Below are 72,089 nucleotides of genomic sequence, written 5' to 3'. Positions count from 1 at the left end.
TTTTAGTTTTATCTATTATTTTTGTATGTTGTTTTGTGCCTTATTCTCTGCCCTATTTTAACGATCTAAGCACATGGTATAAAGCGCACGGCGCAAGTGCACTTAGGGGTGTCTGAATCCACTTTTGCTAGTTTATCGACGGGAAAAATGGTCGGCGCACCCGGCGCATTGTCTAAAAGGGTTGTCCCTATTCTCTTAATGAGTAATGGGTGTGTTTTGGGCATAACGTGCAATAAACCAATCAGAGTCTTATCTCCCATTCCCTTTAAAAGCCAGTTGCGCTCGCGCCATGGCGGATTCGCTATTTACATGGCGGAATTTGCAAGCGGAAAGACTGAACGCTTCTCTAGCGAGGAAACGGATCTGCTCGTGTGCAAGGTTATAGCGCAAGCAGACAATCTACGGGACAAGCCAGATTCCACCATATCTTTATGTACAAAATATTAATATTTACATTGTAATCCTTTTATTTTTAATATTTGGCATGTTTGTGTGTTGCTGTGCGTCCCTGTGTGTGTAATAAGCAGAGTGTGCATGCATTGTGGACCTGCCTATAGGTTTACATTACTAACACGCTCTATAAATAACAAAAAAAACAAAAAAAAATGTTGCGCTGGACTTTAGACCAGGTTTTTGTTGGTCAATGGCACCATCTATTTCAGTTGCCTAAAAAAAAGCAACACGCCAACAGTGCACCTGAACACACCTCGTTTTCAGACCAGCACGCCCATGGACGCACAAATGGGCGCAAATGCATTTGCTATTTAAACAACATGGCGCAGGACGTGAAAATGATAACTGCGTTAGGCTGAAACTAGCAAAAACCACTTGTGTCGCCTGGCACTGCATTGCGCCGGGTGTATGATAGGGCCCAAAGTGTTTAAATTTAACTGAAAACCCTATAATTGTTTTTTTTTTAATGACAGGTTCCAATTGTGACAACTTGCCCCATATAGTATGAGAACATGTCCTGCTATTTGGGCTTGTTGTCAAAAAGGTCAGCATGTGTTAAATAAAGATATAATAAAGAAACAGTAGAGCGTTGGTGCTTGCAACACCAAGGTCATGGGTTTGATTCCCAGGGAAAGCAAGAACTGATAAGAATGTAAATGTGTACCTTGAAATGCAACGTATGTTGCTTTGGATAAAAGTGTCTGTAAAATGTAAATGTAAAAAATCAGTCTGATACTGCAGCAGATGAGCATGTAACTGTAGGTGGAGAGTGAAAAAAGAGGGAGATGGAGTAAAACAAAGAGAAATGGACTTTTCTTGTTAGCATCTTGCATTCCTCAAATTGTGTCCTGCTGTGGGAGTGGACGTGGGTGAGATTGTGTCTAAAAGGAGATGCCAGTACTATTCGTTTGTGTCTTGTTGAGACAGAGAGAGAATGGCCTTTAGCATTCCTAGCATTCCTATGAGAAAACAAAGAGCACGGCCATAAATAAAGCCATTGGACTGAGGCATGACCCTCTCATGCTCTACACGGTCGTAAAAGCTAACAGCCTGAAGACAAACTTTGTCCTGTACAAGGAGATCTGACTGCTGCAGTGTCTTGGCGACGCAGAGATTTGTATGTCTCAATGCTGAAGTTGAGTCGGAGTGCCAGACAGCTGCAACATAATTTAGCTTTGTCTTTGAAAATGACGCTTATTTTATTCAGGTTGCAAACTTTCTATGGGATCTGCTCCTGCAGAATTGGAAATGGAACACCTGTCCTTAAAAAAGTTATTCTCTGCTCTTCGACTGACTGATTACTATAAGGTTTCAAAAAACAGATAGCCCCGCCCCCAAACTCTATGGTGTCGCACTGAATTCATCAGCTTTTGCGTAGTTCATTCATGCTTCATCCCTGTGTTTCTGTTTTAAAACTTATTTGCTTGCTTGTTGGTTGGTAAAAAAAAAACATGCGGTGGTCTCTGATAATATGTGCTTATTCTAAGTTTATAATCATTAAAAAAAATATGTCTTTGAAAGAAGTCTCTTATTCTCTCAAAACTATTTTTTTATGATCAAAGGTAAAGTAGAAACAGTAATATTGTGAAATATTCCTGTGATGGCAAAGCTGAATTTTCAGAAGGCATTCAGTGTCACATGATCCTTCACAAATCATTCTAATGCGATCATGTGAGAGCTGAAAATTCAGCTTTGCTGTCACAGGAATAAATTATTGTATTTATGTTCAAATAAATGCAGCCTTGGTGAGCATAAGATACTTCTTTCAAAAGCAGGGCCGGAGTGGGGCCACTTTTCAGCCCGGGAGTTTCAGGCCCAAGACCGGCCCACTTTTTCCATGGTGGAATTCCAAATTAGCACTTTTTTTAAAATTGGATAAATGAAGCAACAGTTCAGCTCGTACTATTGTGTAGTTAGTATTAATACCATGGGTTAACAAATAATGTAAAGGTTAAATAATAATTCACTTAGACTTTATAAGAAGCATAAGAAGCAATTGCAACTTTTTCACACAATTCTGACTTTATATTTCGCAATTCTGACTTTATATTTCGCAATTCTGACTTTATAACACGCAATTGCTACTTTATATCACACAATTCTGACTTTATATCTTGCAGTTCTGACTTTATAAGCAATTGCGACTTTATTTCACGCAATTCTGACTTTATATTTCGCAATTCTGACTTTATAACACATTTTATGATTTTATATCACACAATTCTGACTCTATATCTGGCAGTTCTGACTTTATAAGAAATTGCGACTTTATTTCACACAATTCTGACTTTATATTTCGCAATTCTGACTTTATAACACGTTTTATGACTTTATATCACACAATTCTGACTCTATATCTTGCAGTTCTGACTTTATAAGCAATTGCGACTTTATTTCACGCAGTTCTGATTTTATATCTTGCAATTCTGACTTTATAAAGTCGCAATTGCTTCTTATATCACGCAATTCTGACTCTATATCTCACAATTCTTTATAACACGCAATTGCAACTTTATTTCAGGCAATTCTGACTTTATATCTCACAATTCTGACTTTATAACACGCAACTGCGACTTTATTTCAGGCAATTCTGACTTTATAACACGCAACTGCGACTTTATTTCAGGCAATTCTGACTTTATATCTCGCAATTCTGAGAAAAAAAGTCAGAATTGCGAGATGTAAACTCGAGATAAAAAGTCGCAATTATCTTTTAAAATGTTTTATTCTGTGGCGGAAACAAAGCTGCATACCTCCTGGCCTCTTCCTCCCATCCATCCTCCCTGACGCGTTCCGTTACGGCCGGCCCAGCTATCAGTAGGCGCCGGCGGAGCCGCGGTAGCCTCCCTGAGAAAACGTTTTGAAAAGACGGGCTATGGACCCAAACATTTCTATAGGAGGGGAGAACTCCCTCACATGGTACAACCCATGCTGAGTTGCGCGCTGTGGTGGCAGAATGCGGAACGTGTGTATCCTAATGTAACTAATGTGACATTGAAATGTAAAAAAAAAAAAAAAATTCCTCGACCAGCCCAAAAGTCAAGCGGCCCACCGGGAATACTCCCGATTCTCCCGATTACCCACTCCGGGCCTGTTCAAAAGAGACAATTTTGTCACAAAAGACAAGAGACCTGTTCTCTGACTGGACATAAAACCACTGGGAATTTCCAAGAAGACCTGTGAAGATCATACCTTAAGCAAAAACGTTTGAAGTTGAAGAAGAGATGAAGTCATCCACCTGGACCACCTTGTAGTTTGTACCTTGGAGTCTGTGATATGCTGTTAGGTAAATTACTGTATTTACTAGTACTCAGTCAAACAGATTGTTTTCTTGTTTTCTACTTAGATATGGTAGATTGCTCAACATAAATTTCCTAAATATAAATGTGACCGTACGGATGTCACGGTGAGGAAATGTTCACACCGGTAAATAAACTTGCCATAAAGATCAAACTTTTTTGCCACATACTGTAGTAAGACTTTTAGACTTTAAAACACTGTAAAAAAAAAAAAAAAAAACATTTAAAAGTTGTGATTTTTACAAGACAGGCTAAAGATGTTTTTTAACAGTTCAAATTGTTGTCAACATGTCAGAACACACCTGTTGTTCATCATCAAGTTAGAAAGCATTCCCTTACATAACTGGAAACATAAAACCGGCGCAATCTCAGTGAGAGCTTGGATATATTGTGTCCTGTTGCATAACTTTCATTTCAAATGAAGCCATGTTAAAAATGTTCATTTTCATCAGGGTTTCTAAGTTTGTGCTCATAACTTCCTCCCATTGCTTTCTGCTCTGCTTTGAAGAGGACACACAATACAAGACGGTTGGTTTTAAACCCCACAGTTTTAAGATTAAGTGTGAGTTGGTGAAAACGTCATATAAGTTTCCACTTTTAGCCAGATCACATAAAAGTACCACAGTCAAGTCACCTTTATTTACATAGCGCTTTTTACAATACATAGTGTTTCAAAGCAGATTTACAGTGATGATAGGAAATTAATGCAACAAAGTTTGTTTTCTGCTGTACAGCAGATCTAGAAGTAAAGTCATAGTCGGGCTTAAAGTCCCCATGAAATCAAAATTGACCCTATTTACTTTGTTAGCGCATATTACTAGTCTTGTGGTGAACAATTAATCCGTGCAAGAAAATATTTAAAAAAAAAATTTTTTACCATGGTAATCTTTAATCAAAATCTGAAAATGCCCCTCCCCTCTGCATTGGAGGACCTTCTCTGATGACGTAGGTTTGAGGAATTGGTTTGGGCAACGCTTAACCACTCCCCTCAAGCCGTTAGTCTGCTATGAGCGAGAGATGGAGAGGAGGAGCGCTAGAGTAAAACCCTGCCCTCTGTTCAATATTCCTTTTCACTGGGAAATACGTCACAACACTGGAGAAAAGTCGTTTGCAACTTCCGGTTCACGGGGATGGTTATTTTTTCGTTTGCAACTTCCGGTTCACGGGGATGGTTATTTTTTGTTCTAAAAAAGTTATTAATTTAGTTTATTTATATATGTATAGCTGCTCTGGAGAAAATTAAATCTCCCCAATTAAGCAAGCCAAAACTCAAAGGCGACATTTTTTAACCAAAACTCCATCAGGTGACAGAATGGAGAAAAAAAGAAAACCTTGGGAGAAACCAGGCTCAGTCTTGAGCTTGAGATTCTCATTTTCATGAATCTGTACCTCTATAACTTTAATAAATTACAAAAAGTTCTCATATTTCTCACATCTCTGTAAAATGTCTCACTATCTGCATCAGTTCTGCATCAGTTCTGATCAACTAATAAAGGAAACATGGCGGCGAGAGACAGGCTTACTTTCTTTTCCCGGTCACACACACCTGAAAAGATTTGAATCTTAAGTTAATATTACTGGAGATAATGAAAAAGTATCTCAGAAAGATATTTTTCCTCCAGAACAGCTTTTTATATGGTATAGGTGCTTGTTTATGAGTCATATATATAATATATATGCGCACACACACACACACACACACACACACACACACACACACACACACACACACACACACACACACACACACACACACACACACACACACACTCCCATTGACAAGTTTGGAGTCAGTAAGATTTTTTTTTACTTAATTTTACTTATATATATATACAGTATATATATATATATATATATATATATATTTTATTAATCATTTTTATAATTAAAGTTTTATTTTGGTTAAACTTTGTAAGATATCATAGAGTGTTTCCAACTTGTCAACTTGCCTGTAAACTGTAAGAAGCACAACAGCAGCAAACCTCGATTTCCTGGAATAAGGTGAGACTGTCAGACTCTTGATGAATATACGTTGGCTCATGATACAGAGGTGCCAAAGAAAGCATAATTCAAACTGAAGGATTTTCCACCTGGTCCAGAGCAGCGCTTGCTATAAAGCCGCCAGTGTCTCTGACATGAGGGTGTTACACAGGGGAAACCTCTCATACAACAATTTTTCTCCTGGCATGGAAGTAAATAAAAAGACAGAACGTCTTTTTTACTGACGGGAAGTGTTTTGAAACATGGCCATATTTGAAAGAATGAATGTAATTTCCTTTCCATAGTAACAACTGAGATGTGTTTTAAAACAGGGAAAGGTTTGGAATGGTGTTAGTGGATGTCTGGATAATGTTCCGGTTACAGGAAGGGCACGTTGGAAATGTGTTGTTATGATGGGGAGAGAGGACTGGAATCAAAAATCTTTCAGAGTGTCACATACTTCAGCTGAAGAACTACTTCCAAAGTCACAAAAGATTCTCAAATACAGTGAAATAAATAAAAAATAAATGCTGTTCTTTTAAACTCTCTATTCAAAGAATCCTGAAAAAAAAAAAATCACGGTTTCAACAAAAATACTGAACAGCACAACTGTTTTCAACATTGATAATAAATGTTTCTTGAGCAGCAAATCAGAATATTACACTGTAAAAAGTGAATAGTTGGATCAACTTTAAAAAAATACTTCAATTGGTAACACCTAAAGGTAGTTGGTAATACCTTTTAAACGATAAAACGTGATAATTTAAGTTGAGAAAACTTAATTTATTTAGGTGTTACCAATTGAAGTAATTTTTTTAAGTTGATACAACTATTCACTTTTTACAGTGTAGAATGATTTCTGAAGGATCTTGTGACACTGAAGACTGGAGTAATGCCATCACAGCGACAATTACATTTTAAAATATATACAAATAAAAAAAACGATTTTTTTAATGTTTTATTTAAAACGGTATTTTTAAATGAAATATTCATTTAAATTGTAATAATATTTCAAAATATAACTGTTTTCACTGTATTTTTGATTAAATAAATAAGAGACTTCTGTCAACTTACCAACATCAGACTTGAACAGTTCTGTACAACTACTTTTTAACTGTAAGGCTGAACTCTAACGGCTGGATTTTCCAAACAATTCCTGGAAAGATCCCTGAAAAATTCCAAGCTGGTTAAAAAAAAAAAAAAAAAAAAAAAAAAAAAAACCTACAAGTGGAGTGTGATGTGCTGAGCATGTAAAAAAAGTAAACATTTACTGATGTTTGTGGACTGTTGCTTTGGAAACTAGGTCTGTATCTCTGGCACATGACAGCAGTTTTGAGGACAGGTCAAAGGTCGCAGGGCTACAGGCTGAAGAAGAGGCAAATCACACAATATGAAACAGACCAGACAGCTTCCACCAAGACTCTTCTATACAGGAATGTTTTCATGTCTCCATTATAACTTATGCCTTCTCTCTCTCTATTAGTGTTACTCTCTCTAGTTTAATAAGCTGCAAATGGTTTGTTATACAGCCACGTTTCTGGATCGGCTGCCAGCATGTCACTTTATCTTTTGTTTAGAGGAGTTTCAGCCACTTTAATAAACCTGTGGCAGAGACCATGAACTACACAACTAAATAGGCCCATTTAGGGAGAGCTCCTTCCTCAAACACACATTTAGTGCATGCCACTCATTTAATGAGTAAGTATGAATCAGTGAGACAATATTATTTGGAAAAAGTTTGCATGAGAGTATTGTACAAGCATTGTAACCTCAGAAATAGTGTTGCCCTTCATGCTTCGGAAGGTACAAGCATTTGGTAATATAACATTCTTTTCTATTATTGTTTCCATTTTTGTGTAATCTGTAGTATGAATCAAAATGCCACTGAGCGTTAGATCAGTTATTGGTGTTTTACAATTGAAATCGTCAAACCTTTCATAATTGAGCTCATGAGCCCCCTGTGGGTTTAATCTAGTATTGCACAAGAATCAGGATTTAACAGTCTCTCACTGCAACTTTCAAGGCTTTTCATAATTTAATTTCTACAAATGTTCCCCTTTGGAAGTATCTGTAATGAAATATGGGCAACACTTTACAATAAGGTTTCATTTGATAACATTAGTTAACTACATTAGTAAACATGAACTAACAATGACCAATACTTCTATAGCATTTTTGGTAACACTTTACAATAAGGTTCATTAGTTAACATTAGTTAATGTATGTAAATGAACTAACAATGAGCAATACATTGGTTACAGTATTTATATTCATCTTTGTTAATGTTAGTTAATAATACATCTGTTAGTTATTATTAGTCTTTGTTAGTCTTCATGTTAGTTCACAGTGCATTAAGTAATGTTAACAAATACAACCTTTGATTTTAATAACATAGTAAATGTTGAAATGAATATTAACTAAGATGAATTAATGCTGAAGAAGTATTGTTCATTCTTAGTTCATGTTAAATAAGGTAGTTAACTAATATTTACTAATGAACCTTATTGTAAAGTGTTATCGCATTTTTTAACATTTACTAATCCATTTTAAGATCAAAAATTGTATCTGTTAACATTAGTTAATGCACTGTGAACTAACATGAACAAGAAATTTTTTATTATTAACATTAATAAATGCTGTAAAATAAATTGCTAATTGGTTAAAGCTAATACATTAACTAATGTTTACAAATTAAACCTTTTATTAAAGTGTTACCAAAATCTGCAATAAAATGATGAATGAAATGTCAGTAGTTATGTTATTTGGTAATTTCAAATTCATTAGATATATATTTTTTTTTTATCTGACTGTATATGTATATGTATAACATAATTACTTGACATTCAAATTTTTCATATATATTTATCCTTACTATTAGAATTACTATTACTAATACTAATCATTACTAAAATAATTACAGTATTTTACAGTATTTCTGAATACTCTGAATATTGATTGATTGATTGATTGATTGATTGATTGATTGATTGATTGATTGATTGATTGATTGATTGATGTTTTGGGCATCTCAATTTCTAAGTTTGAGAAAACTGTCTTTTTAATTTTCAGAATATATTTTTAACATACATAGAATATTTCAATGTATATAAATCATCAGTTAGATAAAGAGCAGTCACTGCGTACAGTCTTTTAATAATTTATTACAGGGAGGACCATGATATTTAACCTTGTTTTCTGAGTTGGACACAGTATGGAAAAAGCTGAACTCTGAACTGTTATAGTTTAACCCTGGACAAATTTTCATGTTCAAAATTGCACCGCATTCAGGCCCGTCTCAATATACAAACCTCAATATAAAAATATAACAATGTATAATGTCAATAAACTAAAGCTTGAACTTTCAGATGGCCATGGGTTCAGTTAGTTTATACATTTGAAACACTGCATGGCACATATTGTAGCTTTAAGCCTCTGTGAAAATCTGTGGCCAAAGATTTTGACATTCTCTGAAATGTTTTGTTTAGACTAATGAGATTATCTTATTCTGTGCCTCCCAGGGGAAAGAAAGTGTTTGAAAAGCAAGAAGGAAAAAAATCTTCGATTTGGCTCAGACTCAACACTTTTTGCATGCAACCTGCTAATTTAGCCTAGTTAGTGACCACTTTGCGTGCCAGCAGATCGTTAGGCGGCTGTCCTGTATCTGTCACATGTCCAGGCCGCCCCGTTCAGACCTGTCAGCTACCCCACAGCGTAATGTAAGCTAGATCAGGCACACAGAAGCCAAGAAGAATTTTAATTAGCGGTGAGAAAACACAACATGGTTAAATTAATGCTGAGGAAGAAAGAGAAACAATCGCTCCTGTATGAGAGTGCGATGGCTGCATTGAAATAGGAAAAAAAAATCCTCCAGGGAAAATAAAACATATCACACAGACATGGACAGTTTTATAAACACCTGGGAGGCACATCATGAGATCAGTTTGGAGATCAACAATACTGTCGATGGGACAGAGATGAAAAACACATTAGAATATGGTTTAACGGAGTGTGTTGAGCACATAGCTGAAAATGTAGAATTTATGATAAACAGGTATAGTATTGGTATGGTATTAAAATGATAGAAAACAGAAAATCTGACCTTTGATTGAAATACTGCATTTTTGAATCCTAAGATATATTAAAGCATTTTTTTTAAATGGAAAATCTGTGAAATCCACAGTGACATTTACTTGTAAAAATATCCTAACATCAACAATTGGATTATTACTTGTAAGATCTAAATTTATGCTAACTTAAACTGCAAAATCACTAGTGGTCCTCAAGACCCCTGGAAACACAACTTCTATAGGAAACACAATGACTTAAATTATTTAAATGAATTCATTTGAACATGCACACACACACACACACACACACACACACACACACACACACACACACACATATATATATATAGTATAGTATAGTATAGTATAGTATAGTATAGTATAGTATAGTATAGTTTATACTGTATATAAACTGAGCCAAGAATTTGCATCAGAATTTTGAGTATTCTATACTCAACTAATAACATGCACCCTTAAGAAATCCCAACACAACTTTCCTCATAAATGCAACTCAAATACTTTGTGTAGCGGAAACACAACCCAAACTGAGTGAAAGTAACACACATGAAATTTCAGTTTAAATCTAGTCTAAAACCACATCTCTTTGACCTAGCATACACATAACACATTACCAACTTCTATAATTCAATGTTAGGCTGCATATAGATCAGCCGGAACCGGGAACACTTCCCATAAATCCTGATGTACTCGTTGCTTCATAAGAATAATGGCGTCTACGCTAATATTAGTCTCTCTGTTTATCCCGAGGTTCAGGTCTGATGAAGGACCTGCGCCTGGACACGACGACAGCGCAGTCCTGAAGTGTCAACTAGTCTCTCCCCTGTGAAGGCCTCCTTCCCTTCCCTTTACCTCTGTACAGATAAAACGTTGTCAAAATGATTCCAGTTCACATGGATACGCGGAAGTGACAAAACATTCTGTATTATGAATTTTTAAGGCCAGACAAGTAATTTGGTGATATTAATTTGTAAAAAAGACTACACGCCTATGCACATATATATTCAAATGCGCATACCTATAGACTTAACACGTAATATGCATTTGCACGTCGTCAGCGTTTTCACAGATTCGCGTTTTTACGCAGAGATGATAACGTTTTTACAAAATTTTCACCGCTTGCACCTTGGAACCTATTTCAAGGTTTGCGTTCTTGAGCCACCAGGCACTGTTGTTATGCAAATGAGCGGCCAGAGCGCAAAATAAGGCTTTCCTCCACTTCCCAGTCATTTTTATCAGGTTTGTAGTTAACTCACTATGTTATCGGAAGTTCTGAAGCTCAAAACTTTAATCACACGAGACAGTTCACTACAAAATGACATGTGATAGCTGATTTTAAACACAAACCAATATTATATTTCACCATAAACATACGTCGCTAGACAGGTAATGTATAATCAAGCAAACATTTACAATTTATCTATGACTGAAATCTTGCACGTATATGTAGAGGAAAAAGTGTATATGAGCGCTGGCTGAATTAAACTTCATTTTTATTCATATCTTTCACATCTACTGCAGTCAGATTCACTGTGTTCACTCTGAAGGAATCACTCACATTGGCTGTGCACTTGTAATGACACATCAAGGATGTTAAGAGGCTAAAAGCAGGTTTAAAACTTGCCCCATTGAAGTCAACAGGGTGCAAATTTTAAAAATAGAATAACTCGGTGTAGGCAACACCGATTTTTGTCGTTGTTCTCTGTATTGACAGCACTCCAAATTTACAAAAAAATGTTAAAATTGACCGGAGTTCTCCTTTAAGGGTTTTCTGTTAGAACGGTGCCATGTTTATTATTTATTTTATTTTAGACTTTATTCTAGAGCTGCTGTAAAGCCAAAACAATCTCTGTTCCTTTACTTTCCTATTATCACTGTAAAGCTGCTTTGAAACAATCTATATTGCAATATTAATATAAACAATATTATATACAGTATAAGTGAAGGTGACTTGACTTGACTTGAATACACATTAGTGTAACAAAGTAAATTGTCACATATTTTTCAATAAATGAAAAGCAGCAATTCCTTATTTATTACTCAATATATTGTAATATGTTAACATAACATATTATTACATTCAATATATTTAAATCATTTAATATATTGATCATACATACATAGAAATATATTTTATATATTTATATTTTATATAATATATTTTATTTCAGAGTGAATTAGCAATGAAAGATAACTTTGATTAATCTTTATATTCTATAATGAAAGTTATTATCAGGTCTGATTTTCTGCAGCATTCTTTAACTTGAGACCTGCAAGAAGTTTAGCACATATCGTAATAAACAAACAAAACAATACAAACAGATTACACCTTGCATGCTAAATGATCCCTTTAAGCTCCAGAATGATCAGGTCTAAGACGTTTTTCTAATTACATAAATCCTATTAAAGGAGCTTAACCCGCTTCCAGAAAGAACACAACATAACAAATCGTCAGTTCTCATTTTGAGCTTCACAAAAGAATTCCCCTAACTGACCTTCACTTATATCACCCAAGCAATAAGGTTCGTGACGTCTTGTACTTTCTGTGCCATTTTGTGCCTCATCAAATGAATGATTGCAGTGATTTTCAAACAGATTTCCTGACCACTTCCCAAGTTTTGTCTTCAGGGGAATCAGCCACCAAATGACTTATAGTTTGCTCTGCATATTAAGATAAAACACGGGAAAGTAGGCCTATAAAAAACAAAACAAAAAAAAAACCCACACTATAGCTCTTCATTGCTTTTAATATTGCTATTAAATCACACATTTGTGCTCAATAATATAAAAAAACACACTGTGTTTACCTACACAATAGACAGTAACGTGTGATGTGATTCATTCTTTGGAATCCTGCGCCACCTTGTGGCAAAAATAAGTGAATGAACTAAAGTTGTCATTCATGGTTATTAATTTGTGTTTAAGAGGTCTATTTCTAAACTTCACAATCGTCTAATATCCATTTAGGGAGCTAGAAAGATAGACTGAATTAAATTGCTTTTGCATAAATTAAAACCACAGTTACCATATTAAGGAGACACAAACTCATGTGGTTTAAAGTGATGATCAATAGTGCACTGAATGTTTACTTTCCTTAGAAATGCTTGTTTTTACTTGTAATGCAGCTGTAATACAGATACAACCATATCAATAGAGATTTTACAGTCTGAATCAGCTGTGGCCAATTGGCCTGTCCTGAGTTATTTTAAGGGATGCTTCCTCTGACTCAGGATTCATGTGTCTATGGCAACCACATGTGCATTGTCCACTTTCAAATGAACTCAGGTGAGAGGTCAAGGTAAGAGCAAGACAAAGTGTTGTTCTCTTATAATTGATCAATCTCCGATTTCTTTTTCCTTTTTATTAAAATTGGAAAGGAATAATACCTTGTTTATTCAATAAATTTCAAATGGGAGACCAGTTTCAGATTAAAAAAACTAGTTACACAAATGCTTCTTTAGCAGTGGTGTTGTATGTTGCACACTGATCAAAACCCTATTAAAATAGAATAATTGTGCCTTCCAAGTTAAAATCTAACATATTTTTTGGAATAGCTTTTTTGGGAAAACAAATGCACACAATACAACTACACAGGGGAAAAATACTTTAAAACTTGATCTCAGGAGTCAGGACATTGTTTTACATTGTTTATAAGTTGTAATCTTAAATAGCTTAATACAGTTTTTCTCGATTGCTTAAACACTATAACCAGGCTTTTGAACTAAAATTTCAACAATTTTATCAAAAAACACACCCATTTCCCTAAACTATAAATACTATTCCCCTGTTTTGACACATGAGTTTGTTAAACTGTCACTTCAAAACTCTACACACAATCCCCTTCATTTCTCATTGCCTACACCATGTTGTCATTTACAAAGCACTGGCATTCAATATTGTTCATTCAAGTCAGCACAGCTTCAACTCAGTTAGCATACAATTACCCAAGCGGAAACACTAAGAGTCAAAATTGATTACACACAAATTAAAATCTTCAATAGATAGATAAAAGGGCCCAAGTCAGTTCGTTCAGTTTTGGAACAATGGATCCAGAGAGACATGAAGGAAGAGGTCGAGGACACTGGAGAGGAGGAGGGGGAGGACGAAGAGTAGTAAGGAGTGGAGAAAAGGGTGAAGGAAGAGGAAGAGTAGGAGGTGGAGGAGGAGTAGGAGCAGTAGGAAGAGGAGGAAGAGGTGAAGGTGGCCTGAGGTGACCTGAAAATAGAAAGTTTGGGGAATTAGGTGAGAAGTGTTTAAGCAATCGAGAAAACTGTAATTCCTGTTTCTGAAAAACAATGGTTTGAAATTTGTGTATGTTACACGAAAAAGCAATACAAATATGTTACAAATATGGTAGAACTATCTCTTCTACCACCAAAGATTGCTTTATAGATAATCTTTCTGACTCATCTCAAAGAAACAACTGTAACCCTTGTTCCCTGAGAAGGGAACGAGACACTGCGCCAATACGACACGTAGGGGAATGCCCCCAGCATAGCGCGTAGTATTTGATGCCGGGTGACACACATGAACTTTGCGTTTTCTGTCTGAGCACGCACAGGCGGTTTTCGAGGGAGACGCCTGTGCAAACTGTGAGCATTTTTCTCTGAGAACGCTCCTCTCTCGTCTGGCCCTCTTCTCAAGTGAGGAGGGCTCAGCATAAAAAAAGGACCTCGTGGTTCAGGTCCCGCTCGTGCTGAGGCAGAGCGGCGATTTGCATCATGGGGTTCCCAGAAGGCCTCGCCGATCGCCTTGAGAGGGGTGTAAACCTCTCAGACGATTCGGCGGCTGATGAGGGTGAGTTGCAGGTGGATGAGGAAGACTATTCTCCTACTGTTCCTGCAGCGAGTGCTCTTCCGGATGAGCGTGAGATGGCTGATGAGGGTGATAATCAGGTAGATCCTGAACCCTCTCAGCCACCCTGCCCCGTGTATGCTGAGCTGGTGGATGTTGTCAGCGCGTTAGGGGAGAGAACTTACATTCCTTCCTGATCTTCACACGGAGATCGAGAGGGCATGGAAGAACCCATACTCTGCTAGGATCCACCGACATCAGTGGGCTAATTTCACTGATGATGAGGGGATTGGAGAGCATGGGTATGTGCCGATGCTGCCTATTGACGAGACATATGCAGACTATCTTGTGTCTGGGCGGACGTCGACACTGAGAGCTCCAACCCTGCCATCCAAACCGCTGAAGACCACAGCACGTTTGAATGGCAGAGCATACACGGCAGCGGGTCACATGACGGTGCTGCAGGCATACCAGGCCGACCTGCTGGGGGATCGAAGAGGCATCTGTGGTTAAACCTGGCTGACATCGGGGAGAAAGAGTAGGCCTTTCTCCTCGACTCACTGGTTTCGCCCTCTGAACTTTTTGGCACCTCTGTGGAGGCGGTGGTTGGAAAGTTCAGTGAGGCGAAGGCACGTTCAGCTGCTTTCAGGAATAGTATACCGCTGAGATCCGGATCCACACCTAGACAGGTGGGAGGGCCTGGCCCTTCACGGTCCGAAGATTGTAGACAGGGCCAGAGAGCCTGTTTCGCCTCTCTCTTCATGGAGGAGCAGGTCGCAGAAGAGGCGTGACTCCCGCAAGAAGAGGGGCTTGAGGGAGGTGATCCAGCACAAACGCACGCAGCGTCTGTGATGAATCATCTCCCCGGAGGGCGTGTTACATCTCAGTCCTCTCCTCTCCTCCCGAATCCCCAGGCGTTTCTTACATCAGGCCTGGGGCTGGGCCCATGATGAGAATGATATTCTGATGGCCCGCCTCGGCTTGGTTAGTAAGAGCGCCTCTTTCAGGCATGTAAAGTGGTAGACCCCATGTTCATAGAGAACCGACTGCTGAGTCTTTACGCCACACGCCGCAGGTGAGCTGAGAGGTCTTCTTTAATTCAACACAGATATTCTCTTCAGTTCAGAAGCAGACCACCCCGCTTCAATGGAGTGGTTCTGTCACTGACATTGCCCCAAAACGCCCCTGTTCTGAGACAGGAAGTTCTCAGTCTGCTCGAAAAAGGAGCAATACAGCATGTCCCTCTGAGCGAGCAGGAGAGCAGATTTTACAGTCGCTATTTCGTTGTGCCAAATCAGGATGGAAGACTCCGTCCGATTCTAGACATGAGACCCATCATCCGAGCACTTTAAAAGCACACGTTCAGGATGACAACACTGGCACAGACCGGGGACTGGTTCGCTTCAATGGATCTGAAGGACGCGTACTTCCATATTCAAATTACTACGCGCCACAGTGCTTCCTGAGATTTGCTTTTGAAGGCATGGCATACCAGTATTTAGTGCTTCCGTTCGGGCTGGCCCTAGCTCCTTGTGATAGGAGATGCTCTGACATTGCGTTGGCCGAAAGTCAGGCTTTTTCGCGTTCCCTCCGGTGAAGATTCTGCCTATGGTGTTGTACAAAATCAGAGAGGGCGTCAGTGATCCTCGTGGCCCCGAACTGGCCGAACTAGCTCTGGTTTGCAGATCTGAGAGAGTTAATGGTGGCTCCCCCATGGCAAATCCCCCTCAGGAAGGACCTACTGTCTCAGGCGAATGGCACGATATGGCACCCCAGCCCGGAGCTGTGGAACCTTCATGTGTGGCCACTTCAGGGACCTTAAATAAGCGAGACACTCTGCATTCATGAGTGCTGGACACACTCGCGGAGTCGCACACGTCTTCTACTAGGCGCCTTTATGCTCTAAAGTGGGGAGTTTTTGCAAAATGGTGCCAGGACATCGATATCGACCCGGTGATCTTTTCCGTGGCAGATTTTTTGCGTTTCCTACAGCACAGACTGGATAGCGGGAGTTTGCCATCCACACTGAAGGTGTATGTGGCCGCTATTGCTTCGTTTCATTCCCCGGTTGATGGGCAATCAATATGTAAGCACACTCTGGTGGCCAGATTTCTCAGGGGAGCGCTGTGGGATCTACAGTAGCTCTAGTTTTGAGGGCTCTCTCTCTCTACCGCCGTTCGAGCCCCTAGCTTCGATTGCTGTTAAGGAGCTCTCCCTACAAATGGCTTTACTCCTTGCTCTCGCCTCTGCGAAGCGCATTGGAGACTTACAAGTGTTCTCAGTGAACAACGATTGTATCTGTTACAATTAGATGGTCTCTGTTTCGGACTAGTAACTGCAGCGTTACTCTCCTGACGGGGTTACGTGCTGTCTCAAAACAAACACTTTCTCACTGAATTGTGGTCCATTGAGAAATGAACTTGGACTATCAGACTTGAACTAGACAAATAGACTATTGCATTGGCTTACGAGTGCCAGGGGGAAGATTGTCCCCTTAACATCAGAGCTCATAATGACTCGCGGTTACCTCTTTGTGGGCCTTGTCTAGAGGTATGTCTATCCAGGATTTATGTCTTGCTGCTGGCTGGTCTTCTCAGAACACCTTCGCCAGATTTTGCAAGCTGGATGTACAGTCTGTGGCGTCTCAAGTGCTTTCGGTGAGTTAAGTTTCTTACTCATATAATGGTGAAATTTCTAATTGTACGTAGTAGTTACCGCTATGCTGTTGACTCTGTGTATATGGCTACTAGTGTTTAATATAGCTGTTACCGCTAACGTCGTCGACACTGTATTTAACTCTCATGCTTGAGTGCATAGTATGTTATGTTTGCCCTGGATCAGTGCAGCCTTCACTTTCATTGCGTTTGGATATGCAAATTTTGATAGGGTCAGAGCTCTCATTGACCTAGTTCTGCCTATCAGATGCGAGCACTCGGCTAGTGACGTGGCTATTGACTGTCTGTCTCTTCCGTGGCTGGTGTAGCTTGGCTCCGTTTTTTCCAGTCTTATTTTCCCTACTCACACGGCGGGATTTAATTCAATTCCCGCAGCGTTAGCTATGCAATGTAGAGTTACCGCTCTCGAAAGGGAACGTCTCCGGTTACTATCGTAACCTTGGTTCCCTGAGAAGTGGGAACGAGACATTGCGTTGCAAACATAAAATTTTGTATAAAATATAAAGTATAAAGTATAAAATAAATAGTCCCACTCCACATGGTCGAAAGCCTTCTCTGCATCAAGAGAGACCAGGGCCTCTGGTATAGATGAGTCTGAAGAGGTATTAATTATGTTCATCAGCCTTCTAAGGTTAAAAAAGCCTTGTCTATTTTTTATAAAGCCAGTTTGGTCCGGATGAATGATTTCCTGAATAACAGTTTCCAACCTTAGAGAGAGAATCTTAGCCAGGATTTTCACATCTACGTTAAGAAGGGAAATTGGACGATAAGACCCACAATCTAGATTTTTTTTATTAGGTTTCAAAATCAGTGAGATGGACGCCTGATGCATGGAAGGAGGAAGATCACCATTATTAAGGGATTCTTCAAAAACCGAGAGAAGTAGGGAAAGCTAAAGAGAAAACCTTTTTAAAAACTATGTGGGAAAGCCATCTGGACCAGGGATTTTCCACTCAGCATCTGTGTAATAGCTTGCAGAATTTCCACAAAGCACACTCAGGAAGACAAAGATAAATCCAAATAGTATTTAATAAATTCACACAATATGATCCAAACAGAGAGATAAGCTACCAATGAATAGCCACAAACAATACCCAACAGCTAAGGAGTGAAAGGCATGAATTTAAATACTGAATATAATGAGGTGTGCACAGCTTCAGGAGCACTTTTGGCACTGTGAGCTTATGGAAAATTCACTCTCTTAAAACACACTTAAAACAGTCTTCCTAGCTTCATTAATTTGTCTTCTAACACAATATAACAGTGGGCAGTTTTAGAATTCCATGGAATATTATTATTTTTAACAGTTTTTTCTGAAGAGCGCTTTCAAAGATGTCATTTCCACCACTTTTCAATTTATGTATTTTATTGCAATATAATATTGTAAAACTGACTATCTATCAGTCAACAACATCAGTGGCTAATAAAAATCTTAATACTTCATGAACTTAATGCATTTTTGTTTAAAGTAGCTAAATGCCATGAGTTGTCATTTCATTTTTGCTCAGGTCTATGTTTATTATAAGTCACTCACATATATTGTAAGTAATTAACTATTAATTCTTGATTTAAAATACATTTAGATCCACATCATTGGTTATTCTGTTTGTTTGTTTTTTTTTCTTAAAAACTGAAGGCTAGTGGTGTCACACTTGTTCTGTGTTGTTCCTCTGTTGTCACCAGTCACATGTCTGTCTTGTTCAGTTTTCCCGCTTGGCATTATCATTTCAGTTAAATCACCTGTGTCCTGTTAATTATCATCATCTGTCTCACCTGTTTCTGTTCTTCAGTGTTAGTATTTAGTTCCCTTCAGTTCAGTCAGTCTTTGTCTGTTCTTGTCTATGTTTAGTGGTTTTGGTGTTAGTGTAATCCTGCCTGTCTGTACCTGTGGAAATACCTTTTGTGAGTAAAAGTCTATATTGGAATCTTCTGCCTTCATCATCTTTTTTCATCATCTTACACCAAACCGTGACAGAAGAACGGGCCAATTAAAATTTAAAATGGAGGACTGTTTATATCAAAATGGTTGTTCACTGGAGGAGTATGTGGAGGTCTACCTCAACCTTTATCAAGACGCAAGCTTGGATGAGGATTCTCTGAAACAGCAGTTCTGGAACGGGATGGATGATCTACTTGCCCAGATGCTGCTGTTAGGTGACGTTCACCTGCCGTTCATCGACCGCACCTTATGGGTGTGTGGATCCTCCCTCACTGTGGGAGCCGCTGAAGACGGACCTGACCAGCCTGATCCTCACGTCACGCCTGCCGAGCCAGTGTCTCCGGACAAGATGGCCGCCGCCGAGCCAGTGTCTCCGGACAAGATGGCCGCCGCCGAGCCAGTGTCTCTGGACAAGATGGCCACCGCCGAGCCAGTGTCTCTGGACAAGATGGCCACCGCCGAGCCAGTGTCTCCGGACAAGATGGCCGCCACTGAGCCTGCACTTCACGTCAGTCCTGCCGAGCCTGCGCATCATGTTATGCCCGCCGAGCCAGAGACTGTTCACATCATGCCCGCCGAGCCAGAGACTGTTAACGGCATACCCGCTGAGCTTCCTTTGCCGCTGGTTCCGTCCAGCCCAGAGCTTCCTTCGCCGCTGGTCCCGTCCAGCCCAGAGACTTTTTTTGCCGCTGGTCCCGTCCAGCCCAGAGACTATTTCACCACTGGTTCCACTCAGCCCAGAGCCTGAACTCCCACCCAACCTCCCTCTCCCACCTCCTCTCATCTGCCTTCTCTAAACCCTTTCTCCACCACTACCTGGCAACCCCTCTGCTCCTCTATCCACCTTTGAGGAGGTGGAGTCGCCGTGGGTCTGCCTTCCACCAACTCCACCAGGGTCGGTGGATCCCCGGTCTCTGCCTCCGACCTCCTCTACTTGGACTCTGCTTCAGGCTGCCAGTACGTTACCTCCACCGTGGCTCCTACCTCCCTCATCTCCGCCATGGCCCATCAGCCCACCAGCTCCGCAAGGCTCCCTTGTTCCGCCTTGGTCATTCCTTTCCTCTGGTTTCGCCTCGTCCATCCATCCCTCTAGCTCTGTTGGGCTCCTCACTCCCTCCGTCTTCACCTTGGTCCTCGGTCACTCCGGCTCCGCCGTGGCCTTCTGGATCCCCACCTGAGCCTTGGTTGCCGGAGCCGTCGATGTCGCCATGTCCTCCTAGTCCCTCAGCATCGCCCCGTCTCGTTGGCTCTACGGCTCCACCCTAGTGTCATCAGTCCTGCCTCCCTCATGGCTCCTCCCTCCATTGGCTCCGCCCTGGCCGCCTGCACTGCCTGCTCTGCCCTGGCCACCTGCTCCGTCTGCTCCGCATTGGTCCCTCTTCGGCGTGAGGTCGCGCCTTCCGGAGGGGGGGAGTAATGTCACGCTTGTTCTGTGTTGTTCCTCTGTTGTCACCAGTCACATGTCTGTCTTGTTCAGTTTTCCCGCTTGTCGTTATCATTTCAGTTAAATCACCCGTGTCCTGTTAATTATCATCACCTGTTTCTGTTCATCAGTGTTAGTATTTAGTTCCCTTCAGTTCAGTCAGTCTTTGTCCGTTCTTGTCTATGTTTAGTGGTTTTGGTTTTGGTAGGGTTGGGTATCAAGAACCGGTTCCATTTTAGAACCGGTAACAAATTTCCAAAAACCGGGTATTTGATAAGACGCACGCATTACGATTCCTCTTATCGATTCCTGACTATCCGTTATTTCAAATGTAGGCGCGCGGCAAGCACGTTCATAATAGAAGTGCCGTGGGCTCGATGAGCATACGGTGCGTGGCGCTCGTTTTTACAGGCACGCTTATGCCTCGGCGAGATGAAAACAACTTTTCAGAATGGCGCAAGCGGTGCGCAGGTCAAGTGACAAAAAAACAACTGACCTTTCTGTAACATCAAAAGCTCGGCTGAACAGCTGATCATAGATGAACAGGGTGGGTTTTTATTTCTCATCTCCATAAATATATCTAGTAGCCTAGTAAATGGTTGGTTGCATAGCAACGACAGACGCCACGGGGCCGCAAGCGCTTGTGGAAAGAAGGAGAAAGCGGCGCGGCCGTGCTTTTCCATGCATTTTTAGACGTGATATGTGAACGGTCCCTAATTCAGGAATCTATGTGGCTTAAAATCATTTTTGTTTTGTTTAAAATGGAGATCACGATTACATACATCAGACAACTACTCAGAATAACATGTTTAGTCTAATAGTCTATTTTTTTTAAAAACTAGTTTGAATAATTAATTCAAACACTAATTATTTCAGTGTCTCATAAATACTTGTTTAATGAATGAATGATTCACCGTTTTTGAACGAATCTCTCCAGTCTTCTTCAATAAATAATTCAATGAAAAAAAGTCGATTTTTGCCACCTACTGCTGGAGTAATAATGTAATCAACACCTTTATATGAAGAGACTCCTTTCATTTCAGCCATTTTATTGGTTATTGCTTAAAATTGGCAAGAATAAAAGGTAGAAATATTTATTCAAGTATTTGTCCTTTTGTATCCCTCCAAAAAATATTGGAATCGGAAACAAGAATCGATAAGAACCGGAATCGATAAGCAGAATCGGAATCGGAATCGCTAAAAATGAAATGATACCCAACCCAGAGCCGGCCCGTCCATTAGGCGACATAGGCGGTCGCCTAGGGCCCCGCCTTGCTAGAGGGGGCCCCTGAGCCTCACGACTACTATATATTATATTTCGTTGTTTAATTACATTACTGAGAGTTCGGGTGCGCGCATCTAGACTTCTAATTAGTACACGAAGCATTGCATGGACCTCACTAAACATGATACAGTTCACAAAGACGGTGAGTATCTAATATATTACCCAGACCTACAACATACATAAAAAGGATAGCTCTGTATAGTTCAAACATGACATTTCCGAAAAAGATAATAAATACATAACAATAGAATGAATAAAATACGAAAACATAAGAAATATACACAGTAGCGTATTTGCATAATACCGCCCGCGATATAGTGGGATACCTCGAGTACCGTAATTATCACAGTATTCATACATACGGATTCCACCACACTTCTCTCCAAAATGCTCACGTTTTAGAAACATTTTTTTTTGTGGTGCTCTTACTCTTTAGTAATGCTTAACTTCTTAGGCCTATATGAGGCATTTTGCATTACAGAAAATGTGATGTCAAAAATAAAATACCAAATATTATAATCTCTATGGTAATATCGACTTCACATATTTGGATTGCCTCTTGTCTGTCATAACGTCACGAAGTCTCGTCAGAGTCGTAGGTCGTAGTCATACAGCAATGCTATTTTTAGTTAATTGAAATAATAATAGATGTTAAACTGTGGTAGAAATGGCATCCAAACGCCATCTTTCTGGAGCTGAAAAAAGGAAGAGGAGGATGGTTGAGGAATAAAGACAAGCTCAAAGTAAAGGTATGTTCTCTGACTTCTATAAATAGTGTGTTATTTATTGCTGTATTATTAGTTTTAATAATAAATGTAACAATGCCCATGATCGCAGACAGACATACATGGAAAAATTGGGCCACATTCAGCGTGTTAAGAATTATCTACCCGTGCATTTTGTATAGATTTTTACCATCTGATGAAGTTATCGTCGTTTTTTTCAATTAAGGTGGACCATCTCAGGCCTAGGTGTAAAGAGCATGCAAAATGGCCGTTTTACCCCTTTTGATAAGGCTAATTATGCAATTAATTTATGTTAACCGTCTCTTTCTCTGCAATTTCTCAACTGAGAATAATGGTCATTAATAATCACTATTATAATTTTGAGCAAAAATATATCAGTTCCATTATTATCATGCAGTCCTAACCCACCCAACCCATTCTCCCTCCCCGCTAAAAACAGGTTTCTCCCTCTTTCCAAATTAATATTTAAACCACCATAACATTTCTAAATAATACAAAACATTTTTATTATTGTGATCATCATAAAGTTAAAATGTAGTAGCCTACTGCATTTCTAGTCATTATGCATAATTGTAACATTATCTTATGCATTTACAAAAACACCTTTAATTTATGCTTTATTTTATATGCTTTATTTTTTATATGTGTGCTTTCTGTCTTTTATGTACTAGGGGCTATGCTGAAATCTCTTAGTTTCTTAGTGTATTTTTTCATATGTACGTTGTTACACTTTTATAAACTTAAATATTGAGCAATCTATAGCCAATTTAAATATATATATATATATATATATATTTATGTACAATTCATACATTTTATTTGAGTTTCATGTAAAAAAAAAATTTTTTTCATTTTTGAATGCTACACTTAATACACATTTACAAACTTAAATATTGAAATTGTCATATCATGTGCTTTCTCTTCCTTCATAAAATTGTTATGAGTTTTTTACTCCAGTGGGGCCAATTTTCATGATCTTGCCTAGGGCCCCACAACCCCACGGGCCGGCACTTCCAACCCTAGTCAGGTATCCTGCCTGTCTGTACCTGTGGAAATACCTTTTGTGAGTAAGTTTATATTGGAATCTTCTGCATTCATCATCTTTTTTCATCATCTTACACCAAACCGTGACAAGTGGTGGAAAGTGGTTGAAAAGTGCTGTTTATTTTTACTTAAATTGCCAGTCCAAAATATTTTTAACCATGTATTTTATTATTTAACATGAGTTGAACAGTATACCTAGTTTTAAAAATGATTACAAATGATATGCAAATTATATGAATCTGCTCAAAACATTCATATAAATAGATAAATAAAATAAATACTGGAATGGTGATATATAAATTCTCAGTCCAAAAGCACAAATGTCATGAGAACATGCAAATAGCGCACAAAAACGGCATATATCATGTCCAAAGCTACGCCTGTAATTTCTCAGAGTTGGAAAATACATTTTATCAGCATTCATTTTTTACATTTTCTTCTGCAATATTAGCACCTTTTAAACTTTTGTTTACTTATAATAAACAAATACATTATTTTCATATTTGTTGAACATAATTCAACTGAACTACAGCCAAGGTGGAAATGACGCTGAATAAAAATACTCTGTATAAAAGCTTGAGTTACCTTGATTTATTTTCTTGTGCTGAAGAGCACATGCGCCTGAAGTTTCATCTTCAACTAATATGTCCTTTTCTCTTTTATTTCCATGATTACCAAGTAAATAAAATATTTAAGGTGGATCTATTAAAGGTGAACTAAGTAACTTTTTTTACCTTAACCAAACAGCTTCGGAGTCATTGGAATAGTTATATGACCCTTATTTTATTTTATTTTATTTTATTCAAAAAATAGTTTAAAATTGTGATATACATATGGAATTTCGATGGTATGATATTATTTTATTTGTCCTTAAGACAAACATGTCATGTAAATCGATCCTTTAATATAATTTTTTAACATTCAAAGAGGGCCAGTCTGGGTTGGGGACAAGCATAAAACTGCAAAATCTGCTAATAAACAGCCTTGCAAAAACATTTTTAAAAGGAAACAGGGGAAAGATTTGGTAGTTATTAGGATGTTGGAGCATGAACTTCATAATGACAATTTATTTGTCCATTTGTTTGTTTGTTTATTTACAAAAAAAGGCCAAGGACACAAAAGTGCCTGTTGGAGAATCACCCCTGAACAGAATGGTAAAATTAACAAAGCACAAAACTAATGAGGGAAGATGGTGCAAACTGAAAACAAAATCAGTGTGATGTTTGTAGGACATAGAGCTAATGCAAAGGCTGGAAATCAATTTATCCGTTGCTTCGTCGTGTTCATGGAGAACGCGGGTCATTATTGCTTAACAAAAAAGAGAGAAAAAGCGGTGCAGCCGGCGTTTTCCACGGGTTTTTAGACGCGACATGTGAACGGCTCCTCAGTCGCCAGGTTTGATTTACAAGATGGAAAACGCAACCTTAAAAGCATTATTATCACTGACACAGTTCAATGATCGTGAAGCTGTCATGGGCAGTGGAATTCATTGCGGCAGAAATTAAGGACTGCCAGACTAAAATTAATTTGTTCTATAAACAACTCACCTCTGTTCTAGCATCGCATGCAGACCTGACGAGCAGGTCGGAAATTTAATGAAGATAGAACCTCTGAGTGATTGGAATGAAGGAAACGGCAGGTGAAGACATCCGAAGAGAAGTCGTCTCATTGTTAGATGAAATTTCTCCTCACCTGGAGCACAAGCTATTGTGGATACAGTTCACTGTGTCCCCCGGACATAGCGGGTTCTGGCGCTCTACCAAGTTATCAGTCGTTTGCCATGTTAATAAAGTTCACCGATGGGTAAAATCTTTCCGTGGCAGGGGCAGCTGCCTCTGAGACCTGTCACTCGATCCGTCACCGCTGTGTATGTTACAAGAAACACGGTATGACCAAATCAGTGGGGAGACAAAATAATCAGTTGCTTCTACACACTCTGCAGGTGCAATATTTTATAGCAACCAATTATCTGGCTTTCATCTGCCAGTTCCCTTGTGTTGGAAATTAGCATTTTCTCATAACTGTAGTCCTCACAAGACTACAATGCATTATAACACCAGATGAAGCCTGCATTTATAATGCATTGTAGGGTATTCTTAATGCATTTTAATGCATGCATTATGCCTTGAACTCATTCACAAGATACACAATACAACATTTAGAGCATGCATGGAAGATGTACAAAATGGATATAATGGTGCCACCGTGGCAACATGGCAACTAAACTTAAGAATCCTTAAAGGTCATTAAAAAGGAACATTGGCTTGCCAAGAACCACCCCTCACACATTCTTGGCAGCTTTGTACGTGACATTTGAAAAATACAACTTACATGAATGTGTTTAACCAAACTGTAAAATAACATATTTGTGTGCACCTCAAACTGTATATAACTGTTTATATTGTAAATTTAAATGTATATATTTACTTGTCATTTCCAGGAGAAGAACAAAAATAACCATAAGCTAGACATTAATAAAAACAACATTAGCTGCACATAGACTTGTTGTGTATAAATGTTTGTTAAAAATGGGATTCACCTTCTGATTTCTGTAGTTTCTTTTTATATAAATATTAAGCTACCTATTAAATCTACATGCTTTTTCCGGTTATTTCTACATGGGTATAGATTTGGTAAACCCTATATTCTTACAGTTTTTATGAATAAAACATGATTTGCATTGTGAATGTAGCCTACTGTTCCTTTGTACTTTTCCACACAAATTGGATTTTACTTAAAGGGAAATGTCTTATAACCACTTCATGATATCTTATGGCTGTTTAAAAGAAGACTTAACTTGTCAAGTCAAGTCAAGTCACCTTCATTTATATAGCGCTTTTAACAATATTAATTATAATTATAGTAATAATAGGGAATTACAGTAACAGAGATTGTTTTGGCTTTACAGCAGCTCTAGAATAAAGTTATTGGGAAGATCATTAGTTATTGACTTAGGGGCCGCTAATATGACACCGTTCTAACAGAAAACCCTCATATTTAAAAGTGAGGAAAATGTTTTGAATGAAATCCATACAAGCGCAACTTATGTTTTAGTCCCTCACAGCACGTAAAATCTGCGGGAAATTAGCATAGACAATAAAAGAAATGGACACAGCGACCCCATTGGATTCAATGGAGAAAAGTGAATTCAATTAGAAGCACTCACTTCCTGATGGCTGACCGTACTGCGCAGACTCAAACTGAGCTTGATGACGTAGATGTGACGTGAGCAATCTGTCTGTCTTCTATTAGCTGTGCCAAGAGAAATCTGAATCATTCCCTTCCGAAACTTGCAGAAACGGAGAGTGCGAGTAGGAGGTGTCCATGAGCTAGGAGTAGGAGCAACTTTTGCTAAGTATTCTGATTCATTATTTTGTAATTTCGCCTCCACGTCCCTCCGATTGCCCGCGAGCTTCTCCTCCCGTCCATACGGTAATTTATATACTGTGCGACAGAGAGTCGCGTGGTTTTGACGCAATCGTTAGCCTATTTTTACAAAAACTGCTTCTACGGGGCCATAACGTAAGATACAAGGTAATGGAGCCTTTTATACATTTTTGTGTTTCTTTAGAAATAAATAATGGACAAATGGAGTCTTTAAACGCCTCAGATGTAAAGTGAATGGGAGTCAATGGAATGCTAACAGAAGGTGGGGGTCCGCTAATCAATGGCTGCGCCAGGGAAGCTTCAGTTTTTTATGAAACATTACCCCCCTGGAAATTAATCTAGGCTACTGTAGCTAGTGAGTTGTGTGTGGAAAGTCTGCTGGCATATTTTAGAAATACTCATCAGAAGAAGCGACTGGGGTAAATTCCAGTGCAGTATGCGTGTGTCTTCTGTAATATCTCTGTTGGAAACAGGATCGTTTTTGCCAAAAAAAAAAAAAAATACTTTCAAGAGCTTTATAGTTTTTTTTTTTTTTTTTTAGTAAATGTATGACGTGCAATCTTTACAAACAGCAACTGAGGAAAGGAGAAATACATCGATATCATGTTAAGCATTTTCTTGCCCTGAAAACCCATTTCAAGTTGTTAAGACTTGAGGTACTAAGACTAATAGGCTCTATGCACATCACAGTTCCGGGTTCGATTGTACTATAGGCCTACTATCAACTTCCTGTTCAACTTCCTGTTTATACACAGACAGATATGGCTCTCTTTTATAGTCGTTCGTTGTCTTCAGGACTTACCTCGTCTGACGGTAAATGATGTAGACCGACTCGTAAAAAAAGAATGTGCCGCTCCCAACAGCAAGCGGGAAAAAGGATTTAAAATGTACATCGGCAGCTATATCGACAACTATGAGGGTAAGTAGCTAACATACTCTACTATATTAAAACAGACAGACCAACTATCTATTAAGAAGCCCTTATCCACCATTATGGCCATGTCAGGGGTAAGAAGGTTAATGATCCCTGACTGTTTGAACAACTCCCGGTCACTAATAGACCCTGCATAGAGTCCAGACACAAATGTTATTGCAGATGGAGTTGGTGACACGAATCATTCTGTGCGTTGCCGGTTCAATCAGTTCCCAGAAGGCCATAGGTTGCAAATCTATCAAGAAAGAAACGTGCATTGGTTCTCACATGGCATAAAAGACTTACACTTAGCTTTATAGTATAGTATAGTAAAGTAATTTCCAGTTTAGGAAATAAGAATGCTGAACTACAAGTAAGTGATACAACATTCTTGCAATACATCATGAGTCATGAAAATTATGCAATTCGGTATGTATGATTAAACTAACTCTGACTGCTGTTGAAGACAACCGCTGCTGTTCATACTTATTAATCAAGTAACTTTGCAGTAGCTTAACTCCTTTATTTATCAAGTAGCTTGGCCACACAAGCTACACTTTTAGCGCAAATTAGCACAACTTAAAGTAGATTCCTATGTAGTGAACTAGCCTACTGCTGTGATTGTGTTACTTAGTTTGCTACATTTTTGACTGGGTGGTACTGGTAGCTTTTGTGTAGTGAAGCTTTATTCATGGCAGAGTAACTGATAGCTTAGCTCACTACAATTTCCAAGTAGCTTGCCCAACACTGTGTATTATTCACATGTAACTCACCCTAACAAAAGTAATAATAATATAATTATATATTGTTTCTTCAACTTATTAAAATATCTGACTACTGCCACTATCTGTTTTTGCTTCTCTATAGAGTGTGATTTGCAAAATAGGCTACCTATCATAGCCTACATCACATATCATAGGGTGACCAGACGTCCCAGTTTCAGGGGACAGTCCCCGTTTTTGGTTGCCTGTCCCTGGCAAAAAACGACCTCTGTCCCCATTTTGTTTTTGAAGACACAATATTAGGTTTTTCAATCAGATTGATAGTCAAACTTGAAATGTCCCCGTTTTCCCCCCCTTTTCGGGGATTATGTTCCCAGTTTTGATCTCGGACGTCTGGTTACTTTATCATATATCAGAATATTCTATTAGGCTACATGTGTCCTGTATCATAGCTACATGACATTTGCAGCAAAAGAAACCGTGTGAAAATCAGAGGTATTCAGTGAGGTATGATTAATGAAATGTGCTGACAGCGTCATAGATAAGGTTACAATGATCTTCCGCTAGATGCATGCAGATCTGTTTATTAACTGCGAGCGCACCAAAAGTTATGGACTGCAGCTTTAACCAGCAAAAGTTAAGGAAAGCTGCAATCTGTAACTTTTTTGGATAAAAATTGACAAAAATCAGTTATTGAGCAAGTACATGAAGATCAGTGTCCTTTGTCCCATTATAACAGTACATTTATAACAATGATTTAAAATTTGAGCTGTCGGGTCCGATTTCACTGGAAATTTCTGTCTGTATACAAAGAATATACAGCTATTCTATCGCATGTCAGAGTAGCCTTCTGGTGATGGTGCTGCGTTTGTAGCTTGTTCTTACAGCAGTTATTTAGAATTTAAACTTGTCATTCACATCAAGAAAATAGCTTCAAGTATCCTGCAATTTTATGTTTTTAAACAGAGCTTTAAAAAAAAAAAAAAAAAAAAAAAAAAAAAGATAAATTATCAAATTAAATTTTAAATGTGAAACCAAACCTGTAAATGAGAAAATGTGAAAACAAAATGTACTGCAAGTAAACAACCATGAACAAAGAACAGAAAACATTTAACTGAAGAATAACATTTAAGGAGAGACATGGCAGGCAAAAACATTTTTTTTTTTTTTTTTTTTTTTTTACTGGTCAATTTTGAGATTTTGGGATGTTTGTGTAACACTTCCCAGTGTATAATGAAGAATTCACACAGGGGGTTGCACATTTGAAGTGTATTTATTCTGCAAAACAGGAGTTAAACGTTTTAGTTGCAGCTCTCGTGGTTATCACACACCATCACTCACGGGGAAGTCTCGCTCTCTAACTCACGCGAGGCTTCACACAACACGTTTTAAACATTACATTGTAAAAATGCAAACATCCTCTTAGTTCAGCATGTAATCATTGTAACTAAATCTCTGCTATATTCAACAACACTCGTGTAAATAGCCATATGAACTCATAACACCCGTTCCAACTCACTAATCAACGCATAGCACGGTTAATATAACATATATCTAATTCACAGTCTAAGCAAACACTTCGGAAATATACACATCACCATTAATACACAAGTCTCATAAACTATTCACCAGCTTACCTGCAAAACAGGAGTTAAACGTTTTAGTTGCAGCTCTCGTGGTTATCACACACCATCACTCACGGGGAAGTCTCGCTCTCTAACTCACGCGAGGCTTAACGAGAGATCGGTTCCCTAACCAACATTACGCAACATCGCTGCCACCTGCTGGTGTACTATGAGACTAACATTTGTCACTATTTTAACATTATTATATTTAACTACCCATTATGACATTATTGAAGTGCAATACTCAGTCATTGCGCTACATTTGTCTTCAATAACATGTCTTCTTTCAGACTTGTGGTTCAACAAAAGTTGGCGTTCTATATCATCCCACTGCTCTGAGATCGCTGCCTGCAACCTGTCATCACATACACTGTTAGAAAGCTCTCTCTCCTGCACAATGCTGTCGGATCCAAATATGGTCATTTCCTTTTTTATCAGCAACTAATCGTGAAAGTAAAAGGGGGGATTTAACTCTAAATGCGCTCTAAATTGGCTGATATAAATCTTTAAAGCCCTTTTACTCAAAATGACTTTTCTCTCACACTCCAAGTCCAAAATCTCCACTTCAGTAGCACCTATATACACCAAACTTTACAGTCTTGTACCTAGTTAAATTATGAAGACATTTACCAAGGGATTTGTAAATATATTATTCCTAGCCTGATTTATATAATATTTTATACCAACAAAACATGGTGAAAATCATTTTTTTAAGGCTATTGACAGTATATTCTGATTTACAGGCTAACAAAAGTATATCCATAAATCCCTCTGTAATTTTTTTCCCATCTAATATGTGAACATAATTAAAAAATAATTTTGAACCTGGCTTTATCCAATAGCCTGATTTCGTTTTTTATTTGCAAATTAGCACATATTTAATTAGATAATGCCTAATTTGGATATTTAAACATTAAATTACAGAAAACTTGTAATACATTTTTATCATCTTAATGTAGGTATCAACTGGGAAAGTTTCATGGTGATATCTGTTAATTAAACATTTTACCCTATTCACCTGTTGTGTCTTAGCCTGGTAATACCAAACTCTGCTACTTCGCTTTGCTTCGTAGACAGAGTCTGGAATGGCATAATAGAGAAGTGTTTTCTCTCTCGCAGGGGGCGCTTGTCTGAAGTTTAAAATCATTGGTTACCTGTAAGCCAATCACATAACGTTTGGTTATGGCGTGTGTTATGCGCATGCTCAGCCGCATCTAACTTCCACTGTAAACACATGTATGATGCGAAAACAAAACCATCGAGCGAAATACCGGAGTGAACATGGCTGTGCGCGACTTTTGCAAATTATGTGAATTAAAAATCTACGCATCCACGGTACAACTACGTCACGGCTCTCAGCCCGCCCTCTGTTCGTTGATTGGCCCGGCTGTTTTCAGGCCGGAGGAAAACGGAAAGCTATTACGCTGTCTCAGACTGACTACAGAAGCGAAATGAAATTGAGCGGAAGTAAGAAGTCTGACGTAGTCAGGCTAGTTGTGTCTCGCCTTAAATGAGAAAACTAAAGACCTCACAGCACGCATCATCACATCTGGCTCTGATTAGTAGTGTAAAGGAATTTCAGCCTGGATTGTTGTCAATGGACAGGCGCCTGTTCTGAGAAGAAAATTATACCCCTTTAGTTGAACTTAAGAATGATCGTGAATGATTAAAATTTCGAGTTACATACTCTACCATGCATGTCATCTTTCATTTTATTGTGTAATATCATCTAAGTGAGGTGATCATCAGCGCTGCCGGTGCTGCCAGTCAGGAGATTAACGAGTCTCTTTTTGGGTTTGTGAGTTTTAATGTTAAAGACACTATCAACATTACAGTAATATTTTTACTTGTATTGCCTAAATGTTGATAATATTAGTCCATATTACTCTTTTATTACTATAAGTCAGTTTGCAAATACTGAATATAAATAGACATTTTGTTTGTTTTTCACATTTGGTCATATTTGGTGATGTTTTTAATAAATTTTTTTTTTTTTTTTTTGATACTTCCACAAAAAAAAGCTTAACTTGCATGTCAGTTATATTGCAACACTCTAAGTGATTGTGTATAATCAACAGGTGGGGACCAACATGGTTGAATATTTACAAAATGAGATGACTGGAGCATTGCTGCACATTCTGTGCCTCAGGGATGAGACAAGGGGGGCATATCAGACCTTTGCCATTGTTCCAGGCCACACCATCAAGACTGAGTCTTTGCTGGAGGCTGCTAATCTTTATTTCAAAGCTTTTTTTGTTTGTGATGTTAAATACACAAAACAGTGTCTCCCCGTCTGGGAGTTTCTCCAGACTCCAGCATGCCATGTATCAAATTAATGGAAAAGAGTCCTCTACTGTAAAATTTGTGGACAACAGTTGTTTCAGGCCCACATGATTTTTAGTCGCATTTTAAATGTTTGTTGCTGTTCTTAATAAATCAACACATCTTAATAAATGAAATCGTAATCGTATAAGAGTTCAAATTAGATGCTTAATGACTTTTTTAGGGTACATTGTGTAATATTTAGGAGAAACCGTTGACAGAAATGCAATATCTGTCAGGTTTAGAGAAGACTCAAACAGGTGAGTAAATATAAACAATGTTTATTGAGAACAGAAGCACGGAACCAGCAGATGTAATGGTGAGTAGGTCATGCAAACTTGAGATGAAGATAGAACTAGCTGAATAGTAATATGAATGTCTTTGCTGGTGGAGTGGAAACCAGAGTGGAGAACTGATTATGAAGATGATCAACGGAGAAGGCAGATGGCAGATCGGAATGAAGAATGAAGATGAGTATCTCAGGTTGGTAGATCAGGTAAGTAACAGGTAGTGAGTCTTGTGCATCCATGTAAAGACGAGACCAGACACTGAACAGAAGGTGAAGGGTTGTATATAAATGGAGTGAATGATGAGGTGATGATGAGGTGCAGGTGTGATGAATCAGTATTCCGGGGAGAGTGAACGAGTGAGTGGAGTGTGCAGATCTGGTGGATCCCTGACAATATCATATACATAACTATGTTTTCAGTGGTGTATGACCTTACTTAATGAACCGTTATGTTTTTATTACCTTAGAATGAGCCATTTCTATCTACATACACCACGGGTTAAATGAGATTGAAATCACATATACAGTGGCCTCTCTGGTTTATTGTATTACAGAGACAATAACTGTTTTACATTTGTAATATAATAAACAAATATTTGTTACAAATTTTTTTAAGGCAATGAGACAGGAAATAACCCAGCACATGAGTAAGACTTAACCCAGCAAGAGGGTTAATTTCACCCACTGGTTGTGTCAAATGAATGACCCAGAAATATGGGTTAAATGGTTTTATCTGTACAGAGGTAAAGGGAATGAAAGGAGGCCTTCACAGGGGAGAGCCTAGCTGACACTTCAGGACTGCGTTATCATTGCGTCCAGGCCCAGTTCCTTCATCAGATCTGGGTACAGCCTGGATCCGGCATACTGCGGTAAACCTCGAGATAAACAGAGAGACTAATATTAACATAGATGCCATCCTTCTTATGATGTAACAAGTACATCAGGATGTATGGGAAGTGTTCCCGGTTCCGGCTGACCCAAACTATGCAGCCTAACATTTAATTATAGAAGTCTATAATGTGTTATGTGTATACTAGGGCTGCGTATCATCAGCATAACAGTGAAAACTAATGCCATGCTTCCCAATGATATCTCCTAGGGTAGCATGTACAGAGTGAACAGCAACGGTCCTAGTACTGAGCCTTGTGGTACGCCATACTGAACTTTTGATCGATAAGACATTCTCTTCATTTGCTGCTACCTGTACAAACTGATAACGGTCAGATAAGTATGATTTAAACCATGCTAATGCAATTCCACTAATGCCAACATAATTTTCGACTCTATTTAAAAGAATGTTGTGGTCGATAGTATCAAATGCAGCACTAAGATCGAGTAACACTAATAGAGAGATACAACCACGATCGGATGATAAGAGCAAATCATTTGTGACTCTAATTAGAGCTGTCTCAGTACTATGATATGATCTAAATCCTGACTGGAAATCCTCACAGATATCATTTCTTTCTGAAAAGGAACATAGTTGTGAGGATACCACCTTTTCTAGTATCTTAGACAGAAAAGGTAGATTCAAGATCGGCCTGTAATTGACTAATTCTGTAGGATCAAGTTGCGTTTTTTTAACAAGTGGTTTAATCATAGCCAGCTTAAAAGTTTTTGGTACGTATCCTAATGAGAAAGATGAATTAATGATAATAAGAAGAGGATCTATGACAGGGATGGGCAACTTCGGTCCTGGAGGGCCACTGTCCTACAGAGTTTAGCTCCAACCCTGAAAAAATCACCTGCCTGTAATTCTCTAGTAATCCTGAGGACCTTGATTAGCTTGTTCAGGTGTGTTTGATTAGGGTTGAAGCTAAACTCTGTAGGACAGTGGCCCTCCAGGCCTGAAGTTGCCCATCCCTGATCTATGACCTCTGGAAGCATCGCTTTCAATAGCTTAGTTGGTACAGGGTCTAACATACATGTTGTCGATTTAGATGATTTAACAAGTTTAGTAAATTCGTCCTCTCCTATAGCAATGAATGAATCTAATTTTTCCTCAAGGAGGCTACAATGCACTGCCTGATGCAATACTGTAGCAGACGGTTGCATAGTTATAATTTTCTCTCTAATATTATCAATTTTGTAAGTAAAGAAGTTCATAAAGTCATTACTGCTGTGCTGCTTGGAAACTTCTGGGCTTGAAGATTTGTTTTTCATTAGTTTAGCCACTGTTTCAAATGAATACCTAGGGTTTTGTTTATTTTCTTCTAATAGGGTTGAAAAATAAGCAGATCTAGCAGTTTTTAAGGCCTCTATGTATGCAATCGTGCTATTCTTCCATGAAATGCGAAATACCTCTAGTTTTGTTTTCTTCTAGTTGTGCTCCATTTTTTTTTGGCTGCTCTCTTTAGGGCCTGAGTGTGCTCATTGTACCACGACGTTGGACTATTTCCTTTAATCTTCTTTAAGCGCAACGGACCAACTGTGTCTAAATTTCAGTCGCAATATCGAGTCCTTCTAAGCTATCTGGGATGCTGAGATGATGAAACTGATCAGGAAGATTATTAATAAAGCAATCTTTAGTGGCAGAAGTGATAGGTTTAACATATTTGTTACACGGAGTCGACTTTGCAGCCTTGGCTAAATGAAGTATACACGAGACTAGATAATGATCTGAAATGACCGATTCCATGTGATAATATTAGATCTAGAGTATGATTACGACAATGGATGGGTCCTGACATGTGTTGTCTAACTATAATAGAGTTCAGAATGTCTTTAAATGCCAATCCCAATGCCTCTTACAATCCTCAATTAAAGTTTGGATGCGTGTCTCTACTTCTGAAATCTTCTCTGTCAGCCTGACTATCTCCCTGCATTTATCACATGTAAATCCTGTGCTGACAGAGAAGGCTATGCTATACATGTTACATGAAATGCAAGTGACAATAAGAGGAGAAGATGCCATGACTCACCGTGTTTGTTGACTGATCCTACTCACCACAGTTGTTTGATGGACTCAAAAATAAATAAATAAAGACGGCAGGCATGGATGGCACGCTAGCGAATTACTAGCATGTTGTGCTAGCGATAACGATTTAGATTGAAGCTAGTGATGTCAGGTTAATGTGTGGTGGTGAGTAAGTTATATTTATCAGTATAAACAACAAGGAATGATAGTAAATAAAGATTCAAAACAGAAAGCTACACGGAGCATACAGACACAAACCTCTCAGCAGCAAGGCAGAGAGGAGCAGACTTGTGTAACTTGTGTTACTTTACTTAAAGCAGACAACGACCACTTAAAAATATTTTGACCACATTATAAAGCTTTTTAGATGTTTAAAATAAGAATTTATTTTGTAACTTTACTTAAGCAATAAAAGACCACTCATAAGATGTGATGATACTGTGCAGATGTGAAGATGTGAAGATACTGTGCAAGTAAAGAATGTCAAGATATGAGACTCAGGAAAGTAAAAGATATGAAACAGTGGGATATATAATCCTTTATAACTTAATTAGATAATGTTCATGTTATAAATCATCATACTCTTTAAAGTTATAACTACATATTGGTAAGTATTATTACTGTAGTTATGATTATTCATGATATGATACAACACATTATAATGTTTATAAGACATTATGCCTGCATTATAATGCATTAAGAATACCCTTATGGTGCATTATAAATGTAGGCCTTATCTGGTGTTATAATGCTTTGTACGTTTAAAATGTATTACCACAAATAGGTATTATAATGTATTGTAACTGTTGTAATTATGTATCAGATGATACAACATATTATAAGGCATTATGCATATATTATAATGCATTAAGAATACCCTTATAATGCATTATAAATACAGGCTTCATGGTAACATGGAAAATGTTACCTTTTTTTTTTTTTTTTACATGATATGATGGACAGTTATGGTAATATTCTCAATTACAATGATTTCTGTTTTAAACATGAGTTTGTTTGCCATCCTAAGGAGTTTTACACAGTTGTAAATGCCATACCTCACAACATGGTGATATTGCCCAAAGGGATTCTTGCATGTAATTGTAATATTCTTGACATATCTCCATCCAAAGAAATGTGATACTGGGGAAGATTCTCGTACATTTTTGTGAGAATGACATTGAAACTACTGAGCACATCATTTTTGACTGACCACTCAATCTTTTTTTCTCAACCACTCAAAGTTATTCTGGTCTCATTTATACAGCAACATGTCCCACAGTGACACCCTGTCACGCAATGTTGAAGGAAGAACAAGAAGATGATGAGATGATGATCAAGTTTCAAAAGTCTTTAATAATCCACTTCGAAGACAGGCAGGTAAACAAAACCCAACCTCTAACATCAATGGGGACTGGACAAAGAGTGGCTGTGAGGATACAACTTATAAAGCAAACACAAACAAGATGATAATCAAATAGGCTATATATGAAACACAGAACTCATAATGAAGAATAGACTTTAATTGTCACTGTGCAGTAGAACCACAACGAAATTTGCTTGTGCAGCCTCTAAAACAATACTCACTTTCATATAAACACACAATAAATAATATATATATATATAACATTCACAGGGCATCCAACATTACAATGAAGTCACATTGCATAAAGTCCCTATCTAGAAAGTACAACTGTGCTGTATTGGGGGTGGGGGGGCATGATTGTTCAGTTCGGTGATGGCCCTGGGGATAAAACTGTTCTGCAGCCTGGAGGTGCGTGCTCTAAAAGCCCAATACCGCCTGCCAGATGGAAGCAGGGAGAAGAGATGGTTTGAGGGGTGTGTCTCATCCTGCAGAATATTATGCGCTCGGCAGAGGCAGCGGGATTGAGGGATTTCCTATCCTTCCCTGTGCAGTTGGCATACCATGCAGCCATACAGTATGTTATAACACTCTCAATGGAACATTGATAGAAGATCTTAAGCAGCTCAGCAGACAGGTTGCTCTTTTTGAATATTCGTAAAAAGTAGAGCCGCTCTTGCGCCTTTTTGACCATGACGGTTGTGTTTATCTCCCATTTTAGGTCCTCTGAGATCATGATACCCAAGAATTTAAAACAGGATACATTTTCCACTTCCTCACCATTTATGATGCGTGGTCGAGGGTCCTCCTTACACCTTCTGAAGTCAACTATAATCTCCTTTGTTTTCTTGACATTCAGGGTCAGATTGTTGTCTTTGCACCATCCTATCAGTCTGTCAACTTCATCTCTGTAGGCGTTCTTGTTGCTGTTCGTGATTTCTCCCACCACATTTGTGTCATCTGCAAATTTTATCATTGTATTCGAGGGGTGGGTGGAGATGCAGCCATACGTGTAGATGGAATAGAGCAATGGGCTCAACACGCAGCCTTACGGTACTCCAGTGCTGAGGGTCAGGCTCGAGGATTGGTGTGGGCCCAGTCTCACTGTCTGTGGGCGGTCTGTCAGGAAATCCTTGATCCACATACACAGGCTGCTGCTGAGGCCCAAGTCAAGGAGTTTAGTGACCAGCTGGTTAGGAATGATGGTATTAAACGCTGAGCTGTAGTCTATGAAGAGCAGTCTCACATATGTCTTCCCCTTGTCAAGGTGTGTCAGCGCATAATGGAGGGCTGTAACAATAGCATCCTCTGTGGACCTGTTTTCCCTATAGGCATACTGATGCTGGTCCAGGTGGAGGGGGAGGGCAGATTTAACATGCTTCATCACCAGCCTCTCAAAACACTTGGCAACAATGGGAGTTAGTAAGGTCTGTTTTACAGGTCTGTAATCGTTCAGAGTGCTGATGTGGCTTTGCTTAGGCACTGGAATGATGGTTGCTGTTTTGAAGCAGGTCAGTACAGATGCTATGGCCAGAGACATATTAAAGATGTCTGCAAAAACATCTGTGAGCTGGTATGCGCATTCTCTGAGCACTCTTCCTGGAATCGCGTCAGGTCACTCTGCCTTCCTAGTGTTCACAGACCTAAAGGTACGTCTCACTTCGTCTGCTGTTACCGTAAGTGTGAGGTCTGTATCAGCAAGGAGAGGAGTGGCTCCATCATCTGGTCCAGATTTTTCAAAGCGGGTGTAGAAATGGTTGAGCTCCTCTACCAAGGAGGCATTGATGTGGTTCACGACTGCCCCTGTAATTGGTGATTTGTTGTATTCCTTGCTACACCCATGTTGGATCTTTGTTGGTGAAGTGGCCCTCAATCTTTTCCTTGTACACAGCTTTTGCTTGCTTGATGCTCTTTTTCAAGTCGTGCCTAGCTGTGCTATATAATGCTCTGTCCCCGGATTTAAAGGCTGTGTTGCGCTTCCTCAGAAGGGCATGGACCTCCGCAGTCATCCAAGGTTTCCTGTTTGGGGGAATCCTGATGCGTGTTTTGATAGTAATGTTTTCCACGCAGGTCCTAATGTAACAGAGAACAGTAAAGGCATATTCATTCACATCCTGATTAAAAAACATGGTCCAGTTTGTTCGTTCAAAGCAGTCCTGTAGCTGTAGAGATGCATCCTCAGGCCACCTCTTAACAGTTCTGATAGTAGGCTTCTGCTTTTTAATGACAGGGTGATACACTGGAGTCAGGGATAGTGACAGGTGATCAGACTGGCCCAGGTGTGCGAGGGGGAAGGCTCTGTATCCCTTTTAAATATTAGAGTATACACAGTCCAGTATATTATTCCCTTGTGTTGCACACTTGACATGCTGATCGAAGCTTGGTAGCACAGTTTTAAGATTAACATGGTTAAAATCACTAGCCACGATAAAAATGCCCTCTGGGTAATTGTTTTGCTGTTTGTCTATAGCTGCTAGTGCATGGCCCAGTGCTAAATTAGCATTAGCATCTGGTGGAATGTAAACTGCTGTTACCACGGCAACAGCGAATTCACGTGGCAAATAGAAAGGTCTACAGTTAACTACTAGCAGCTCCAGGTCAGGTGAGCCATGTTTATCGATAACAGTAGTTTGTACACCAGTTCTTGTTCACATATATACACAGTCCACCTCCACGGCACTTACCAGAGTCCTCTGTTCTGTCGCCTCGATGTAATGAGCGACCCGCTAGCTCAACTGCTGCGTCCGAGATCCCCGGGTGAAGCCAGCTTTCAGTGATGATTATCACGGAGCTATCTCGTGTAGTTGACCGGCTTGATATATCTAGATGTAGTTCATCCATCTTATTTCCAAGGGATCGGGCATTCGCGACGAAAATGCTAGGCACTGGTGGTCTGTTAGGAACCCTCTTTAGCATAGCCAAGACGCCCGACCTGCAGCCCCGCTTTTGTTTACGTTCCTTTCTCCGTCTCCGGCACTTGCCGCTCAGTGAAGCAATTCATGGAGACGCCGGTGCTCTGGCTATTCCCGGTGGAATGCGGTGGAATGCGGTGGAATTCCACTGGTGGAACGGTGGAATTTGCATGTTCTCCCAATATACAATAATTCCTCTCTGTTGTAAAAGATATATGGTGTACCCCGGCTGGTCTTAACAATAAATAATAATACAATCAGCAACCACACACAGCATTGTTTTAGGGAGCACTGAGCCGCTGCGACTATGCGCGCCGCCATCTTAGAGCGGCGGTAACCAAGGAGACAAATGAGTGGCAGAAAAATAGAACAAAGGGAAGCAGGAAACTCTTGAAAACAAACTAAAAGTCCCTAATAATGAATAAGTGTTTGTGACATTAGCCCCCTCCCCAGAAGGTGCGACCTCGCGGGCAAAACGGGTGCAGACAAAGAGTAACTTTGAGGGTACAACTTATAAAGCAAACGAGAGGATAATCAAATGCAATTGAAACACAGCAGGGCGCAGACAGAGAGCTGATGGGCTTGTGCGACACCACTGGATCTGGAGACCAAGGAGAGGGAGCAGCGATGAGCGCTCGAGGGGGAGACGTCTGTGAGATGTGGCTGGATGAGACTGCTGTTATCCTCCGCTTCGCCCACTGTGAATAAGGATCCATTTTTCCACAGTGTGAAGATGATGTAAGCTTCTAGGGTCCAGCAGTAATCGCCATGGAGCATGACGACGTGGATATCTTCGTCCAGACCACACCGAAATCCCTCCATTAGACAGGCGTTGTTGCAGGTGGCAAGATGGCAAATGTCAAGGAACACCTCCACGTATCGCTCCAGGTCTCTGACACTCTGGAACATAAAAACTGTCCCTCCATCCAAAATACTATTGCCCCTCATTGGGGCGATGTTAATAGACTTAATGTCCATTCTTCTCATTTTGAGGGTCCGTCATCTGTCACACAAGGTTGAAGGAAGAACAAGAAAATTATGATCAAGTTTCATAAGTCTTTAATATTCCACTTCAAAGGCAAACAGGCAGGTAAACAAAACACAACCTCTAACATAGACGGGGACCAGACAAAGAGTGACTGTGAGGGTACAACTTATAAAGCAAACACAAACAAGATTCAGACCGAATGCAATGAATGGGCAGATATTTCATGGTCCTACGTCTTCCACAGACGATATACATATAAACACATTTAGACCACTTAACTTACACTTAACTTTGACTTTCATTTAGCATAACAAAAAATGTTTCTGGAACAAAAACATTTGCGGGCAACCCTTTAACAACAGTCATCGTAGCCTATTCCCCGACAGAAGAAAAACCAAAGACAGAGAAAGACAACTTCTATAACCAGCTCATCAAATGTGCACAAGAAACATCGCCACACAATATGCTCGTCATTGCAGGCGACTTCAATGCAAGAATTGGAGAAGACAGCCATTAGTCAAATCCAAGAGTTATAGCCAAACATGTTTTGCACAAGGAAACAAATGACAATGGAAGTAGACTAGTTGAGTTCTGTGAAGCAACAAACACAAGGCCAATACAGCCCAGATTCCCGCATCCAAAACCCAGAATCTGGACATGGCAACCGAATGCCAACAGAAACGCAAAAGACGGGAAAAACAGAGCTCAACTAGATCACATACTTGTCAACGGCAAGGGGATCAATTCGGTGAAGAACGTGAGAGCGTACGACACAATAGATCTTGGGTCAGACCACAGAATAGTAAGCACAGAGATCAAGATCAGCCTGTGAGCGCCAAGAGAAAACAAGAACAAGCGCCTCAAGTTCTACTGGAGAAAGCTCAAAGACAACAAGGAGCTACAAGAACAATATACCGTCACCATCAAATATCGCTACAACGCACTTAGGAGAGAAGACGACCACGATGATATGCAGCCAAAATACGATAGATTCATAACAGCCATCGAAGAAGCAGCAAAGAGCACGGTCGGCCTAGTCAGGAAAAAAACACCAAAGAACTGTGTTTCAAGTGAAACGATCAAACTTCTCAAAGCACAAAATAAATCCAAGAGAAACAAGAGAGCTAACACGAAACAGCTCAGTCAAGATCTGCTTGATTCATACGAGCAGGACAGGATCAACTACTTGGAAGAAAAACTACAGCGACATTAGCCCTGTTAAACGACCCTGTTAAACAACAACATAATCACTGACGACTTGCCAATCGAACCAGCTGCCCAGGATCTTGACATCAACACAAGTTGATTCACTATCATAGAGATAAAGTGTCCAATTGAAGAACTGAAGAATGGCAAATCACCTGGCTGCGATTATGCAATCACACCAGAGGCACTGAAATATGGAGGAGACTATGTTGCCAGTCTCATCTGCAACATCTGCAACATCTGCAACGATGTATACGTTCAAGAAAAAGCACCAGAACAGTTCACCACGAATCTGAAAGTACCACTAACCAAGAGAGGGATCAGCTTGATGTCGGTCGCCACCAAAGTATACAACAAGGTCCTTCTTTACCGAATAAGAGACTCGATCGACAAGATTCTTCATGCCAATCAAGCTGGCTTAAGAAGAGGGAGAGGATGTAAAGAACAAGTCCACATCCTGCATAGAATAATCAAAGGCTTCCAAAACAAGAAACTCGATTATTACATGACCTTTGTAGATTTCAAGAAGGCATTCGATTCCATCAAGAGATCAACCATATTCGAAATACTAAGACATTATGAGATCCCAGACAAAACAGTAAGAGCGATCCACACAATTTACAACAAGTCAAAGAGTCACATACTAGTAGAGGGGAAGCTGTCAGACCACTTCGACATTACAACAGGCGTCCTACAAGGCGATACCCTAGCTCCCTTCCTATTCATAATCGTCATAGACTATGTATTATCTCAAGCCGAAGAAGAGCATGCACAGAATCGTAACACATTTAAAAGAATCCAGCAGAAATCCAGAAGAATCACTATTTGACCTGGATTTCGCTGACGACATTGCCCTATTTGAAAACACCCTGGACAGAGCACAGGAACAACTCACAACAACAGCAAAGTGGGCCAGGAGAGTAGGCCTTGAAGTCAAAACAGAAGCACTGAGTAACCAAGAATATGCCGGACTGGACATGGCAATACACAATCATCAGCAAATAGAGCTAGATGGACAGACCATCAGATGGACAGACCATCAAATGGACCAAGAACTTCAAATATCTTGGCTCCCACATCGCCTCTAGCGAATCCGACGTCAAAATACGAAAAGGCCAAGCATGGGGGGCCTTCTGGAAGACGAAGAACGTATTTCAGTCAAGAAGTCTTCCAATTAGACTCAATATCAACATATTCGAAGCTGCGTGTGTCTCAATCCTGCTCTATGGTTGCGAGAGCTGGATCCTTAGCAGCAAACTCAGAGACCAACTCAACAGTTTTGCCACCAACTGCTACAGAATCATGCTTGGCAGAAAGCGTCTGGACAAGAAAAGCAATAAAGAGATTTATGAAAGAGTCGGCCGCAACCAACTCGTTCTTCAAGTACAACAGAGGCAGCTAAGATTTGTGGGACACTGCCTAAGAAGACATGAGAGCGACTTGATCAACAAGTATGTCTTGTACGTGCCACAACAGCGGCAAAAAAAAACAAAAAAACAAAAAAAAAAACAGGATGTGCTTTCTGTCATCTCTGTCTCCTTGATGGAGCTTGTCACAAAAATGAACCGAAACTTAGTGTATACGTGCTTCAGTCACGATAAGAAAGCTTTAAATGTGAAATTTAAATGAACCAATTCAAATTGCAAACAAATATTATCTGTTTATGTAATCCGTATTAACCCAACAAGACGTACAGAGGCAACGTATGTTTATAATGTGTATGAGCGCTTAAGGAAAAGGCATAAGACTGAAAATCTCACTCTACTTGATTAATTAAAATAAAAAAATGGAAAAAAAACACGTCTGTTTCCTCCGCTGCTTTTCTGGAAGGAAGGAATATTCATCACCATCATTCCTCTCTCTACTAACTGGCAGCTAATGGTGCTTAAGAAAGGTTCAACCGTGTACTGAAACACACTGTCCAATTGGCCATCCAGCAATATAAGCCATGGAAACCTGTGGAAATTGACTTCTTGCAGGTGTATCGTGCCACTCCACATGCTGCAACTGGTCTTTCATCCTTTCAACTCTTCTATGGCAGGCAAATGTACAGGCTTTTGCCATCTGCTCCTGTGCACCCACCAACTGAACATATTATGAAAAAGTACACTGATGCTAAGCGGGGTGCTCGCACTCGTTGTTTCCAGGAGGAGGATAAAGTGAGGCTACGGAACCCCTTGCATGCTAAAATTGGTTATAATAGTCATTTTATAACAGATCCAAAAGCAAAACATGTGCAATAACTATAAAAAGGAGTGGAAATGGCTAATGAGTGTCACTGCAGCCCCCTTTTGGTTATACTGGTAATTTCATGTCATTAGCATTTGTTTTCCACCAGGAGACTGAAATCATCAACTAAAGCACATTTTCCATGTTAAATACATTTTTATTAAAAAGTATTGTATAATAAATCTTCTTTAACGTTAATTTTACTGCACAACTCTAGAGTTAAATAATAATAGTTTAAAATATTACCTAAAGGATTATTAGGAACACCATACTAATACTGTGTTTGACCCCCTTTCGCCTTCAGAACTGCCTTAATTCTACGTGGCATTGATTCAACAAGGTGCTGAAAGCATTCTTTAGAAATGTTGGCCCATATTGATAGGATAGCATCTTGTAGTTGATGGAGATTTGTGGGATGCACATCCAGGGCACGAAGCTCCCGTTCCACCACATCCCAAAGATGCTCTATTGGGTTGAGATCTGGTGACTGTGGGGGCCATTTTAGTACAGTGAACTCATTGTCATGTTCAAGAAACCAATTTGAAATGATTCGAGCTTTGTGACATGGTGCATTATCCTGCTGGAAGTAGCCATCAGAGGATGGGTACATGGTGGTCATAAAGGGATGGACATGGTCAGAAACAATGCTCAGGTAGGCCGTGGCATTTAAACGATGCCCAATTGGCACTAAGGGGCCTAAAGTGTGCCAAGAAAACATCCCCCACACCATTACACCACCACCACCACCAGCCTGCACAGTGGTAACAAGGCATGATGGATCCATGTTCTCATTCTGTTTACACCAAATTCTGACTCTACCATCTGAATGTCTCAACAGAAATCGAGACTCATCAGACCAGGCAACATTTTTCCAGTCTTCAACTGTCCAATTTTGGTGAGCTTGTGCAAATTGTAGCCTCTTTTTCCTATTTGTAGTGGAGATGAGTGGTACCCGGTGGGGTCTTCTGCTGTTGTAGCCCATCCGCCTCAAGGTTGTGCGTGTTGTGGCTTCACAAATGCTTTGCTGCATACCTCGGTTGTAACGAGTGGTTATTTCAGTCAAAGTTGCTCTTCTATCAGCTTGAATCAGTCGGCCCATTCTCCTCTGACCTCTAGCATCAACAAGGCATTTTCGCCCACAGGACTGCCGCATACTGGATGTTTTTCCCTTTTCACACCATTCTTTGTAAACCCTAGAAATGGTTGTGCGTGAATATCCCAGTAACTGAGCAGATTGTGAAATACTCAGACTGGCCCGTCTGGCACCAACAACCATGCCACGCTCAAAATTGCTTAAATCACCTGTCTTTCCCATTCTGACATTCAGTTTGGAGTTCAGGAGATTGTCTTGACCAGGACCACACCCCTAAATGCATTGAAGCAACTGCCATGTGATTGGTTGATTAGATAATTGCATTAATGAGAAATTGAACAGGTGTTCCTAATAATCCTTTAGGTGAGTGTATATATATATATAGTTTAAAATATTACATGTTAAAAAAGTTAATGATAATATATATATATATATATATATATATATATATATATATATATATATATATATATTATCATTAACTTTTTTAACATGTAATATTTTAAACTATTATTATTTAACTCTAGATTTGTGCAGTAAAATTAACGTTAAAGAAGAAGAACATCATGTGGAGTTATTTCTCTCTACTACTAAATAATGACCCAGCAGGTGATATTGACATACTTATTAACCTTAGAGTAAAGGCATATATATATATATATATATATATATATATATATATATATATATATATATATATATATATATATATATATATATATATATAATTAGTGAGGCTCAGAATCTTAAAAATCTCAAAATTCTGTGTGTTGTGGTCGTAAAGACAGTTCTACATTTAAATAAACTCGACAGATAGATTAAAAAAAAAAAGATTAAAAAAGACAGAAATGGCAGTTGTGAGCGGGATGGCCAAGCTTTGGTCAATGGTGGCCATTTTTTAACACCAAATGCAGCCTTGGTGAACACAAAACCTCTTTCAACACCACAAAAAAATCATACCAACCTCAAACTTTGAACGGTGGTGCACATTATGCTATATATCATATACAAACCCTATTTGTGTACTTGTTTATACTTATGTAAAGTGTTTGCTTTAGTCCAATAGTAAAGAATAATGGTTCTCAATGAATGAGATGTTCTGCCTGTTCTCTGCGTCTCAGTCTCATTTTCCTGATGCTCTGCTGGTACCAGGAGAGACATACACACATTTACTGTACAACATGCTTCACATTCTCATTGGTGTGAAACTACATGAGCAGGTGAATTTTACTTTTACAACATACAACTGCACATTTCCCCTCCTGAGAGAACGACCATGACATTGTGTTTCAATAATTAATGTTTTAGTAGAGGATATTCCCCCAGCATACTCTAAATTGTCCTATATAAATTATATTAATCTCACAAAATAGAAATTCTGTAATATGATTGCTTGAAATTTTCAAAATACTTTTTTTTAAATTACCAAACCTTAAAATATGAATATCATATAATAGAAAAAGATATAGAAATAATAGAAAATATTTAATTTGATCACATAACACTTTTTTTGAGGTATCTGAGTGAATAATAGTTACCCAAAAACGTAGATGTGTACATTTGCACAAATTATATCAACACAATATAATGAAACAAATGTTATTTAACAAGTTCCACAAATAATTGAGAAAAAACAAACAAACTGTTTATCCACAGATCTAATATGACGTTTTATTTTTAAATACATTTGATAATGCATCTTTTGGCAAAATATGACAGATTTCATCATCACATCATCATAGAAGTTTTACCATTACCATTAAAGACACCATTATGTCTTTTTATTTGACAATACATTCTCACATATACCTCATGCCATACATTTAAAATTCATGCACAGGCCTGCTGTTAGTGCTTATGTCAGTAATATTGCAATAAGGCAGTCCAATATGGACTCCGGCATTCATGGGCTGTTTGTGTGAAATCACACAATGTCAAAGTACATTCATTTATTTAATGAAAGACAATTAAACTAAAATGAAAATTATTTCATTTTCGTATTAAGTGCCTCCACAGTTAAACAAAATGGCATAAGGCGTTTGTTAAGTGAACATCCCACTTTCATTAAATTGTGAACAGTATATGGATGTGTAAACAGACAATCTGTGTATTGGATGAATGTGTGTTACTGTGTCGAGATGAGTGACACTATCGTGTGTATGATGCGAGATCCTCGAGGACAGGTGATCAAATCAATGCTGGGATTTTTGATCTTCTCCTCTAAGAGCTGATCCAACTCCCAGCGCAGCTCTTTCACCAACTCAGCAACCTACATAAAGAGTTTCTGATGAAATACTAGAGCCGTATACTACTAGCATAGCATAACATACTACAGAAAGTCTTGTTTTACCTCATGAGATGCAGCAGCAAATTTGATCCATCCATCGTCAAGAGAGATAATGAACTCTCCGCGCTGCAGGTCCACGCTCACTCGCCCCCCACCGAACAGCACCATGGGATATACACACACCATGCTACAGTCACGGATAAACACTCGACTGGTCTTCACTTTCTCGTGGTACACCAGGTATGGGCTGTCATAGTGACGCACCTACAAAGAGTGAAACTTCTCAGATCTGACAGCACATGAGGGAACTTACACTTGATTTAAGACAACTGAAATGTTTTATATTTAATTAAAAATCATATTTAATAATAAAATCAATTATATATACTTATTATGAAATATTATCAAAAAATATATTTAATATATGTAAAAGTATAAATATATTATGTTAAAACACACGCACCGATATACATACACACACACATACATAAACATATTTATACATATATATATGAAGAGTTCAGATGCAAAAACCTCTAAGTGCCATCTGAAATTTTCATCTAGAATGATCATTTTTATCAAGCTCGAATATTTAAGTTCAGTAATTTCACTTAAATGGCAATTAATATTACTTTTCACAATTGAATCAAGTCCTGATGGACAAAATCCTGCCCTGAATATTAGTTTTCCCTAGCAAATACATAATTTTAGATGCGAATGTAGATGTGTGATAGTTACGGAGAAGTTGACAGATGAAGGGTGTATGTGGACGGCTCCATCACTCTTGGTCATGAAGCGCAGTTCTTCTGCTTTGGGCTGCATCTTCACAGCCCCTTTACTAGTGAGCTTATACTTCCCCTGAGGAGATCTCACCTAAACACAACACGGCACGCTTTACACACGTTCACGTTCAACATCTTATATACCAGTTCTAGACTCATTTTGCGACACTGACCTGGACAACATTAGGGTAGAGGGCTGCACACAACATGGCAGACATCAACTTTGTATTATCAGAGTTCAGGTTGGCCTGTTAGGAACAGAAAACCAGTTAAAAAGTTAAAGGAACAAGTCACATGCTGTGGGTACTGCACTACTGAGTTCATAAATAATTTCTGCTACTTAACATGTGTTTTTTATCAAAAACAAGACAACTGAGTGTGCTATAGGGGTGTAAGCTCATGTGTAGCCACTGGTGCTCATTATGAGAGGTAAATATCAGATGAAACAGCAAAATATTCCAAGGCACTCACTCACGTGCCAACATTTGTAGCGCGCATACCATCCAATAATCGCAAAAATCTTATCTCCTCTTTACTAGGCTACTAGTTACAGCAAAAAATAAACGTAGGTGAACATCAGAAGGTATGTTGAAAAATACATTACAACTTACCGAGATTAATCCTGTTTCATGTACTAATCGCCCAATCAGTGTTTCAACCGGGAAAAACATCAATAAAACAGCTTGTAGGCTATATAAATCACTTAACGTTACATGTATCTCAAGAAAGCTATTCAATGTCCATAAATTCATTAGTAAGCTACAAAAAAAACAAAACAAAAAAAAAAACCTCTACAGAAGAGCACTAAATAAATGCACTGTATTAGGCTACAAATTCATTATATTTTTACTTAACCTGTTAGTGATCTCTTCATTATTTAACATATGTTTGAATTATTTATATAATAATTATAATATTATAATAATTTATATTTTACATTTATATTTCACCAACAAAGTGGAGTAGAAACAAAAAGTTGATATAAAAACTGCCTTATGTGTAATTTAAATGTTTTTATAACTCATTTTAAGCTATTTGTTGATTTATAAATAAGTTTGTTTAATTCATTGATTATAATGTAATACAGTGCTATGCATAAGTTTAGACACCCATGCTAAAGTTGACTAAAAAGAAGAATAAAAAATCATCTTTTGGAAATTGAACTTAATGCCTTAATTTAAAAAAATTGGAAAAATCCAACCTTTTAGGACACCAATTTTCTTTGTGAATGAATAATGTATCGTAAATAAATAAATGTTCTTGTTAAAATACAGGGTGCATAAGTTTGGACACCCCTATGTTAAATTCCCATAGAGGCAGGCAGATTTTTATTTTTAAGTATTTTTTTTTAATTATTTTTTTAGGATACTATGCATCCTGATAAAGTTCCCTTGGCCTTTGGAATTAAAATAGCCCCACATCATCACATAGCCTTCACCATACCTAGAGATTGGCATGGGGTACTTTCCATAAGATCATCTCTCAATGCAAATCAAACTAGCTATTAGGCTAACTGAAATAAAACCATGCCAATCTCTAGGTATGGTGAAGGCTATGTGATGATGTGGGGCTATTTTAATTCCAAAGGCCAAGGGAACTTTATCAGGATGCATAGTATCCTAAAAAAAAAAAAAAAAAAAAAAAAAATCTGCCTGCCTCTATGGGAATTTAACATAGGGGTGTCCAAACGTATGCACCCTGTATTTTAAGGAAGAACATTTATTTATTTACGATACATTATTCATTCACAAAGAAAATTGGTGTCCTTAAAGGTTGGATTTTTCCTAATTTTTTTAATTAAGGCATTAAGTTCAGTTTCCAAAAGATGATTTTTTATTCCTCTTTTTAGTCAACTTTAGTATGGGTGTCTAAACTTATGCATAGCACTGTATTTATTTTCGGTTTCGGTTTTCGTCCAAGTGCACCTAAAATGGGTATAGACTGAAGTGGAAAGGATTCTTTGATGAACAGTTTGAAGAACAGCATTTATTTGAAATAGAAATCTTTTAAACATTATAAATGTATTTTATTTTGTTTTGATCAATTTAATGTGTCCTTGCTGATCCTTGCATTTCTGGAGTGTAATAATTTATACATAATATTATTCTGAATATTTCTTAATAAAAACATTTTCGTAGATTTGCACAAGTTGCACAACAGTATAAAAATAGAAAAAAAAAGTAAAACATTTAAGATCTTTAGGTTTACACGTTACACCACCTTTCGAACAGTCTAAAAACCGGCACTCAACAATCTCACATATTACTGCTGTCAAAAAAACACACTATCCAGATGAAATATAGGATACAACATCTTAAACATTTTACCTGCCTTTAGTTTTAAAACTAGCATAATTTCCAAACTATTATTAATCAGAGACAATCACAAGAATGTTCATAACGCAAATGCACCATTTCACTTAATTTTGTCTACTCAGATGTATCACTAACTACATCTAATACCAGCTGTCTCAGACCAGTAAAAATTTGTATAAATAATTAAAATATAAAAATATTTTACAGTTAAAAATCCCCCTTTTAAAGCTATGTCCCTACTACTTGTCAACAAGATATTTATGAAAACATATAAATATCCATATTAACCCAGCACTCAAAAATCACTGATACCTCATAGCCTGTGGCCTCCAGCACCCCATCACCTCCCTTTGAGCTCATTTTTTCAATGACCCTGGCTTTCAGTCCATCCTTCACAAAGCCAATGTCAGACAGGAGCTCAGCAAACTGCCTTTTAAGACACGCTATCTCCTGAGAGAACACACACAAAACAGAAAAGTTATCCAAGTGTGCCAAAAAGACTGGCATCTCCGCTGAGCTGATCAGAGATCAGTCTCTCACCTGTAAGCCCCGGATGGAGAGGAAGTTCTCTCTGCAGTACTGGTAGCCAGCCCTAGAGCCACTCTGTGCTGCGTTACACCAACCCTGAGCACAACACGAGTCTTCATGATTATATCAAACAGCACATTTCATCAACAAGTACTGAATAATCAACTAGGCACAGATCTTCATCAGTACTTTTCAGAAATGCATTATATGATATGATAATAAGAGGTAGATCAATATATTGGGAAGACTGATTCTTTTTTAATTATTAAACTGGCTGATAAAATGTCTGATACACTAATTAGAAGAAGCTTTGCTGGCATCAAATTCAAAAAATTCTGACAGCCTTGTAAATGGAAAATAAACTATTTCAATATATTAAAATATACAAAATATTTCAGTGAATTTTAAGTAAATAATATGTAAAATTACAGTTAATGTATTTACTTTAATTAAATTTGCTATTGTATCTATCAGAGTAAAAAAAAAAAACATATTGCTAGAGCACTATATTAAATATTATAATCTATATACACTACCGTTCAAAAGTTCGGGGTGTTTTTGAAAGAAGAATCTTACATTTACCAGGGTAGCATTTATTTCATTTAAAATCTAGTACTGTAAAAAATACTGTAAAACCAGAAATATTATTACAATTTAAAATAAATGTTTGCTATGTTCTATAATTTAACAGTTACATGATCCTTCAGAAATTATTCTAATTTCTTCTTGATTTGGTGCTCAAGAAACTTAATTTCTTATAATCAATCTTGAAAAAAGTTGTGCTGTTTAAATTATTTTTTTTATTCTTTGATGAATAGAATGTTATAAAGAACAGCATTTATTGAAAGTATTTTTTATAACATTATAAATGTCTTTACGAGAAAAAAACAAAACAAAAAAACCCCCACAATTTAATCAATTTGATCAATTTAATGCATCCTTGCTGAATAACTCTTGCTGACCCTAAACTTTTGAATGGTATATATAGCAAAAGCCTCTAAGTGCCATCTGAAATTTTCTTCTAGAATGATCATTTTTATCAAGCTTGTATATTTAAGTTCAGTAATTTCACTTAAATGACAATTAATAGGTAATTTGCATTGCCATTTAAGTGAAATTATTGAACTTAAATATACAAGCTTGATAAAAATGATCATTCTAGAAGAACATTTCAGATGACACTTAGAGGCTTTTGCATCTGAACTCTTCATATATGTAGTTTTTTTATTTATTTATTTTTTATAGTACACAATATATGCACTGATTGTGTGTGAGGGTAGAATCAGCAGTTGCAGAAGTCTGTGGATGTATTTAAACAAGGCCACATATGATTCTGTAAAATAAAATTATCTAATATTTCTTTAAGAAAAAAAACAAAACAAGCAAGTGGTATTGTGTGTATATATCATAATGAATTGTGTATCTGTAGTCATTAATTTAATCAGAGCCTGTACTGACCTTGTACGCCTGCAGCAAAGCTAGATGGTCACTGTTCGCCAAAGAGAAACCCAACTTCTTCTCATTAGCTTCCTCTCGTTTATCCCAAGGTGACACCTGTGAGCGTGGCCATCAAGAGAGCATGGATCTCAGGTAACATAGTACTGCACTGGAGTATCATCATCTAATACATGTGTGTAGCGACTTACGAATGGACTCTTGAAGGCCAGGCTGGCGGCGATGGTGAGAGCAGGGTCCAGGCAGCGGAAGATGGCTCCCAGCAGCATGAGTTTACCGATGCGGACGTCCACGGGCAGACAGGCCAAATGCCAGCCCAGTGGAGTAAGAGACTCCTCATCCGTCAGGGCGCCCAGGGCACACAGGCGCTGTTTAGCGGCCTCCAGACTGCCTTCTGTGGGCGGCTCGATCAGCTGGGAGAAGACTGAGTCCAGAGGACGCTCCGAAAAAACATCCAGCACCTTAACCCTGAGAGAGAAGAGCAGAAACGGGGTCAAGTTTAATCTATTAAAGGGAGGTTAAATTTAAAATTCTGTCATCAGTTACTCACTCTCATGTTGTTCCGACAAAGACTTCCATCTTTGAATCACAAGTGAAAATATTGTGCACGAAATCTGAGTGATTTCTGTCCCTTCATTGAAAGTCTATTTACCAAAATATCTGATGGTTCAAAACAAATCAAAGAGATCGTAAAATGAATCAAACGGTTTAATCCAAGTCTTTTGTATAGACACGATCACTTGATTTGATGAACAGATTTTATTTTATTCACTAATAAACATTGATCAGAGAACACACAGAGCACTCAATATGGTAAACGGAGGCTCACCGCACTTGATACGCAAGAACAAACCTCACTGGTTCTTGAGGAAACTCAAACGTGCAGGCTTGACATGCGAATAAACCTCATTCGTTCTCGCGGATCCAGCAAGCACACTTGACCTTTCATTTGCCATATTTGAGAGCTCTGTGTACATCCGCTGATCAATGTTCATATGTGAATAATAAATTAAATCTGTTCATATAAAGCGATCATGTCCAAGAAGACTTGGATTTAACTACTCGATTCATAAGGATTTATTTTACAATCTCTTTATCCATTTGAAGCATCATAGTTTTGGGTGAATAGACTTTTAATGGAGGGACAGAAATCAGATTTCATTAAAAAATACCTTGATTTTTGTTCTGAAGATAAACAAAAAACAAAATCTTATGGGTTTGGTGGGACGGTAAATTATGACAGAATTTTCATTTTTGGGTCAACTAACCCTTTAAGATCTAAACCAATAATACTTAGGTTTCAAATCAGGTTTACACAATACAAATAATAAGTTGAATATATATACATTCACAATGCAAGTCCTTGATGGTACAGGAGAGCTACATTGCATCTATATAACATACAGCTGGTACAATCTTAGTTCCTGTTCAGATGCTCAGGTCATCGTTTAGCTATAGAAACAGGTAGATGGAGTAATACACCAATGGCAGAGAGAATCTGTAACTATTGTAAGATAACCTTGAATACCTCTGTGATTGAAGATAAGAAGCAATTCCTGTATGACTGTTCTTTGTATGTGGATCTGCGCAAAAAATATTTGGGTGATCTCGCACTTGTTGGTGATGTTTGTATTGATGTGTCACAGGTCTGTGAGTCAAAGTATGCATGGAGATCGGCATTGTATATATACCATGGAATGAAGAAAGAGCATCTGCCATGCTATTGTGATTTTGTGAAACTATGAGCCGAGAGGCCATGTATTCCTGAAATTAATTTGAAACTGAAATCAGGTTTACTTATATTAATTAAAAGGAAAACCATGCTGTTTTTTCCTTTTAAGTGAAAGTGACGTGACGTGACATGTCAATGTCAATGAATTTTATTTCTATAGCACTACTAAACACAACACCAGTTGACCAGTGTGCTTTACATCAATACAACAGACAAATATAAATACAATCTAAATACAGTACATTTCATCCTTAGCCAAATGCTAAATCAAAAAGATAGGTTTTTAGCCTAGATTTAAAAACAGACAAGGATGGAGCAAATCTAATACTAAAAGGTAACGCATTCCACAGTCTTGGAGCCGCAGCTGAAAACGCGCGATCACCCCTACTTTTCAACTTTGATTTGGGTATACATAATAATCTCTGATTTGACGACCGGAGAGACATAACTGGACGATGTTCTACCAGTAGATCCGAAAGGTAAGTAGGGGCCAAACCATTTAAGATTTAAAAACCAAAAGAAGAATTTTAAAATTAACACGGTATCGTACAGGCAACCAGTGCAAATGACGTAGCACTGGAGTAATATGGTCCTGTTTTCTAGTACCTGTTAGAAGTCTTGCTGCCGCATTTTGTACCATCTGTAACTGGGATAAAGCTGATTGACTGATCCCATAGTACAGTGAGTTGCAATAGTCAAGCCTCGATGTCAGAAATGCATGAATTAGTCTTTCAAAGTTATTAAAAGATAAAATTGGTTTTACTCTGGCTAAAAGACGGAGCTGGAAAAAGCAGGATTTGACCACTGAGCTTATCTGCTTGTCAAATTTCAGACCATCATCAAACACAACGCCCAAGTTCTTTACCAAAGTCTTTACAGACAGTGTTAGATTACCTAGGGTTATTTGACGAGCCAAGAGTATTTGATGAGCCAAACACTATAATTTCGGTTTTATTCTCATTAAAATTAAGAAAATTTAGAGATAACCAAGCTTTCACATCAGATATAGAGGCCCTAATTTTTTCCAGTCCATCACAATTTGGTTTTAGGGGTAAATAAACTTGAGTGTCGTCCGCATAGCAGTGGAACGACAACCCATATTTCCTGAAAATAGACCCTAATGGAAGCATGTATAGCGAAAAAAGAATTGGAGCTAAAATGGATCCCTGCGGAACACCACAAGACAAAAAAGCAGCCTTTGACGAATATTCCCCAGTGTAAACGCATGAACTTGTCCTCTGCATTTAACCCATCCAAGTTAGGGCACACACATTAGGAGAAGTGAGTAGTGAACACACACACACAACACACACACGGAACAGTGGACAACCATTTTGCTGCGGTGCCCGGAGAGCAATTAGGGGTTAGGTGCCTTTCTCAAGGCCACCTCAGACATGGGTATTGAGGGTAGAAGATCCCATAGATCCCATGGGGGTTCATTCACACCCCCATCTACATCACCTACCATTTTCCAGCCGGCATTGAGAATCGAACCCCACAACATTCGAGTCACAAGTCTGACTCTCTAAACATTAGGTCACGACCGCCCAATATGAAGTCGGTTACCTTAGACAGAGCTGCTCCAGAGGAACTCTCTGGATCTCAGGAAGCTGCTGTTGGCTCAGGTGGTGTGTGAAGCGGTGGCCGGTAAACAGATGGAAGCAGACGCCTGACGCCACACGTCCGGCACGGCCTTTTCTCTGAAGAGCGTTGGCACGAGACTCCCACACGTCCTCTAGACTCTCCATACTGCGACTGGCATCGTACCTAACACACACGCGCAAATTTATGAATGCATCCAAATCCACAAAGAACACTCAATGTTTTCCAGAAAAAATAAACATCTAGTTAATTTTTACAGGGTTTCACAAATACAAGTTTCAGAACCAATATGCAGTCAAACCTCTTCTCCTTCATCCGGCCAGAGTCTATGACATACACAACATCATCAATGGTGACAGAAGTTTCAGCAATGTTGGTGGAGATGATGATTTTGGTCACACCCTCAGGTGGCCGGGTAAAGACCGCCTGCTGCTCCTCATTGGACAGGGACGAGTGTAGAGGATACACTACACACCTAGAAATTTTAGACACACACAAAACTAAATATCATCATCTGATTCTTACAGGTGAATGTGGCAAACAGTTGTCCAAAAATCTAAATAACTGTTTTATTATTTTTTATTTGTTTTATTTTTATTTATTGTTCAAATGTTTGGGGTTGGTTTTATGTGGCATTTATTTGATCAAAAATACAGTAAAAACAGTTATATTGTGAAATATTATTACAACATGATTTGATGCTCAAGAAACATTTATTATTGTTGTAAAAAAAAAAAAAAAACAGTTGGAAACAGTTGTGCTACTTAATATTTTTGTGGAAACAGTGATACATTTTTTTACCGGATTATTTGACACATAGAAAGTTCAAAAGAACAGCATTTCTGTGAAATAGAAATCTTTCGTAACATTATACATTTCTTTACGGTCATTTGTGACCAATTTTATGCATACTTGCTGAATAAAAGTCTCCAAACTTCTGAACAGTAGCGTGTAATAATAATATGATATAGTAATTATGTTAATAATCATTTGTTTTTCATGTTTCCCATTATTCTCAATGGTGATTCTCAGTAAACTCTTATTTACCAGTTAATTAGCATACATTACAGATAAAGTAGTACAAATACTACCATTATGGATAAAAACGTAAAAAAAAAATTAAATCATTTTTTTTTTTTTACATTTTTGCATCATAGTAATGAGGTAAACAAGGTCAGAGGAGTGTCACAGTGCAAATAGATTAAATATGTCCAGGACATGTTCTTTCTAAATTCACTCATACAGACTACTTAAAAAAAGAAAAAAAAGCCCATTTACATTAACAATAACTGAATACTCCTGGCCCCAATAGAAAAATATACCTGTTTGTTCGTCTATTATTGAACATCCTATTAGACTGCAGCTGTTCATATAATTGCTTTATTTCAGCCAGTCCTGGTAGGAAGACCAAAACAGCCCCTGTGCATTCACACATACACACACACACACACACACACAAAAAGAGTCAATCAAAGTGAATTTTAACCTTGATAAGGAAGCTGTAATTATTTTAAGCAGGCATGTAGTGCAGGGGTTTATTGTGCTCTTTACCTGGTGGGTAGCTGTGGTCTCCATCAACAATCCACTCCAACAGACTCTCCACCAGGTCCATGTTGATTTTGTCAAGATCCATAGCAGCCAACGTTTTCACTACAGACTTTGAGTAATCTTAACAAAAGAAGCACAATGATATTTTACTCACTAGGGTTCAGTGTGTTATATCAGATTGCACAGAGAAATAATATGAAGAATACATTTAACAAGCAGGTTGAACTTTTTACCATCACAATCACAAGGATTTACTTTTTCCCCGAAAATGCTAGTTAATGTTATTGTAGTTAATGACTAAAATGTACTGACTTTGGTCACACAGGGTATAGCTTCCCAAAATGTAGAGGGTTTTTTCCCACCTTGTTACACTTGATGACCGTCCTACAAACAAATAGCTTATAAATATCTTGTTATGCTATATTATTGCCAAATACTGGATTTAATTTGATTGATTCAAATTGAATGGATTCGATCTGAGCTTGTGCACCTCAGGGTTTTTTTTTGTTTTAGTTTTTTTATCTTAAGTGAACTTTTTTTATAAGTATTTTAAAAGTATTTTTTTATAAGGTGCATTAAGTTTCAGATCATTGAGGCCACGACCAATCAGTTCCAAAAAGACAAAATACAAAACATGTGCTGATTGACAAACAAGTTGACAAAAAGACTGAATCCAATATGTAAGGAATAATTGACGACAGGCCGTTGAATTATGTAAGGAATAATTGACGACAGGCCGTTGAATTATGTAAGGAATAATTGACGACAGGCCGTTGAATTATTAGAAAAATGCTGCACACCCGAGGTGGTAATGCGGTCACGACGCGAAACGGAGTGGCCGTTCACCTCGGGTGTGCATTATTTTTCTAATAATTCAACGGCCTGAAGTCAATTATTCCGCTTATACTACAGTTACCACACCTCGAAACATTGTTCAGATTATGTATTTCAAAACGTTTGTAAAGTTTTTGTCATTAAAACGCTCTTGTATGTAGGACTAATTTCTTACGCATCTAATCCAATGCCTCCGTTGCTAATTCCAAAACGTCATTTTAGAGTTAGTAACGGAGGTTTGAGCCACTGATAGCAGACTAATGCTGAGGACACACGACTAGCTGACACATTCTCTGACTGTTTTCATCGCAGCAGATTTTAAACACCGACTTTGAACACAGACTGAACGCGCTGAACACGCGTTTGGGCATGATCAGTCATACGTATCAAATTACATTCATAACCGGCCTTAAAGTGTGTCCCCAGTTATTAATGCAGTTATTAGAGAGAGAGATGTTGCAATAATGAGACAGAAAAGCATGTGCGTCAATATTATTATTTATTTATTAATTCAATTCCTTTTAATTAATTCGAATTCATTCTTTTTTTTCTATTATTGACAGATGACAGACTAGCCAAATAAATGAAACACAAAGCCCTTTTAACAAGTAGGCCTATCAATAATTATTTATTTGTTATATTATCTGCAATAATAATCCATGCTGCAGGATTATCCATTTATTTAGCCTATATTCAGTTTAATTTTCTATTGATTATAGATAGGACTATATACTTTATTTATTCAAATTAAACTGCATGTTTCCATTGATTGTGAAGCTAGACATTGAAAATTCCAGATCAAGCGCATGCGGCTAAATGCTTTTTCTTGTTATGAATTGTATCCTATTTTCCGTTATTACAGTTGACTACGCGAAGTGATATGGAACTGTAATGCGGTCAAGACCTGCCTGGAACTACTTTAGCCGTGCGTTTCCCTGAAAATAATGCACACCTTAGAACGTTCTTCAACCAATCAGATTCAAGCATTCAACGGCCCTGTAGTACAATTGGTGATAATATAGCATAATGTAAAAAGTCATCATTATTTATATATTACCATTTATACAGTAACAGTTGACTAACGTGCCTTCATAGTACATCAAAGATACTATATATTGTTCGAACTTCTATGAAAATGATTGGACTGAAAGACTATCCCAGTATTCAGACTCTGTATGAGCAATGTACATTAAATGAGGCTAAAAGGATTTTAAGTGACCCACCTCATGTACTTTACCCCTCTTATGAACTCTTACCGTCTGGAAGAAGGCATAGAACTCTCCATTATAAACAGAACAGAACTCTTTTGTACCGGTATCAATCAGATTGTTGAACAGCGAATTAGCGACGTCTACCTATTCTTTTGTGTATGGTATGTATGAATATTTTGTGTAATTTTTTTAGCAATCAGGTTTTGGCGAAATGCTGGCTATGGAGTCCATTACAAATTTCCCTATCAGGGACAATAAAGTATATTTCATTTCATCAATCAAATAGCATAAAAGATAAATAACCAAAAGCCATATTCAAGAAAAGTCCAAAGAAGTTAGTATTCAGTAATGACTTTAAGACTGGTAAGAATGGTACAGATCAAATTTGAAGGGGCAGGCAGTTCAACAGTTTAGGGCCCACAGTAGCGAAGGCACGATGTCCCCTTAGCTTTAGTCTGTACCGAGGAACAGATGAAAGTCTTTGTGTCCCTGATCTGAGAGCTCTAGAATGATTATGTAAAACTAAAAAATCAGAGAGATAGAACTTGGAAGAGTTACAGCAAGGTTATTCAAACACTTAAACAAATAAAATCAACCGGCAGCCAGTGAAGTAATGCTAAAATTGGAGTAGCATGGTCATATTTGCAGAGACCTTTTAAGAATCTTGCTGCAGCATTTTGGACTGTCTGGAGCTGTGCCAAGTTTATAGCATTATACAAAGAGTTACAGTAGTCTAAACCAGATGATAGAAACATGAATCACATGAAAACATGAATTAAGGAAAGGCTTTACTTTGATCAGCAGACAGAGCTTGCTTATCAAGTTTCAAATCACTGTCTAGCAGTACACCCAGATTCTTGACAAGTCTTAACTGAAGATGTGAGGTGATGTAATTGTGGATAAAGCATCAATCTACCATCGGGAGGACCAAAAAAGTTGAACTTGGTTTTATTTTAATTTGACCGCCTAAGTGAGTATACAGTCTTATTTAACCATGGCTTATTTTTCTCTTTAAGACAGGTAGAACTAAAAAGAATAAAATGTTCATCCAAATCTATATTTAGGGCTCTCTAATAGTTCAATGGTACTAATATCTTTATACATCTGAGAAAACTTAGCACAGTTTGATGTTCTCTGGTATTACATTCTGTGTAGAGAGCTGGACTGTAAATAAATGGCAAAACAAAGTAATTTGCATTACTTATTTGAAAATGTAACTTAGACATTTCATTGTAAATTTAAAAGTAATATGTTACTTTACTCATTACTTGAAAAAAGTAATCCGATTACGTAACTTACTTGTCATGCGCGCAACATTGTTTAAAACCAAGTCTAGTGTGTGGCCCTGTAAATGAGTAGGGCTGTCTACCCATTGGGCGATGTCAAATGATTCCACCAGATATAACATTTATTTTGATTACAAATCAGTACCACAGCAAACGTGAATATTAAAATCACCAATAATTAACAATTTAAAGATAATTTGTTTAAGTCCATTCAAAAGTTCGGCAAACTCATCAATAAACTCCTTTGTAGATTTAGGAGGCCGATAAATTAGTACCACCACAAATGAATTATATATGCATTTAGTTGAAATAGTTGTAAGTCAAAACTAATGAGAGATTTGCATGCAACTGGAAACGCCAAATAAGGTAAAGAATTTTTACAGCAAAAAAAAAAGAAAAAGAAAAAAATTCAAGTGTACTTACTGGAATATCGAACAGTGAGCTCCTGTTGACCGAGCTGCTGATCAGGGATGGAGTCTTTGATCGAATCCTTTTTCATCAAGGAGGTAAAGGACCAGCCACAACCATCATCATCAAAGTCTTCAACAGGAGCCCGGCCCTTCCCAGTGGCGCCACCCTGACCGGGGGGACGATTCTGCTTTGAGGAGCGTCGGTATGGACTACCATCTTCAATTACATATCTTCACAACAAATAAACAAAACGTGTGTTGTAAAGACTGTATTTGTATTATTGTGTGAAGAAGTATGTAGAAGAATAATCATAGACTAAGCAATATGTATTGCATGTCAATACCTGGTCTTAGCGATGGCGTCTTCAAGGAAGAACTGCTCTACTGGGAATGTGCGTCCTTTAGATAGGAAAGTCAATTTGAAAAAGCAAGTAAGAAATGTGTGATAGGTTACATCCTTAAAACTACAGAGTTTACATATTTTTATAGCAGTACCAGTGTAATGGGAGTACCTGGTATATGGATGCTGGGGCAGTTGTTGAAGTACTGTGAGAAGAGCTCAGCATTCAGGGTTGCACTCATCATAATTATTTTCAGATCAGTCCTTTTTACAATCAGATCCTTCAGAACCAGCAACAGGAAGTCACTGCAAGACAGGAATCATTTTACTGTCAGACTCGCATCATGTGAATGTGTTTTTAAGTGCATGTGTGCTTTCCACAGACCTCTCTTCTGTCCGTTCATGGACCTCATCCACGATCACATGTGTGATGCCACGGAGCTCAGAGTCACCTTCTAGCCTCCGCAAAAGGACACCGGTGGTGCAGAACATCAGCCTTGTGCTAGAGGACTGGATACAAGAAAACACATACAATAACATTAGGAAGACCAGGATTTTTTGGTTTAAAAATCAAAAATCCAGCAAGGATGTATTAAGCTGATCAAAAGTCAAGTCAAGTCAAGTCACCTTTATTTATATAGCGCTTTTTACAATACAGATTGTATCAAAGCAGCTTCACAGTGATAACATGAAAATAATACAACAAAGTTTGTTTCTAGAAGAAAATTGCGTCATCATCTACCTTAAGTAAGGCAGACCAAAAATATTGTTGAATATTAAATGTCCCCAACTAAGCAAGCCAAAAGCCAAGGCAACAGTGGCAAGGAACCAAACCTCCATCAGGTGACAGAATGGAGAAAAAAACCTTGGGAGAAACCAGGCTCAGTCGGGGGCAGTTCTCCTCTGGCCAACGAGAGAACAGTGTATGATTATGATTCAGGCAGCATTACAGGTCAGAAGTCAGATTGGATCAGAACATTCAGAATATTATCCAGTTCCATGTGGTTGGAAGTCGTAGTCATTGCGCCGGTATGGAGACGAGTGACAGTAAAGTCATTTGCAATGTTACAAAGGATTTCTATTTTAAATAAATGCTGATCTTTTGAACTTTCTGTTCAATAGAGAATCCTGAAGAAATTGCATTTCTGTTTTCAACATTGTTAAAAATAGGCAATGTTTCTTGGGCATATTAGAATGACTTCTGAAGGATCATTGGACACTGAAGACTAAAGTAATAGCTGCTATGTAAAGTAAATTTACATAAATTTACATAAAGTAAGTTACATTTTAAAATATATAAAAATAGAAAATAGTTATTTTAAATTGTAATAACATTTCACAATATTACAGTTTTTAATTCTACAGTTCTTTTGATTAAAGACTTTTGAATGGTAGTGTATATATTTTGAGATTTCAGCCTTTTTACTATCTACAATATACACCTTGGCATTTATGCATTTGCCTTGAATGATTTTATTCAATGAATGAAACCATACTGAGGAGGACCAAATGTTATTGCAACCAATTTAATTGCAAGTGTTTAATGCAGGATCTAAAATATAGTAGAAAATACATTATTGGTGTGTTCACACTTTTTTTTTGGTCCGGTTTTATTTAGTCCTGGTTCGCTTAGCGTTCACACTGTCATTTTTAACAACAAACCTAAAGATACAAATCAAACAAAAAACACGGCTTTTATGATGTATATTTTGCGGGGCGGAACTTACCAAACTTTCAGAACAATGCTGTGTGCTGGGCTAAATGTGTTTGTTGTATGTGCGTACAATTGATGATACTTTTACCAGACGAGAACTCGTGAAGAGCTTAAATGTGTTAAGGAGTCAAAACAGAACCAGGAATTCCTCCATTGCACACAAACGAAGATCTGCTGCAAGACGACGGCGCTTCTGACGCCTGTACCTAACTGTAATGGCCAACATAGCTTCTAGGTAAGCCGCAAGTAGGCTTGAGCATTCTGTCCTTATTAGGGTCGCATCTTGTGACATCACGTTCTGTTTTGGTTATTTTAGATGTATTTGGGCCATGTCGCATTCATATTTCAGTCGAACCGCACCAGAGTTTGCTTGGAAGTGGACCGAGACCCATGAAAAGGCTTGTTTGGTGCTGCGTTCACACTTATTCAAATGAACTGCACTACAGAGCAATCGCACCAGAGTTCCTTTTACTTTAACCAAACCTGCTAATTGTGAACACACCTAGTAATAATCAACAAATTAAATCACTTATTTGTGGCATTTTCAAGCAATTATGGCAGCAGCAATTTAACAAATGATGATCAAATGACGAAGAAAATCTTTAAAAATAGAACCAGTAAATGTGGTTGGTATGTAAAAACTGTGTTACCCTGACGGTCTCCAGCCGGATCTGGTAGCCTGTAGAGTGACCCAGGGCCTCTGCTCGTTCCTGGGCCACTCGGGTCGCCACAGTGATTGCAGAGATTCGCCGTGGCTGAGTGCACATAATGTTGGCCACTCTATCCGGCCGCCCAGTCTGGAGGAAATTATCCAGGATAAACTGAGGAATCTGAGTGGTTTTCCCACACCTAAAGTTACATTAATTCAGACATGAAGAGATGTCAAGAACAACAAAGAAAAAGAAAAATTGGTCAACAGAATATCAATAACGCAGATCATAGTCCTACCCAGTCATCCCACTGATGACGAGAACCTGGTTCTTATCCAAACACTCCAGTATGACATCTTTCTTCTGCCATGCAGGAAGCTTCTGCCTCTGCTCCTGCATCGATGTATACCGCCTCGAAGACTGACGGAGAGAACACACACGGATCAGTTAACCCAAATGATGATACTGGAAAATCGATTTCAAACTTTCTTCTGTGTAACAGAAAATGTGATCATTTGAACAATACCCTTGCTGCTCTCTTCCATATAATGGGGACAGGGTGTTGCAAGCTCCAAAATGACACACAAAAAAATTCACTCCAAAAGTACTTTATAATGAGGTTTGGTCACAAGACACAGCAGAACCAATGAAATTTGACATAATACCAGAAGCAATGTGTTAAAGGCAGCATGTTGGATTTAAAACCTATGCTGAGTCCCAATTCGCATACTATCCGTCCTAAATAGTATTCGATTTGAAATGAGTATACCAAAGATACCCAGATGGTCTCCTTTTTCTGGTTAGAATCTGAAGTGCAGATCCATGCTCACTCTAACAGCTAATATTGCCCACAACCCACTGCGCGTTGGACAAGAATTCGATAAGAACTACAATTTCTTTTTTTAAAACAACAAACAAAGCAGGTGTGGAAATCCAATGGTTAAGTAGAGAGGTTAGATAAAGGGGTTTGAGTGATTAATAATCAGTATCTAATCTGATGAATAGATATTTATTCAATGTTATCCACATTATATTTAATCTGTAACAGCATTGTGAAGTTTTGTAAGGATACCTTTGGTCATTAACGTTAAAACGCATCATTATGCAAATTGAAAAACACATGAGGAGAGTTCTCCACATTAAAGACCCCACGACTGGCAGATCAACGTGCTACTACATTTCTCTCCAAAACGGTATGAAATTAAATTAAATTGAATGTATGAGGATTTTAACTGTGACAAGATGATTGACAGGGCCGTTTAAACGGTGACAGGATGCATGTAACTAAGAGACAGAGCTGTCCATTTAAGGAACAATTATGACAAAGTATTATGTCCCAAAGCTTGTCTCCTTCTGCTAAACACTCAAAAGTATGCACTTTTTCTTCACAAAAAGAGTAGGTATAGTATAAGTAGGCGAATTGGGATGTAGGCCTACAGTGGAGCACAAGATTTTCAGTGAATAAAACTTAAATTTAAGTCTGTACGATACGCAAAACTAACATATGATTTCAAAACATTTGGGACTTTGCATTGGTCATTAGGACTATTTGTATGAATTTTTATGATCCATGAAAGAAAGTTGAGTCCTAAAACCCAGAAACAATTTGGCATTTTTGCACTTCCAGTGCCCTTGTCTGTGGATAACACAAGCTCAAAATATTTAAACGCTTTACTCAAATGACATAAAATACATCAGTAATACCACAATTGTGATATTTTTTAAACCTTTTAGGTGTCTTGAAAAAGGTGGTTGCTTTGTTAAGTGGTTAAATGGGACTCCAGAGGTTGTCGGGGACATTAAATGTCATCAACCCTCTCTTGCAAACTATTCAAACTCAAACTTTCCAACTTGTAGATTAAAGATTGAAAGAGTTGTCTGAAGCTTAGTGGTTGTGAAGCTGAAGTCATGTGACCATGGAGTAGTTTGACTTCGGAGCTTCTTGCTTGTGCCAAATGTTTTAGGCTCCATATCTGTATTAATAGTCAAGATTATCTTGATGAACAAAATGTGTAAGAATAAACTTTTGTTGGTCACAGAGCTTATTTTCTGCAATAATGACAGCGAATATTCATAATTTACTACACCAGTAGTAATTCAGACCCATCCAACCGAATGAGGGCAGGGTATGTCTTGCCCAAAAGGTGTGTTACCTGTTTCCTCATGAACTCTCTGCAGAGTTTCTTGTTCTCTTGCTGTATTTGCTCAGTTTTGATCTCTGCCTTCTTCACCATCCTCTTCCTCAAGTTTACATAGCTTTCGTTTTCCACAGGGATACACTCCTCTACATCTTCATAATCATCCTCGTCTTGTTCTTCATCAACATCCGCTCTTAGGAATGAAGCATCTAATTGAACACACAGCGAGTAAATTTTCATTTTTGGATGAAGTATGGTTACTTTTAATAATGACAAGTTTTGAGACATCCAATCCCTCACCTTCTTTTTGATTCAGTCTGTGGTTTGTGGTCTCGGTGGTCTTGACTGAACGATCTCTAGTTGCTGAACCATTCGTAATGCTGTCTACGATGTTCCTACTGCTCCGATTCCTTGCCGGAGTGACAGTGGGTGGAGCCAGCACTGGGGGTGGAGTACTGTACTTGTGATGAGCAGCTGACAGCAGTTCTCTGACAGGTCCGTCCTCCTCCAGACAGGAAATGAGCGTGTAGACCACCGGCTCACCTTCCTGCGCAGCACTGAGTGACTGACCGAACAGGTACTCTGTGACATTGAGGCGGCCCGGCCCTGAGAGCGATTCATCTGTGCTACTGAAGGCCACGAGAGGAGGTTGAAAAGGATAAAAACTACCTGGTTGGAACCGAATCTCCAGCTGGTAAACGGGAGCTTCTGTGCTGCTAAACCCTGGTTGACTTCCTTTACAAAAATCTCTGGAAGAGCTCGATTCATGAATTTGGTGCTTGAAATTGCAGCGGTTGCCAAACTTACAACCAGCCCCCTTTAGGTAAAACTTGCAAATCTGACCGGACCCCGACTGCTTTTTACAATTCAGAGATTCTGAAATTTTCATCCGGCTAATATCCAACCATAGCAAATCAAGCTGAATAGTCCAAACACGACTGCTGATGCGCTCACAGAACCGCTCTCCGTAGATCGCGGTCAAAGCGAAGGCCTCTTCCTGTCGCAAAGCTACACATTCCTCCAGTGAAGGGAGGTCGGGCCTCTGGGGGCTGAGGGCGCTAGAGCCAAAACGTTCAGTGAACATCTGGGATAGGAGGTGCTCTAATGTCGCTCCAACCTCACCACGTCCACTTTCTTCTTCAGCCTGCAAAGCTCGTCTACTGCGCTCACGGTCAAACCCATACCTGAAACATGGGAATCCTGAGTTACTAATATATTGAGTGAACAATCAGATTTAGTACTTTATAAAAGTAATCTGTAAAAAAAAAAAGTACACTACCATTCAGACATAATCTATTTGCACATGTTATGTTATACATCTTTATCACTTTTTTAATACACTTTAACCCTCTGGTGCTCTTTAGTCATTTTTGACTGAAGATCTTTACGTTTTCTTTTTTTTTTTTTTTTTTACTTCATTGGTATGGTACAAAACTTGGTAAAGGTTTTGGCACTTGCTATGTGCACAAAGGTTAAGGTTAAATAGTCCTGAAAAAAGGAGTCACGCTTGTGTTCCTCGCGGTCAAAAATGACCGCAATGGAAATGAATGGGAGACGAATTTCATTTAGAGAAAACCTTTGGGACTGCGGCCAAGAAAATCTTACTGAAAGCTCTTCTTTTTTTTTTTCTTTTTTTTTTTTTAGATATCAAGCTCTATTTTTGTGCATTTTTCATAAGAATAAACGTACAATTTTGTAATTTTAAGATCACTTTTTGAAACTTTTTTCACTTCAGCAATAATCTGCCAAGTGTCGTCTTTGAAAAGAGACCAAACTTAGGTCTGTGTTTTAAAGCATTCAAGATTTAGCCTATGACAGTTTAAGTTGGAAATGTAACTTTCAGGTCTATGCTCAAAAAGTGAATAAATGGATTATACCTACTGCGTAAATATAATTTAGTACCATAAAATCCCCTAAAAAAATAATAAAAAAATTAATATTAATTAATTAAAATTAATAATTAAAATATAGTGCATACATTTCATTAAAATAGAAAAAAAAAATCTGTAATTTTTGACCGCCACGCTAAGTGCACCAGAGGGTTAATAAAATAAAAAATAAAAAAAGGTTGTAATTTTTACAGAAAATAAACTGTAAAAATGCTCTGGTAAAAACCTTTTGACTAGTTAACTTTGTTACCTTACCTTACCATATGGGGGGAAACTGTTAATGGTTTAACATTGCATTTTATGCGGGTTAACTGAGAAATACCATACAATTTATAGTTATTGCAAATAAAACTATGAATTATTATATAATTTATGGTAATAAATCATATTAATTGATGGTAATAACAATAAAAAGACATTACCAGATGCCCCCATGTGACATCACATATGATTACATTTTATACAAATAATTTAGTTTCTTCTCATTTGTATTATCAGTATTGTACATAAGGGTTTTTTATGTTATGTTATGTTATGTTTCATAAGGGCATTTTATGTTACTTTTTACACTTGTACAGTGAAAAACTGTAAATGGTTTACCATTGCATTATATGTAATTCTACTGTAAAATACTGTCAAATTTATGGTTATTGCAATTAAACTATGAATTACCATATCATTTATGGTATTTTATATAAACAATTTTGGTTCTTCTCATTTTTGTTATCAGTAATATACATTAGGGTGTTTTTTGTTACATTCGATGGTGTTTTGTCTTTGTTTGTATGACACTGTGCACTGTCTATACATGAGTTTTGGCCATGTTTTATGGACAGGCCACTTACAATGAGCTCTAATTCATCATGTGGCTTCCAATTGTACCACCTGTATTATCATGGTGGTTTTCAGTACATTTTAAGGAAAAAGCAGATTTAGGTAGTTGATTGATGTATTAACGTTATATCAAATAATGAAATATACGGTTATAATTTGTATGATAGGCAGGCACCAATATGCCATCCATTAATACTTCAAACAATATAACTGTATTTTTTTACAGTGAATTTCTGACAACCACAGCTGCTGTTTCTACTGTAAATTTAACAGAATTTTTTGTACAGTGTACCATTACTACAATAATCTTGAAATATTATGAGTGATGTCTGTTTGTACCTGCAAAGAGTGCCCAGAGCAAACAGGGAGATCACCGGGTCTGGCTTTGCTTTCTTCTCCTGGACCGAATCCTCCATCCAGTCCTCATTCTCTGCATATTCCACTCCATCATCATGGGTAACCCAGAACTGACCTTCGTCACGATGGTCCAACTCATCATACTCTTCTTCCTTTTCCTCTTCCTCCTCACCACCTTCATAATCAGAGCTGCTATATGACAAAAATAGATTATTCAACATTGAACAACCAATGTAAACCAATATAAACATGCAAAAGAGGGGTCTAGAAGTAAAACTCCCATTCATTTTCCAATTATATAAGGTTTCAAGACCTTTGATGTGGTTTGATAAAGTCAATACTTTGATGTACGTATAGATGCAAACTACAGATTCATATAGGTACCTTTAGCATTTTTCACAGCCTTGGGTGACTTCATTAAAAGAGCAAGTTTGTTACAGAGAATTTGTCATTCAGACTTATAAAGTTTACAAAATGATTGTAATATCGATCATTTCTTTCACATTCAATGTTCTTTTTTAAACAGTTTTGCAGAAAGTCTTTCCAAAATGTCTGTACAATTTGACAATACAAAAACAAATGAGAATGCCATCAAGACTTCTCAATAAGCACATCACTTGCAATGCTTCATGGGATGAGTAGTTCATTCCCTCATAAGAGAATATACTGTAAATACACAATCTACAGTACTGCTATTATTAATATCATATGCTATTACTACTGTGTAATGTTGTGATTCATCTTGAAGTTGGTTGGATTGGTTTGGTTTGTGTCTTAAAACTAGTCATTACTTAATACTTACAGAAACAAGGCCTCTGAAAAAGTGGATGCCTCTATAGAAACAAACACAAGTTCACCTGTTTGATGAGTGATAGTCCTGGTTCTGAAGTTCCCGCAGCAGTTCTTTGACCTGTAGTTTGTTCTCTGACGTCATGTGTATCTTCTGCAGGGGTAGTTGCACTTGCTCAGGTCTAAATCTGGATCTCTTCTCCTCCTCATCATCATCATGTCTTCTGGGCAGTCCCTGAGATCTTCCTCTGCTAGTTCCTCCATGAGCTCCATGAGCTCCACGAGCTCCACGAGCACCACGAGCCCCACGGACACCTCCACCTCTTGAACCTCTAGATGAGGGAGGCTTGAATGACTGACTGGGACCAAAATCCAGACTGAAATCATCTCCATCATCCCAGCCTCCAGTGGCAGCTTTCCTGCTTCCACCACCACCACCACCACCACCTCCTCCTCCTCCTCCACCACCTCTTCCACCACCTCTTCCACCTCCTCTTCCACCACCTCTGGGTTTATTGAACCGTCCTCCACCCCGGTTGGGTTTACTCCTCCTTCCACTCATTATTTTAGCTCCCTTTTAATGTAACGTTATTTCCTTTCAACTGAATCATACATGCGTCAGTACACGAATCAGTACACGTATCCTGAAAAGCAACAATTGCTTCAGTAAACAAGCAAATATACTGATTTCACACATATACACACACAAATATATATTTGCTTAATTACATTTACCCGTTGACATTTTATTTGTAAAGATTACAAGCATAAACCGACCATTTAAGTGTGGAAACCACTGATCTATATAATGTCATTCTATATAACGTTAGATCAGTGGTGGAAACAGTGACGTTGGTCAGACATAAGTTCAGGACATACAGCTAGTAGTTGTAACAGTTACATACTACAGGACCACATAATGTGAGTACAGTCATTTAAAGAATAAAGTTATTTGACAATGAAAGCCAACTCACAAATCATTCCGATCACCTATATGATGTTTCACCAATCTCTGGCTTTAGTATCAGTCTGGAAATCCAGATTGAAACCTGCAGCAAGACAAAGATCTTAAACAGGAAACATGATACATTTTTCAAAATAAAAGTCTGGTTTGCCACAAAATAAAAGCTTCAGCTCTTTATCGAACGTTATTATTATGTGTGTGTGTGTGTGTGTGTGTGTGTGTGTGTGTGTGTGTGTGTGTGTGTGTGTGTGTGTGTGTGTGTGTGTGTGTGTGTGTGTGTGTGTGTGTGTGTGTGTGTGTGTGTGTTACATTGTGGGAACCAAATGTCCCCACACGGATAGTAAAGCCTGAGATCACCTCCATTGTGGGGACCAGCCAGCGGTCCCCATGAGGGGAATGGGTTAATAAACATCCTAAATTATATATTTTTGAAAATGTAAAAATGCAGAAAGTGTTCTGTGATGGGTAGGTTTATGGGTAGGGTTAGTGTAAGGGGATAGAATATACAGTTTGTACAGTATAAAAACCATTAAGTCTATGGAAAGTCCCCACAAAGATAGTGAACCAGACATGTGTGTGTGTGTGTGTTTTAATACAAAATAGCCTTTCCTATAGTACTGAAAATAGCTTTAAGCTGTTGAATTTACGTGTATCACAATTGAAAATGTTTAACTCATTTGTGCCCATATTTTTCTGAATGGTTTCATGCATATAGTCGTGTTTATAGTGTCCTGTGTG

The 72,089-nt window shown here is 38.2% G+C and overlaps 1 protein-coding gene across 2 annotated transcripts; it reads right to left on the bottom strand.

Annotated features, from left to right (window-relative positions):
- Positions 1-47,159: 47,159 nt before the first annotated feature.
- dhx57 (DEAH (Asp-Glu-Ala-Asp/His) box polypeptide 57) lies at positions 47,160-71,437 on the bottom strand. Of its 2 annotated transcripts, none has more exons than XM_079856220.1 (23): positions 71,362-71,437; positions 70,456-71,031; positions 69,581-69,790; positions 66,819-67,702; positions 66,534-66,727; positions 64,679-64,800; positions 64,381-64,579; positions 62,402-62,526; positions 62,189-62,322; positions 62,021-62,075; positions 61,690-61,907; positions 57,939-58,055; positions 57,710-57,806; positions 56,689-56,862; positions 56,352-56,552; positions 53,245-53,521; positions 53,057-53,152; positions 51,611-51,694; positions 51,383-51,520; positions 48,929-49,003; positions 48,712-48,846; positions 48,037-48,237; positions 47,160-47,955 (listed from the first exon to the last, which is right to left on the bottom strand). In XM_079856220.1, the coding sequence occupies exons 2-23, from the start codon at positions 70,947-70,949 to the stop codon at positions 47,812-47,814; spliced, it is 4,374 nt and encodes a 1,457-aa protein (XP_079712346.1). In that variant the 5' UTR covers positions 70,950-71,031; positions 71,362-71,437; the 3' UTR covers positions 47,160-47,811. The 2 variants fall into 2 exon arrangements, with proteins under 2 accessions (XP_079712346.1, XP_079712347.1); XM_079856221.1 differs by having other exon boundaries at positions 69,581-69,787.
- Positions 71,438-72,089: the final 652 nt, after the last annotated feature.

Source organism: Squalius cephalus (genome assembly GCF_949319135.1).
Source record: "Squalius cephalus genome assembly, chromosome: 21".
In the NCBI taxonomy this organism is placed as follows: Eukaryota; Metazoa; Chordata; class Actinopteri; order Cypriniformes; family Leuciscidae; genus Squalius; species Squalius cephalus.
This window is presented reverse-complemented; position numbering and strand designations above follow the sequence as displayed.

What these genes read in the sequence shown, in the direction of transcription:
- dhx57 (XM_079856220.1), bottom strand. Translation starts at nt 70,949, where the DNA reads ATGAGTGGAAGGAGGAGTAAACCCAACCGGGGTGGAGGACGGTTCAAT. An exon ending in CAGACTGAATCAAAAAGAAG is followed by an intron (nt 66,728 to 66,818) that starts GTGAGGGATTGG and finishes GTGTTCAATTAG; the next exon opens with ATGCTTCATTCCTAAGAGCG. An exon ending in TCTACCCTAATGTTGTCCAG is followed by an intron (nt 48,847 to 48,928) that starts GTCAGTGTCGCA and finishes TGTTGTGTTTAG; the next exon opens with GTGAGATCTCCTCAGGGGAA.